Source organism: Epinephelus fuscoguttatus, linkage group LG21, assembly GCF_011397635.1.
Source record: "Epinephelus fuscoguttatus linkage group LG21, E.fuscoguttatus.final_Chr_v1".
Classification (NCBI taxonomy): domain Eukaryota; kingdom Metazoa; phylum Chordata; class Actinopteri; order Perciformes; family Serranidae; genus Epinephelus; species Epinephelus fuscoguttatus.
Window position 1 is genome coordinate 28,594,773 of NC_064772.1, and position 60,948 is coordinate 28,655,720.

The 60,948-nt window shown below is 41.6% G+C and overlaps 2 protein-coding genes across 2 annotated transcripts; both read left to right on the plus strand.

Annotated features, from left to right (window-relative positions):
* Positions 1–26,431: 26,431 nt before the first annotated feature.
* LOC125882298 (cyclic nucleotide-gated cation channel beta-3) lies at positions 26,432–46,613 on the plus strand. The gene is made up of 17 exons (XM_049566088.1): positions 26,432–27,602; positions 28,205–28,262; positions 30,216–30,345; positions 34,743–34,903; positions 35,049–35,572; positions 35,651–35,701; positions 35,931–36,017; positions 36,116–36,180; positions 36,339–36,461; positions 37,981–38,122; positions 38,930–39,089; positions 39,269–39,366; positions 39,452–39,535; positions 39,710–39,828; positions 40,053–40,205; positions 45,899–46,049; positions 46,139–46,613. The coding sequence occupies exons 1-17, from the start codon at positions 27,510–27,512 to the stop codon at positions 46,160–46,162; spliced, it is 2,223 nt and encodes a 740-aa protein (XP_049422045.1). The 5' UTR covers positions 26,432–27,509; the 3' UTR covers positions 46,163–46,613.
* Positions 46,614–48,250: 1,637 nt separating this feature from the next.
* cngb3.1 (cyclic nucleotide gated channel subunit beta 3, tandem duplicate 1) lies at positions 48,251–60,734 on the plus strand. The gene is made up of 18 exons (XM_049565937.1): positions 48,251–48,343; positions 49,888–50,025; positions 50,465–50,604; positions 53,984–54,141; positions 54,225–54,524; positions 54,607–54,815; positions 54,939–54,989; positions 56,393–56,479; positions 56,738–56,802; positions 57,074–57,196; positions 57,323–57,464; positions 57,587–57,746; positions 57,910–58,007; positions 59,184–59,267; positions 59,377–59,495; positions 59,775–59,927; positions 60,035–60,176; positions 60,359–60,734. Exons 1-18 carry the CDS (start codon positions 48,251–48,253, stop codon positions 60,368–60,370), a joined length of 2,274 nt encoding a protein of 757 aa, XP_049421894.1. The 3' UTR covers positions 60,371–60,734.
* The last annotated feature ends 214 nt before the right edge of the window (positions 60,735–60,948 follow it).

Here is a 60,948-nt window from a genome sequence, read left to right on the forward strand (position 1 = left end):
TTGCCTGGTTGCCATAAAAGTTGGCAGAGAAACCGAGAGACAGCCACATGTGCTTTCAACGAGAATGATCAGAACTGTTGGAGCGCGTCTCAGCACACTCCCTAGATAGAAAGCTCGCTGTATAATCAGACTCTCTGGAGTTCTAGCTGTGTGTTGGTGGCCTCTCACTGTTTGAAAAGATTACAGTCCTCCGTCATCAACTGTCATCATTAATAATCACGCTGATGCTGATTCCACCTCCACACATCCTGCTCCCCAGAATCATCACATCAAAGGCTTTCACGGCCAAAACTCAGGGCGTGGAGGTGTTGGATCGGATTAGTTTCAGGTCCAAAAATGCCCAAACCTCGCTGTGTAGCTTTCAGAGTATCAGTATGAGAAGGAGACCTGCTGTTAGTGACCTGACAAGACACAGAGCCCTAGTTAAACCTAGTTAGGGAGCAAAGAGCCCCACTGACTACACACAGCGGGATAAGGGTTGGAAAAAAGAAAGGTGATGAACTTTATTGTAAGTCAAAGTGCCACTTTCCCTCTGCGATAACAGCAGGGGGAGGCCGGCTCGATCAGCAGGATCTGGAGACTTTGATTGCCTCTGTGATGGCCTCAACTGTCCTTTTGTGTGTGTTTTTTCTTACATCTTTTTCTTGCCTTTGCTGTACTTTTCTTCAGAAAGAACTTAAAAGGGTCAGAGGTCAGTCCTGAGGAGAAAGACAGGCTGGTACAGTTTCAATTTCAGCATCAGTAGGGGATTGCAGAGGAAGCTGTAGCCTGGTCATGTCTTTGGGGGATTCTGAGGCAATGAGATTCCCACTAAAGCCATTTAGAGCTTTATCAGCACTAGCCAATCACTGTGGCCACTGTGGAGTGCCGAGGACCATCCATCACAGCGCAGAGAGCAGGGCCTGGGACTCCTCTGTCACTAGATAATGCATTGTGAGGAGAGAAGGGGGAAAAACGTCTCAAGAGGAGAATGTCCTCTACTGTCCTTAAAGGACCCGCCTGTTCAGTCTGATGTCTTTGACTGTGGGCTGGACTTTTACTGTGCAGCAAAGTCAAACACACAAAAAACTCTTCCCACACTAAACAACTGTTATTCCTAGAAGCTCTCAGCCAGACACCAGCAGCACCAGCAAGGCCCGGGCACCAAGAGCCAGAGGGCTCAATGTCCACCATCACCACCCAACACTCACTCACTGGAACACTGGGTTTGATTAATGCCCCGACTCCTCCAACTGTTAACAAGTGGGAGAAATGGAGAGCCAGAGGATGAGAACAGCCCGAACAGTGAAGAAATAAATGAGCAACGAATGGGTGTTTAGAAGAACTCTGTTCTCATGGGGTTTTCCCTCCGGCAACAGCAGCAGCAGCAGCAGCTGTCTTTAAGCTGGAAGAGAGACCTGGCAGTTGGATGCGAGGTTACGTCCCACCTCTGCCAGAAAGAATTGAGTCTCGACGAAAAAGAAATCCACCACAGAGATTAGGGTGATAATATTTCAACTGAAATGAGGCTCCGCAGCAGCCAATCTGAGTGCCAGTGAGAGATTGAAGAGAAAGGGAGAAGATGTTATTTTTTTCTGAATCCAATATGAGATAGATCGGGTCTATTATATTACCTAACAGGCAGAGTATATTTTTTTATTATTGGCAATAACATCTGCCCCATACAGTATGATGAAAGATAAAAAAAACCAAGCCCTCTTTAATAAAAGTGTCTATCAGATAGCTGTTCTCTGGTTTGTGTTTGCAAAGAAACCACAAAGTTTAATCTTCAGCAGCAGGTCCTCTGACACCAGAAAATGGGAGATAATCTTCACTAATCTAAATAATATAACACATCGGTCCTCTTTCTGAGAGCAAACATTAGTATCAATACTTTTGACCGACCATGAAATTAAAGTATTCAAGAAGCACAGCTGAGCAGCGTCAAATCTAAACACGGCCAAGGCTGGATATAAAAATATCACAGTAAATATGCCCTTATCTTACAGCAGCAAACACACAACAATTTCTTTCTGCCTTTCTTAGTTTGTCATATCGCACTTATGTTCAGACCCAGTGACACAGAGATGATCAGGACTATGTTCCCAGAATATTTATGTGAAACTTGGTGTTATTAGTTTCGGTTTTCTCATTTCTCAGTACACGTTGGCCTGCTGGAAGATCCTGTGTCCAACTTGGACTTTGAAAGTTGGATTTCACCTCAGTCCTTCCTTTAATATTCTTACAAAGTGATATATCAACCTCAAAATTATATTGTGTTGGGACTGTTTCTGTGGTGGATTTGGATTAAATAATGGAAATGGCCTCGTAACATTTTCCAGCCAAGAAAAATAGGTGCCCAGAGCACAATATCACAGTGGTGCTGTGCTGGCTTTTTAAATTACAAGAAAAATAAAGAAGGGTTTGATTTTGCCACGCTAGAGACCACAGATCCAAGAACATGCCGTTACATTAAGGTGTATGGAGGCGAGAGCTGGTGGAGACATTGGTATCTTGATAATTCTGTCTCCTCTAATGGAAATAATGGATTTCTCTCTGGCTGCCTTGTCATGTCATCTTGAGGAAGTTCTTGCTACTTGGAGCAGTCAACACCAAACCCTGATGTTTTGATGACCACTGGTGTTATCTGCCAATAGAGCTGCATGATGTATTAAAGGTGACATAATGTTGGCTGTTTATTGGGTCCAGAAATTACTACCATGTGGCTGATTGATAGTTTTTTGTTTGTTTTAGAGTGCGTGTTGAAGTGACAACCTAGCCTGACATTGCCAGACCAATTCGCAAAAGCAGTTAGTCATGAATCTCCCGGTTCATTTTTGATTTCCACCAGGTGTTATCAATCGCTGTAGATCAAAATGCCTCTGGCCACAACGAGAGAGACCTCAACCAATCAGAGCGATGACATATGACGCGGCACTGAGCAACGAATAAATGTAAAGCTAAGTTCAGACCAAAGATTCGCAGCAATTCACCAGCACATTATCATGGAAACAGAGGGCTCGGCGGGCAAAGGGGCATGCCAAACATGCCATTTGCGGTCGTTTTGACTTGACCAGCGGACGCCACTACCACAAGCTGATTGGCTGTAGAAATAGGTGACAAGCTTTACGTTCTAAAACCAGCCACTAGTGATTTGACTAGTTGAGTTGCAGATGACACCATCAGCCAGCTTGAGTCTAGCTCAGACCGGCCAGTTCACACTGCTGCAACTTTTCTCTGCAACGTTCTAAAATGGTCTTATCGTTAATTATTGGTCTGAACTGGGCTTAAAGAGACGCCAGTATGCAGAGATGAGCTGTGATGGTGCAGCACCAATATATCTGAGTATTTCTTTTATTGCCATCTGAATTTGAAAATAGCACTTCATCAGAAAGTTCCACATTAGCTGCAGGCAGCCATCTTGGTTGTCTTCAAAAATGCCTCAGTGCCACTCCTCTTCACTCACCACATATTTTGCGTAAAGCGCCAAGGCTCCACAAGATGTCAATCATCATATCAAACCCATTCCATCTTAGATAAACCATTGTGATTGGTCCAGGCTCTGCAGGTCCATTTTGTCATCTGTCCAAAGGAGATGGGGACCAAACTCATCTGCCAGCAGCAAATAAAACATGAGCTTGTAGATTCGTCTAGTTCCTAGGCTAATGACATCCCACATTCACTGCTGTTTGAAGACATATTAAGACTTTTCTACCAAGGAATACAACAGCATCGGTTTTAGCAATTGGTGACCACAAGTTTACGTCCAAGTAAAACCAGTGGTGTAGTGGTAGTCTACCAGGCAGATGGGTAAGTTGCCGAAAAGAAAGTGGGTATACTCTTCTAAACATTCCAATGGCATTTTGGCTGATAGGTCGGTTTACTGTAAATGGTCAGAAAAAGAGGTGGGTGTACCCCTTATAGCTGTGTACACCCTCCACTATACAACTGAGTAAAGTCTCTAGCAGCTAAGGTTGTCAAAGGTTTTTATACTTCGATACTTTTTTAATACTATGTGTTTAAAACAGTACAGTCTCTGTTAATTATACGTTTGATAGTATGGAAAGAACTGAAGCTCAAGAAAAAACAGATGTTCAGTCAGGTTTTCATTCATTCATTCATTTTCCGTAACCACTTATCCTGTTAGGGGTTGCCGGGGGTCTAGACCCTATCTCAGCTGACACTGGTCGAGAGGCAGGCTACACCCTGGACAGGTCACCAGACTATCACAGGGCTGACACATAGAGACAAACAACCATTCACACTCACATTCACACCTACGGACAATTTAGAGTCACCAGTTAACCTGCATGTCTTTGGACTGTGGGAGGAAGCCGGAGTACACGGACACGAGGAGAGCATGCAAACTCTGCACAGAAGGGTTCCCCCACCCTGTTTTTGAACCAGGGACCCTCTTGCTGTGAGGTGACAGTGCTAACCACTGCACCACCATGCCGCCCGAAGTATCAGAAGTATCAAAAGAGCTATCGAGTATTGTTTTTCATACTAGTATTGTTTCAAAGTTTAAAATTCTGGTATTGTGACAACCCTACTGGCAGCTCTAGAAATTATGACCCCTGCCCGTTGGAAGCGGACGAGGGTAAGAACCACAAAGTCCACAGGGGAAGAAGGTCAGGGACTGTTAAATGGGTCAACGAAATGTCAGGCTTTAGAAATTATAGAGGCAGCTCTGTACTTCCTGTTTCCTACTAGTCAACATTGGTGTAACCATGATCACTACCATGCATAACCTTAATTAAGTAGTTATTTTACCTCAAGGCACGATTTTCGCCCTAACCAAGCCATTTTGTGTCTGAACCAAGCAAAACCTTACTCATAGCAAACACAACAAATGATGTCATACTACAGATACACGGTCAGAAAATGCTAGTATAAATGTATGTAGAGAGAGAGAAAGAAAGGAAGAAAAAGAGAAGAGTAGAAGAGACAGGAACATAATAACAACTGGATTTCACTTTTCTCATTTTGCACGGGACACCTCAGACAGTGTGCTGCAAATATTAAATTAAGTGGTGTTCCAGTAGTCAACCACCATGACTTCATGTGTTTGACTTGGGGACCATTCCTACCCTCAACATCTGTCTGTGACTTTTGCAGACTCAGAGTTCATTTCCATCCCTGGCTGGTGTGTCTGTCTGAGTTAAACACATCTGCCATAAAAATATGAACTCTCATTGTCTTATGACCAATAACGTGTCTTTGTATTAATATAGCCAAGCAACTCTGCTCAGGGATTGATGAACTTGGCATCCACACATTATATTTCTCATCAGCCCAAGGTTGTCTCCCTGAGGAGATTTTTTTTCCAGCAACCACAGTCATTATATATTTGCTTGATGCTCAGGGATGTCTGTGTAATGCAGGAGAGACGTCACATGCAGTAGATTCAGGTGATAGTGCTGTCACATTTGGCTTCAGATTTCACCAACTTTGGGTTTTATTTCACTTGTCCTGAAACGTTTTATTTCTTCTTCTATTTCTCTCTTTCGTTAGGTGACTGAGCCGAGCTGTACTCTGTAATTTTCTATGCCCCAAGGAACTCTCAGTCTCTCTCATGTTTCACCACCAGACTGGAGGCACTCCATAGGCAATTGGAGAGTGAGGAGTTCATGCACTCGTAATGAATGACGCCGATACCTCCTTTGGCCTTTTACTCCGTCCTGAAATGACGGCCCAGCCTAGAAAAGTGAAATAAAAGGCAGCGATCCTTGCCTGACAGTGAGCTGTGCAGGATTTCCATGCACCTGACTAGCCCTGAAAGACGCTCTACCTCGGCTGACCCTCAGAGAGGGATGGGAAGGAAAAGTCATTTAGCATTGTGGCGCTCCACAGGATGACTCACTCCTCCTCTGCCAGAACCAGATGAGAGGGGAACTTCCCTGCTTTCTTCCTTCAGCGACTCCTGTCTCTCCACTCCTTTCTCACTGTTGACGTTTCCACAGCATGATGAGCGCCCGGGTGATATTTATGTCCTGCTTTTTTTCCCCCTCCCGGCACAGTGTCAGACACATTTAAATAAAAAGCAGGGAGATGGGCATAAAATGAGGTACGAGCCAGAGGGTGAGAATGATGGGGGGTGTAATCTGGAGGGATATTGTATTTCCAGTACTGTGTGGCTGCAGGAGGGTTTTATCGCTGGACGGGCCTCAGTGCTACAAAGCTGCTTCCAAGCACCTGTCTCATATTGGAGAGTGACTCTCTGCCTCTCAGTGTTGCTCACTCCATCATTCCTGTGGCAGGCTTTGCAGCTATCTGCTCCATCTCCTGGGCTGGCACTTCACCGACACAACATCTTGCATACGCTACTGCATTAGAACCATTTTTCTCCTGCACATAATTCTTAGGCGCTTATGGATTTGTGTCGCAGACAGCATGCAAAAGTATGATCTACTTATCAGACTCTATGTATATCATGCTATGAAAACATGCCGCAGCCCCTTGGTTTGATTCACCGAGCACACAGTCCACATTAACAGAGCTAAAGTTGAGCAGAAAGAGGGATGGTTTAAGCATTTGCTCTTGAGACAAGACATCCGTCTGAGTTCTGGCATCACTTCTTAAGATGTTTACAGTCTCTATAAAATACTTCAACATACCTCTGGACCTGTAGGTCTCTGGTTTCTGGGAAAGCCTGGGGAAGATCAGAGTTTAGAGGAAAAGCAGACACATTGGAAAGATTAATGTGTTGTATAAGGATCTCAAGTAAAGGATACTTTTACTCATATAAGTCTACAGCATGTACCTGGGACTCATTGTTGTAGTATAATAATGTACTCATCAAGTGCTTTGCTGAGATCTAGCCAAAATATGATGCTTAAGCAGTGTCCCTTGGCTATGATGACGCCAGGGGCACTGTGTGAGATACACCGGGCTTTCCACCAACTCCCATGTAAACCAATCCATGTCATTATTTGAGGCTCCGAGAAACACACATAGTTTAAAGAGTGTTGGGAGGGGAGTTTGATCGGTCCAACAAAAATCAAACCTTTGATACAGGAGAGTGGTGTTTGAGATCAACATCGGTTGCGGTGTGTGTTTCACTCAAAGGCGAGTGTTTTTGGCAACATCTGCGACCTTTTTCTAACCATAACCAAGTAGTTTTGTTGCCTAAACCCAACCACTGACCCCTTATTACCGCCAAACCCTGCTGCATCAAGATAAATGCAAAAGACTTACCTCAGCGTAGGGCTGCCCCTGGATACTTGTACAAATGTTAGTAGACCAGGAAGGTCAGCAGTCAGACAGGAGTCACGTTACAAACCAATCACAGCCAACAGATATCTTTCCCTTCTGTAAATATTCAGTCTGATAAATATGGAAAAGTTGATCATGTTAGTGCAGGGCTACCCAGAGCTTTACATCTGTCCCATGGACAACAGGCCTACACACAGAGCTTGGGAAGAAGTAATACTATAGTAATAGTATACGATGCTTGTTAAGGTTGCTTAGCAAGCTCAGATGCAACCTGCAGCCATGCTCTTGAAAGCTGGCCCAAAAAGGCACAAGAGTAGCACCCAGCGCCTGACCTAGCATTTTCCAGGTGGTTAAAGACGCAGCATGTGTATGGCCTCTAATTTCCAGGGCTGGTACCTGCGGTTATTCCACAGGCTAGTTAATAACATGTCGGGCAGGAAATCCAAAGTGTGGGATCATTTTGAGAAGGTGAAGGACGAACCCAAGGTGATATGTAAACTCATCTTCATTGGTCGACTACAAACATGACGTATCATCTGAAACATGGAAGTAGCTACATGCCCATTAGCCCACAGCGTCATTAACAGGCGGCTCGCTCAGTGTGTGATGTGCACTTGTAGATAAAATATAGGCCTATATTAATGAAGGTTCATTAGTACGGTTTTGTATTTCTCTGTAATGTAGCACAGTGTTAACAATGTTACTGATACTATTCTTTCTCACACCTTCAACTCAAACCATTGTGTTGCCCCGCCCAAAATATATAATTAATAATTAAATTAATATCGTAAACATGCGGGCGACTAGTGGACTAATGGCCCTAAATGACGACTATTGATCGACTAGGAAAATTCTTATTCAGGGGGCAGCCCTACCTCAGCGTCATTTTAGCAATGTCTTCTGCCCATGGCTTCTGCCCAAGCAGCAAAATATGATGCATAGGGATGAGATTATGTTGCTTACTTTAACTACTTAAAAGGGATAATCCAGATCTTTTAAAGTGAGGCTAAATGAGGTACTTATCAATTGTCAGTGTGTGAAAATATAGTAGATGCAAGTCGGCACGCCCCAAGTTTGGAGTAGCATTCAGGAGTCCGACACGGAAGTTAAGTGTGTACTGCTGTGGATGGGGTCAGTAACAACATTCATAGCCACCTAAATAAAATCAAGATTACTTTAAGTGTATGCTATATTTTGAATATTTTCTGCCACTTTACCACCGCCATCAGACAGCGATCTCTGATGGGAAACTGAGGCCAGACTCCATTGAGAAAAACACTAATTTAACATCACTCAACACAGGAGCTGCTGTTCTACTGCTGCCCCTATCAGTTAGTTAGTTAGTGACTTTGGCAATTAAAAGGGTCAGTCTGGATTGACTTTGCCAGAATAACACAATCAAACCAACCCACTGAGGCAGAGGTAGACCTGCAGCTCCCGTGTTCAGCAAGCCAAAATTACTGTTTTTGTTAATGGAGTCTGGTGGCTTTGACTATGGGTAAGTACCTCATACAACCCTAGTTCAAATGATCCCAACTATCCCTTTAAGGCCAATGCATGGTTGTTGCAGTCGCATTGCTGTGAGGGTCCACGTGATGTAGATTATATGATAGCATCATCCTATTGTGCTAAAAAGCACAGCTTGTGTCAGACCAGAACTGTTCTTTAAATAAATGACATACCCGGGTGACGACCTAAGCTCTTCTCTCTTTGCACAGTTACGATGCAGCCACCAGGTTATGCGGGCACATCGATGAGCTTAGCTTTTAGACCGTGAGTCACTATGTCTGATGCCTCGGGACTTGCCGCATATTGATCACAGCTTCTAGTTCAGTGAACAAACACAGACACAAAGCCAGAGCAGGCTATCACATTTCCATATCCACTCTAACATGATGGTGCCTATTGATTGCGCTCATCCCAGTGGCTGCTAATAAATACCTTGTTGCTTCAGCTGCTGCAGTTTTTCCCTGAGCTTGCATCTCTCCAATATGGATCCCCAGTGCTGCGTAAATCCCCCATTTGCTCTAAGTGGGACCACCTGCCATTACTTTCTAATAAAGATTAAATATATAATATATAAGATCTTGGATAATGGTGTCGAGGCGAATAGATGGATAATGATAATAGATGGCTTTAAGAATTGCAGTGCCATCAGCCAGGGCAGGGAGGAAATGAATAGCCGCAATAATTATGTGTAGTGTAGTGTGTGTGTGTGTGTGTGTGTGTGTGTTTCCTGGCAGTATTTGCAGTGTACAACACAGAGACAGCGGGCTGTCTGGCAGGCTTCCATTTGTGTAATTATTTTTTTCTTTTTTTACCTGACAGGTCCTCACTCATTCAGAGTGTTGTGACATTTTGTCGCAGCAGCTTCCAGACAGCAGATTGACTGACATTATACCGAGCTGCTCACCTCTCTGTCCTCTCTGTTAGCCCTCATGCAGTTCCTTTGCTGAAGCAGCGATGTTGATTAGGCTATTCACCTCTGTCATAATGGTCTCGGCGCTGCTTTATTCATCTATTGGAGCAGAGTTAAACAAAAGGTTCACATTCAATGATAATATTGCTTTTTCTTTTTTTAGCCGTGCAAGCAGCTGAAATATCTCAGCTAATATTTGAGGGATTGTCATTGAATTTTGTACAGACATTTGTGGTTCCTAGAGGATAAAACCCTTCAAACATTGGTGATCCCTTGACTTTTACCCTGGCGCTATCATGAGGTGAACCATGAAGTTTAATAACTGAGGTGATCCGCTTACTTTATGTAGCACCACCATCAGGTCAAAATTGTGTTGTTGTTTTGTTTTTTGTTTTTTTTTTACTTTTGCTTTTGACAATATAAAGAGGCGTAGTCCCTTCCCCTTCAGTGTCCCCCAACGATGCTTTTTTGAGGGAAAAAATATGTACAGTGGTCGATGGCGACGATTTTTTAATCTTGTTTTAATTGTGCCATGAATGACACACATTTGTCAATTTCAAAGCTAATGAAGTTGCATTTTACGATAGTACAATTTAGTTTTGTGTGAAATGGCCGAGTGAATTACATCTCTTCTTGCACAATATACGTGACCCACGCCAGCTAGCTAGCTAACAAAGTCAAGGCCCATTTATGCTCAACGTGAAATACGGATCCGGATACGGATGGAGCCTTCTGTCCATGCTCCGCGTTCATTTCGTCCGTATTTCTGCACCTTTCCATAAAGCTTACGAATACAGGCCAAACGGAGCAGTACCTCCGGAAACCGTGGTGGCAGTGTTGCTGTTTACTACCTGATACGTAGCTCTTGTGAGACACGAAGAAGAATTAACAATGGCGGAACTTTTTGAGAAAAGGAATTCTCCGTCCTCCAGTCATGATGTATTTAATGGCCTCACCGACCACTGCCTCCTACAACGCTGCCTCTGTTTTTGTCTTTTATGCAAGAGGTACATCATCAATATCTCCTCCACAGTCGCCATGTTTGTTTTTAAGTTTGTTGTTGTCATAAACTTTTGACTCTGGGCTGCCCCCTGGTGGATATATTGGTTAACATCCATGCCAACGTAAAGGACGCATGGAAGTATGTGGGCAGTGACAGTAACATCGTTTGAAACGGACATATACTTTTTCTTTTCTTTTTTTTAAAGATATTTTTTGGGCATTTTTAAGCCTTTGATCGATAGGACAGATGAGTGTGAAGGGGGGAGAGAGAGAGGGAGTGACATGCAGCAAAGGGCCACAGGCTGGAATCGAACCCAGGCTGCTGCGGCAACAGCCTCGTACATGGGACGCCTGCTCTACCACTAAGCCACCGACGCCCCAAAACGGACATATACATTTTTGTACATAAAGGGAGCATAAATGGGCCTTAACTCCGAATCATATGCTTTCTTTTCATTCTTTTTACTTTTACTATGTATTGCACCTGTCCTTAAAAAGTATGTACTGTTACATGCAGTATGCACACAATTGGGCCATACTAGTGTCTCTTTACATTACACCTTGAACTTTGACACTCTTGCTTTTATATCCGTTACCTTGGAGATAAAACAAACGCCACTTGCCGAGTTCGTCAGAGACAGAGATCAACCCAGAGAGCGTCACAAGATGGTGACTAGATTAGGACTGTATCTTGACAGAGGGGGTCAGCAATTAGGTTTAAGCAACAAAAAGTACTTGGCTAGGGTCAGGAAAAGATCATGTTTGACACAGGTCACGTCAGTCGACTTACATGACTAACAAGTCACTCACATGGCAAAATAACTCAAAGTTGACTTTTAGTTTCTCACAGGACACAAACACTGGTCTCCTGGATCAAAGTCCTGTGCTTGTTGGACCAATCCATCTCCTGCCCTCCTGCCCCCTATTTATGTCACATTTGTTGCTCTGAACCTCTAATGATGATGTGTATGGGTTTACATTGGTGTAAGTTGTAAGCTGGGTGCATCTCATACAGACACTAAAAGGTGCAAAGTGCATCGGTATCTGATGCACACGGCCACTGCATAAGCAGCATTTTGTGATGCCCTTGGAATGAGACCAAGCTGATTAGGAAAAGGGAGGACGAACTGTATTTTCTCACCTACTGTAACGATGCTGGAAAGGATGGAAAGAGGAACTGGAACTGGAAAAAGGCGACTGTAAGGGACAGAGGGATGTCTGATTCATGAAGAAACATAAAAGATTAAATGGGAAAGGAAAACATTGTGCAAGTGAAGACAAAGCAAGGTCTTTGTTGGAGTCCTGTCTTCCTTCAGAAAACAAGCTGTGAGTTCTGCTGAGCTCACGCATCAAGGGCTCCTGTCCCTCTGGCAATTACCCACAAGCACCAGGGCTGGACACCCATCCCATCCTGTCCCAGAGAGACGCATCGTCTGACATGGTCGGGGTGGAGGGGCAGGTGCTGCGTCCCAGCAGGATGACGGGGGGGAGGGACAATGTATGCAATTCCTGTCTGGCACACAGTCAGGCTCTCACGGGAACAAGGCACAGGAAATGTGTGTGTAGGTGCGTGTGTGTGTGTGTGTGTGTGTGTGTGTGTGTGTGCGTACTATTGGGACTCTGCTCCCTGCCTCTCTGAAAGTGAAAATCTGGTGAGGCAGCAGGCATAGGTGAAAAAAAACTGCAATGCTCTTGGACGGGATATAAGGTCAGCAGTACTGTATATGCACGCGCACACACACACATACACACACACACACACACACACACACACACACACACACACTATAATGCCTTTCAGCAGGTCTGTTGTAAAAGTTAAGCGATCCATTATACCTGAGCAACACCTATGCCTACAGACTCACTTAATGGGCACCACAGTATTTAATTAATATATAATGATATGTATAACACCAGCAGGTTGGATTCCAGGAAGTTACTCAGTTGTGAAGTTCACAAAGTCGCCGCTGCTGTGTGTGTTTCGTCTTATATTAAAGTTGCAGCTCCACACTCTGACAGCCCCAGGTGTTTCAACTTGTTAGATTTTACAGGACTTCACTCGACTGGAATGATGCCCGTCACTGAGCTATAAGTCTTGTGCCTCACTGTCAGGTGGAGACAGACGTGATGAGTCCAGATTTTTGGTACACTATGTGAGGTGGGCACTGTTCCTGGGTTCAAATCCACCAGCTGGCCGGGGCGTGTCTGTGTGGAGTTTGCATATTTTCCCATGCCTGTGGGTTTCCTCTGGGGTCTCCTCCCACAGCCCAGAAACATGCAGGTCAGGTGAATTGGAGACTGTAAATTGCCTCTAGGTGTGAGTGTGAATGTGATTGTCTGTTTTTATATGTGTGATAGTCTGGAGACGTTGGCCTGTGCATCACTAAGTGGATTGATAGTACAGAACGCACATGTACAGTATGCAAAAGACACACTGTGCACATTCTTGTCGACTGAAATCAGATTTAGCACTTTGTTCTTCTCGGTCCTGCACAAGAGCACAGATCAAACTTTCCGTCTCTGCATCCCCAGTCTGAACAGATGAGTGGCAGCGTAGCGAAGGCAGTTAGAAATGATCCTCTGCGGTGCTGTGGGCTAAATGGAAGCCAAAGCGTAGGTGCAGGGTGGAGGAAGCGTACAGCAGTGGGCGAAAGTAGGTGTAATCGCTGCTAAGTGTGAGAGCAGGACGAGGCTCTGTTACTGCTCCTGGAGGTATTGTGGGCCTGACTCAATAAAAACTCTGATGCTTGATGACAGACCTACTTTAACCCAGAGGGTTTAAAATCCATCCACTGTGCTGTATGCTTAATGGGAGCTTCGCTAGCTGCAGCATCTCAGACCTGCACAGTTGATTCTTCATGATTCCAACGGGAGGTTAAATTTTACAAGAATGTAACAAATTTACAGTCATAATCATTTGATCATATGGAAATGATATAACGTTCATAAAAAATGCATGATGAGTACTGAATTACAACTCCCAGCTAACATCTAACTACATCTGAAGAGCATTAGTTTAAATCTAATCTGCATTGCAGGATTGTTGCCTCCAAAGGAGAAATCCATTGCATTACATGTGTAATTTATCACTTTAACTTTCATCTACATTAAGTTACATACCTGAAGTTGCATGTTTAACTTATTTTACTTTAATCTATGATCCTGTTTCTGCCTCTATCACGTCACACTGCACAGTAACAGTGATTTAACCTCATGAAACCGTTTGTCGCTCAAAGCATTTGATGCTTTGTGTGAGAAAGGGCCTTGAACTCACAGGGTGGGATGTGTTTATGTCTCATTTGTTTCGGAATAAACAGACAGAAAAAGAACTACAGTTGGTGGTTAGCAGGAGATTGCAGTCACAAACACTTAACAGGCAAAAGATTAACCACCACCTACAGAGTCTTAAGAAATTCCCCTGAAAAGACGCTGAGTACATGTTTCCATTGAGGAAAGTGCATCGAAAATGAACACGGTATGTGGAATTAAAATGCTTTCAGTGTCTGTTTCTGCTGGTGTTTGCATGCAAGTTTGTTTGCCTCCTAAGTGTGGTTCATTTGGGCAGGTGTGAACACAGCAATCACACTGGGTGGTCTCGGTCTGGTTACAAATGAACTCTGGTGCGGTTTTTTGTGGTGAGAACGTGTTCCAGCCTCGATCTGAACCAACTGCAGTCACATGACACATTGTTGGGGTTAAACATGAGCATGTTACAGTCCTGGAGGATTATTAATGTGCACCTCCTCCTGTACTGCCTTAATATGCACATTCAGCACATCCAATGCATCAAAACATTGTTTTCTAGTTGGAGCCGCGCCTCGTTTTCAAACTGTATGGTTTGACTAAAATGAACAGTGACAGCAATATAGTCCACGATGAGCAGCGCTAAAATCAACCTGCGTAGTTGTCCCTCCATTGTGACATTAGAAAGTGTCACATTTATCTTGCAAGTGTACTCTTCTTCAACGTTTTGTTTACTTCCTGGATTTTTCCCACATGGAAATTCTGACCAATCAAGAGCAGCTTTCTCACACAAGGCATTTGATCTGGTCCGCTTGTAAATGCTGCCGTGAGAACACGAACCAACTCTAAGCAATTATCCAACTTTGGAACAAAATTAGTCGCCCCCTATGGATGACAACGTCCTTAGTATTCGCTTAACTGCCTATGCCCAGGGCCGGCACTGTGCATGGTATATTCATTAGGTGAAATAGTCTTTTTCAGTGCAGTACATTCATATAAAGAATTACAATAAAAGTGAGAAAATAAAAGCAGCACTGGAGGGTTTGCTGGTGTGCACGTCCACCTGCTGCGCACAGGCCTCAGAAGTTGCACCCTGATAACACTATCATAAGCAAAACAGTGTTTTATCACTTTTAAAAACCCAATTGGAGGCACAATATGTATCTTTAAGCTGAGGTCAACTTCCCTTTGTTAGTCTTTCATGGCTGCTTTATCTAGAGATCGTTTTTACATAAAAGGCAGTGTTACGTGTTACTGTATTTCATGTACACACAGTCTCAACAATGAAAGGCTGCCCTATATTCCTCACATATAACACACACACACACACAGACCTGACAGATTACAGTTGGCATCCGTAGCCTAGATATGAAGATAGTCGGTGCTACAGCTCTTATCCAGAGGAAGTGGAGCTCAGTGGGGAGGCAGCCGGGGGCCAGAATGTAGCCGAGGCTCGCAGAGGAGAGGAAAAGGGAGGATGTTATCAGTGTCTCCATCTGTGGAGGGTGGCACAAGACAAGATGAGAGACACACCTTTCATTAACCTTCACCTTCCTCCTCTTGTCCTCGCGTGTGTGTGTGTGTGTGTGTGTGTGTTTGTGTGTATGTGGTCAGATGGCAGATAAAACGCTGCCGGAGCAGTGTGTGTGTGGAAAGTTACTCAGAGATGGGAGTAAACCTTGCTCTTAGTCATACAGACATGTGAGATTTATCTTTACTGTATCTCCATTGATCGTGTTCTGCTCGTTTGTCGCATGTTTCAAGCACATAAGCCCTCTCATCTGTTCCATATGTTCCATCCTCGCTGATTTATTACACACAGCCCACTATGTGTTAATTAATTTTACATTTAAATCCCATCTAATTCCATTGCAACAGCATAACAAACAATAAAAAAGAAATTAAATGTCCTTATCAAATACACACTTAAACATCTTTACTCATGTACATTGTGTAATTTGTTGAAAACAAAATGACACAACAACGGTCAGTGGAAACCTACCGAAGGCTGGATGTGACTCAGTAGTGTGTGTGGCCCCTGCATGCCTGTATGCACTGCCGACAATGTCTGGGCATGCTCCTGATGAGTTAGCAGATGGTGTCCTGGGGGATCTCCTCCCAGACCTGGATCAGGGCATCAGTGAGCTCCTGGACAGTCTGTGGTGGTACTTTGCGGTGTCAGATGCACCGATACACAACATCCCATAGGTGCTTAGTTGGATTTAGGTCAGGGGAACGAGAGGGCCAGTCAATGGCATCAATGTCTTCATCATCCAGGAACTGTCTACACACTCTGGCCACATGAGGCTGGGTATTGTCCTGCACCAGGAAGAACCCAGGGCCCACTGCACCAGAAGGAACCCAGGACCCACTGCACCAGGAGGAACCCAGGGCCCACTGCACCAGGAGGAACCCAGGGCCCACTACACCAGGAGGAACCCAGGGCCCACTACACCAGGAGGAACCCAGGGCCCACTACACCAGGAGGAACCCAGACACCGCTGCACCAGGAGGAACCCAGGGCCCACTGCACCAGGAGGAACCCAGGGCCCACTGCACCAGGAGGAACCCAGGCACTGCTGCCCCAGGAGGAACCCAGGGCCCACTACACCAGGAGGAACCCAGGGCCCACTGCACCAGGAGGAACCCAGGGCCTGGAGCTTATTGAGGGTGGTATGAGCCATAGAGTAGACTGTTGCAGCAGTTCAGATGGGAGGTGATGAAGGCGTGGATGAGGGTCTCTGCAGCTGAGGAGGTGAGGGATGGACAGAGGCGGGCCATGTTCTTGAGGTGAAAGAAGGCTGTTTTGGTTATGTGTTTAATGTGCTGGTCGAGGGAGAGGGATTGATCCAAAATGACACCAAGATTTCAGATATGAGGGGAGGCGGATACTGTGGAGCCGTCGATGTTGAGGGTGAAGTTATGGGTGGATTTGGTGAGTGCTTTTGGTCCAATAATAATTTCAGATTTGTCGTAGTTTAATTGGAGGAAGGAAGTTGGTTTGATTTTATTTCATTTATGCCGTTTGTCGGGGTTGAGTGGGTGGCAGTGGAGATTGTGTTGGTGGAGATGAGGAGCTGGATATCATCGGCGAAGCAGTGGAACTGGAGACCATGACGGCGGATTATGTGACCAAGGGGAATCAGGTACAGGATGAAGAGGAGGGGACCGAGAACTGAACCTTGAGGGACACCTTGGGGGAGGGGATCAGTGGGAGGTTTGCAGTTATTGATGGAGATGAACTAAAGTCTGTCAGAGAGATATGATTTAAGCCAGTTGAGAGCAGTGCCAGTGATGTTAAAGATGGTTTCAAGTTGGGTGAGAAGGATGGGATAATAAAAAACATCAGTACACCTACAATTCTGACTGAGGCCTCAACAGCAAATTATCCTCACAGCACATCACCCAGAACTGTGAGAGCTCACTATAAACCTTAAGATCATCCAAGAGATTGAGTCGATATGCCTCACACTGGTGTTTATATATGGAAAGCAAACAGAGAAAATATATAATCTGTGCTCTATATCCTCCAGCTGTTTCCTGCTGAAATGTCCACTTCCCCACACGCATCATTAAAGTTTCATCCCATCATATCCGCCTCAGTCAGTGTAACTAATTCAGGCAGTGTTGACCCAGGCAGTAATATTTTTCAGCAACAGTTGACCTTTGTCAGGCTGGAAGTGTTATGATGAGGAGACCTGTAGCTTAACGCCGGCTGACAGCCTTGTCATGTAAGATTTGATTGGTCCCAGGGGGTGTGTCAGACACTGACATGAAAAAGAGAAAAAAAGAAATTGGGTTGTTAACATTCATGAGAAATGATCACGATGTCAAAGGGAGAGCATCAACTTGTCATCTGTGCAGACAGCCCCGATCTATTTGACTGTCCGTCTCTCTCCCCCTCAGCCTGTGATGTGTGGACCCATCTCGTCTGCTCTGTCCTTTCTTTCTTTCTTTCTTTCTTTCTTTCTTTCTTTCTTTCTTTCTTTCTTTCTTTCCTCTGGCCTCCCTCCTTTCCTCCTCCCCCTTCACGCCCTAACACCCTTCCTATTATCCTTCTGTTACTTTCTCCCTTCTTTTTCCTTCCTTCCCTACCTGTTCCTTTTCTTCCTTTCTTCCTTCCTTTTCACCTTCCCTCCCTTTCCTTAATGTTGCTTTGTCTCACTTTCCTTTCTTTCCTCCCTTACTCCCTCCCTCCCTTTCTCCATTCCCCTCTTCACACCCTAACACCCTTCCTACTATCCTTCCTTTACTTGCTCCCTCCTTTTCCCTTTGTTCCCAGCCCATTCCTTTTTTCCATTCTTCCTTCATTTTCTCTTTTCCTCCTTTTTCCTTCCTTCCTTTCTTTCCTCCCTTCCGCCCTCCATTTCTCCCCTCACCAATTTCCACCTTCATACCTTAACACCATTCCTTCTTTCAATTCCTCACCTTTTCCCTTCTTCCTTTCCCATTCATTTTCTTCCTTTATTCCTTCCTTTTCTCCCTCCCTACCATTTCCTTCCTTCCTTTACTTGCTCCCTCATTTTCCTTCCTTCCCTATCCGTTCCTTTTCTTCCCCTCTTCACCTTCCTTTTCACTTACCCTTTCCTTATTCTCTTTCTTCCCCTCTTCATACACTAACAACCTTCTTTCCTTCCTTGCTCCCTCCCTTTTCCTTCACTCATTCCCTCCCCCTTCCTTTCTTCCATTCTTCCTTAATTTTCTCCTTCCCTCCATTTTCTTTCCTTTTCCTTTGCCTTTTCTTTCTTCCTTCCTTTCCTCCACGCCCTTACACCCTATTTTATCCCTATCCTTCTGTTACTTGCTCCCTCCCTTTTTCCTTTCCTCCCTTCCGTTCCTTTTCTTCCTTCCTTTTCACCTTCCCTCCATTTTCCTCCGTCCTTTCTTTCCTCCCTGCCTTACTGCCTCCCTTCCTTTCTTCACTCCATCACTTCCCATTCCTACCTTAACACCCTTCCTTTTTTACTTGCTTCCTCTCTTTGCCTTCCTTCCTTTCCTTTCCTTTTCTGGCCTTTATTTCCCTTTCTTTTCATTTCCCTTTTCTTTCCTTTCTTTCCTCCCTGCTTCCCTCCCTTCCTCCAGTCCCTCACTTCTCCCTTTGCAACCTAACACCTTCCTACCTTCCTCCTCTCACTTGTTCCCTCCCTTTTACTTCCTTCCCTTCCCATTCCTTTTTTCCTTTCTTCTTTCCTTTTCTCCTTTCCTCCCTTTTCCTTTGCATTTCCCTTTTTTTTCTTTCTTTTCTGCCTGCTTACCTCCCTTCCTTCACTCCCTCATTTCCCCCTTCACACCCTAAAACCCTTCCTACCTTCCTTCTTTCACTTCCTCCCTTGTTTTTCCCTCCTTCCCATCCCATTCCTTCTCTTCTTTCTCTTCCTTCGATTTTCCTTTCTTTTCCTTTGACTTCCCTTACCTTTCCTTCCTTGCTCTCATTTAATGCTCCAATTTTTACATCGGTCTTTCTACCTTCAAAACAGTCCAGTCCAGAGTCAATCTGAGCATCATCATCCTCCCCTGATGACTTTTTGCTGTCACTTTGCAGTGAGATCTGAATCTTCCCACAGTGCACGTATGAGCATTATAAATAGGCAAAGCGGAAAGAGGAACGCAGACTTACCGCAGATATGAATAACTACACCCACAAGAGACGTTTAGCATCACGACGCAGATCTCTAGGCCTGATGTGAAATGCTAAGTGTTAGCGTATTCCTGCTAATCAGCCACCTGTCCATCCAGAACCCTCCGCTCAGCAGGCGGCCCAGAGCACCTGAGCTGCTGGCCGATCCCTCGCAGCCCGAAGCTCCACTGTTGTGACTGCGGGAAACATGTGACTGTAAGCTTTAATGGGCAGTCTAAATCACAGGCCTGTCACTTTGTGCTTTCATTCAGATTAATGTGCACGGCAAGCGGCCAGGCATTAAGCCCCACAGGCCCTCTCAATGACACACCTCAGTGCTCTGTGGCACCTGCCACACAGAAATACACACTGCAAACCCACACTGAGGCTCGTCATGCTCTCGCTAAGAGGCACTCAAAACACAAACACACATCTTCACCAGGAAAAGCCAATAAACCGGCGCTGTGAAACTTTGGGAAGAGATGAAATGGAAAGAGTGAAACAATGGGAATGTCAGGGAATCAAACGTATCTCAACTGTGGCCAATAAAAACGCAACTATGACCTCGTTTACCTCAACTCACCCTCTGTTGGCGGCTGAAACACACTTCACGAGTTCCCATTCAACCATCCAGGAAATCTGAAGTTGATTTTTGACGTGACACGAAAACCTGATGTGAATCTGGGGTGATTTGGTGACAAATAAAAGCGGAAGAAGTGGCCCAAGACCACAGAGGAGAAATGCTAATTAGCTCCATATACCAAGCATTAAATTGGAAATTATCTTCAGGAATGTCTCCTCTGTTTAGCCCTCAAACTCCTTTTTGAAACCAAGCCGCTGACACCCAGAGTATCAGAAGTCGCAGCCATTGCCCAAAATACGCCTCACCCAAGAGAATCAGATGTTAAGTATTATTTCTTGGGTTCGACGATGAATTAGTGGCTCTTTTTATTTTCCTGGGACAAGTTCTGTAGTGCCACCAGATGTTGCTGTCTTTAAAACGCTCATAAGTCACACTGGTGTCTACTTTCTTGGAGTTCGGGGTAATTCTCAACAGCATCTGACTAATTGTAATGAAAATGGTTTCATCATCTTCAGGAGAGGAGACAAGAGGCGAGATATGAAAGGATGCTCTGCCCCCATTTGGCAGCAGACGGAAATGCAGCGCTCAGCACTGAGGGATGAGACCTCATATAGCACCAACACTCAGCCCTTTTCAACTTTTCAGACATTTCCTTTGAAGATAAATTTAGTACCGTTCCCAAGCTACACTCAACACTGCCCATGTGCAAAGTGTTTGATCCCCCAGAGTTGAATTATAGACCAATGTCATGATTATAAATGTAAGGTACATTAGTTCTCAAAGGCTGTGATGTAACCTAAATGTATAATGTGCCATATTATCCAGAAATATATGTGTATGTCCTGACAAATATGAAGCTCTAAACCACTGCATTACACCCAAAACTTCTAGTGCACAGTCTTTTTAGCAGAGATTTTATGCAGTAAATAGCAAAATATGATGCAAGAGAGAAGAACTTGATATTTAGTACGAGCAGTGAGGGCCACCATGGCTGATAAGATTAACAGTTATACCTATGAAAGTCAAACTTTCTCAACAGAAAAGCAAAAATATCACAAAATACCAGAATGCTTCGCAACAACATTGCCAAAACACCCCCTACAAGGATTTCAGGGATTATTACTTTAATCCTTGTGGACCTGCTTTGAGGTTTACGATATAATACTTGTCCAGCACCAGTGAGAAAGAGGAAAAAATAATGCTCAACTTGTAACAATTTAACAACTTACAACTCGGCTGCATCCTGAATCCAAATTCATTCCAGCACCCAGAAAAGCAAACTAATAGATGAAGCTGTGAAGTTTCACAAACTTACAGTAGTATCACAAAGCTGGTGGGCAGAGCGGGCCCTACCCATAAAGCAATATAAGCAGCTGCCCATAGGGCCCCTGGTCTAGAAGAGATTTATGTTTTTTAATGAAAAAGGGGCAATAACAAAATAAAAACTGAACTTCCCCAACAAAAAAATTGAGCATAGCGTTAGTTCAGACAGGACACAATGTCAAGCTCAGCTCACGTCCCGGCTACATCAGCTGATCTCAAACAGCCAATCAACTGATGGAGCAGCTGATTGATGGAAGGGAGTCAGCTGATAGATCACATGATTCCTTTCTATGCAGCCAATTGTCGAATCTCATTCAGGGCGCCCTATTGAAACTGCTCTGGCCTGCCTACTGTTGCTGCTTCCTCTGTAAGCCACTTTGCAACCCACCTCCACCCCAGCTCCTCCTTTTCATGCTGTGTCTGACTTGTCAGTGTCATTTCTGTTTGTTATTGATGCTGCTCTGTTCTGTTCCCGGGGGGTCTTTGCTGCTGCTCTCCCTGACTTTGGCTTTCCATGTAGGCACATGGAAGGGCAGAGAGGTTTGCTCTCTGTGCCTCAGGCTTTCCTCATTTGCACAAAGTGTTCCTGACTGAGAGGACATTTTGTGCCATGTTTGCCAACAAATAGTAACAAAACAATAAAAACAAAAATCAGTTGTAACACAATGTTAAGCAGAATTTAAACTTCTTTGTCGAATCGACACTGTACCTACAACATAGGCTCTGTGTTGACGCTGAGCCTATGCTGTACCCTACGCCATAGCCTGACGTGCACCTTCTCAGAAATGGTACTACATGTTGCTGTGATGCAGACCTCCTGTCTATTTCTGCAAGCTGAAACCATTTCCCTCAGTGGAAACAAAGCTTTTATTTACTTTAATTTCACAGATAAGAAACAATAAATTGTGAAGACAATAAAGCCTCCACAAAAATAGCATTTTAAATCTTGTGTGTGATTTATCCTGGCTTCATATGAACAGAGGAAATCTTTGCTCATTGCTAGGCTAATTTATACAATGTAAAACGGCATAGGCTTGTGCTAATAACGTTAGCATGTTGTATTTGTTTGGAAAACATGTTTAGTGTAAGACAGTTATTTTGTCTGTGAACCTTGTGAGCTGTAATGGAGGCAAATTTTGTAATGTTACCTTTGTTAAATGTTGCTGTTGTCCCTGGCTACATATGAGTGGAGGAAAAGTCTGCTAGGTGCTAGGCTAATTTATACAATGGAAAATGCCATAGGTTTGTGCTAAAAACATTAGCATGTTGTATTTGTGGGGAAAATGTGTCCAGATAAAGATGAGTGTTTGTCTGTGAATGCTGCGAGTTATAGTGAAGCTGATTTATGTACTTGTGTTTGAAATTGTTGCTGTTAAGCCATGTTTAATGTGTGTTTAATGTGTGTTATGGGTGTGTTTTGAATCAACTCAACTTTACAGCACTGAAACACCACCGCTGACTAGTATTTAGGAGTTGTAACTGCAGAGTGACACAGACACACCACTGCACAAATATAAATGCTCACAACAGCGTAGGGTCTGCATAGAGCTGATGCCCAAGTATAAATCTGCTTTTACAACAAATGTACCACCCATGACACAAGCTACTTTACTCGCTAGAAACAACATGGCTTATATTTGACAAACGTCAGACAACACAATAGTCATCAAAACAGTGTAGATTTAAAGTCATAGACATTAAAGGTTAAGTTAAGACAGGATGAAGAAAATACTGCAGATTAAAATTTTTTACTTTGTACCTGAGACATCAGTTTGTCCTTTGGCAGGCAGAGAGGAATTATCACAGACCATGTGCAGAGTAAGTTTATTGTTCTGTCTCATTTCTTTGTAATTTGAGATGTTATAATTGCCACTGGTCTCCTCTATGTATAATATAAAAAGGTCACTCATAGTGGCAAACTGCAAAGAAAAGTCACTTGACTCCCCATTTTCCTACAACGTTTTAGTATCTTTCAGCTCATTGTTTTGGTTTTCCTAACTGCAACTGTGTTGTTGTTTGGGTTTTTCACTCTCACTGCTCTCATCAGGGTTGTTTCCAGCTGTTAAAACCTCAGATAAACCCTCTGCACATTACCTGTCCAGCACCTGAGATTAAGACACCTGAGAGGAGATTTTCAGGGCCTTTGTTGTTGCCCACATCCAAAAACACTTAGAGCTGAAATTAGACAGTACACAGTCACACAGTGCTTTCTGTGGTCATGTGAGGCCACACATACTCAATCACAAGCCGTTTAATCCTTTAATTAAAAAAAATAGTTTGTTTAATCCAGTCAAACCAAAGCTGAACGTTTCAGTCAGCTACAGCCAAAATATAAACGCATTCAGGCTTACAAGTCAAAGCCTCCTGTCCTCAAATGTTCGAGACCTTTTTCATATGTGACCATGTTGTTTAGGCCGACTTCACGTACCCCTAAACAAAAACAAAAATAGCCTTGAATATTTCAAACAACCAGAAACCCACTTTGATAAATGTTCTCTTCCAGTAAACAGAAATAGTCCTTCATTCTGCCTTTTCCCAGAAACAAATCACTGCCACTTTCCCTCCTACTTCTCCGCACTGAAGGGAGACCCCTCACATGGTAACTGAACAGTGCTTGATTTTTATGGCATTGTTAAAGAAGTAATCATTGTGGCATTTGCCACTCTATGAATTGGCCTCCCTTGGTTCGGCCTTCTTATAATTTCCAGACCCCTGGTGGAGAGCAGCTCTGTATGACACCAATTAGAGCGTGAGTCATATGTCACTGGCCGCCTGAGATGTCAGCCTCCTCCACTTCAGGCTATAAATTTACCTCCAGCCGTTACACTGTCAAGGTCTATTGTCATTCTGCTGCTGACTGACAGCTGAAACTGATATGTTGCCTACACGCTGGTGTCAGGGCAGCGTGGCGGAGTGCATGGGAGGAGGTGAGAGGTCAGGGTTTTATCGGTATTATATTGCAATTGCCGTCATTCATCTCCGTGAGTCACTTTTCTATTTTGCATAAGTCATGTACCGTCTCAAGATGATGTGCTGAAAGTTCCACAACAAAACAAGTACAGTGAAGGGTTTTCTTCAGCGTCAGTAAAACAACAAACCAGACAAATTATTTGCTCTTTTTAATATGAAGAGAGCTCTTCCACAGCGATGTCAGGATCTAGACCCAAACCCCAGAGGCTTAATTAGATTAATGGAAGAGATGGCGAGGATCTAATGACCTATCTCGCTGCATCACTGGACAAAGGAAAGATGGAGGGGCATGAGAAAGTGCATCGCCACTCGCCTGCTTCTTTCTCCACTCATCCTCTCCTCTCTTCTGCCAGACAAGTCAATGGTCCTTGAGAAACGCTCGGAGATACATTACACGAAACCCACGGCTGAGTCAAGCCCCGTCTGCGTCACCGTGCCATTTTGTTGGTCGTTCCCCTGTTGACAAGAGGAATGGAACACAGAATATGGGCTGAGTGGGTGGGTGATAGTGGTGTAATTTTATTCTTAATGACAAGCGAGGGTATGAGTGTCTTTCTGAGATAAGGGCTGAATGAAAACAGCAAAGTGTGCACAGATAATGAAAATGACAATGGAGAGAGATTTCTAGGCGGAAACAGCCACGCTCATAGTTTCCCCCTACATGTATCATGCTGATTATGAAATCAGCTTAATGTGTCCATGATGTGGTGTCCATTTACTGTGTCACTGTGCAGTTTTGGTGGGCACTGGTGGACGGCTACAATGACAAAGCAACACAGAGCCTGGAGAGACTTTATTTGTTACCACTGGTGTTGCTATGGAGCAGTGTTTTGATAAGTGAGTCCTCATTTGGTTTTGTTCTTGTGCTGCCCACAGCATGTGCACAAACCAAACCTGGTACTTAACTGTACCTAGAGCGTAGGCTCCGCATTGTACCCTATGCCGTTGCCTGACGTGCACCTCCCCAAAAATGTAACTACATGTTGTGGCGACATGGACTTCCTGTCTTTTTATGTAAGCTGAAACCATTTCCCTCAGTGGAAATGAAACTTTTATTTACTTTAATTTCACAGATAAGAAACAATAAATTGTGAAGACAATAAAGCCTCCACAAAAATAGCATTTTAAGTCTTGTGTGTGATTTATCCTGGCTTCATATGAGCAGAGGAAATCTGTGCTCATTGCTAGGCTAATCTATACAATGTAAAATGCCATAGGCTTGTGCTAATAACGTTAGCATGTTGTATTTGTTTGGAAAACGTACTCCTACTCGTCGTCCTCCTGGGTTGCGGGGGCAGCAGCCTCAACAAAGAAGCCCAGACATTCCTCTCCCCAGCCACTTCCGTCAGCTCTTCCGAGGGAACCCCGAGGCGTTCCCAGGCCAGCCAGGCAATGTAATCCCTCTAGCGTGTCCTGGGGCGGCCCCGAGGTCTCCTCCCGGTTGGACATGCCCAAAACACCTCCCAAGAGAGGCATCCGGAAGGCATTCTTACCAGATGCCCGAACCACCTCAACTGGCTCCTCTCGATGTGGAGAAGCAGCGGCTCTACTCCGAGTCCCTCCCGGATGTCTGAGCTCCTCACCCTATCTCTAAGTCTGAGCCCAGCCACCCTGCGGAGGAAACTCATTTCGACCGCTTGCTCTTGCGATCTCGTTCTTTCGGTCACTACCCAGAGCTCTTGACCATAGGTGAGGGTTGGAACGTAGATCGACCGATAAATCGAGAGCTTCGCTTTCTGGCTAAGATCCCTCTTCACCACAACGGACCTGTTAAGCGCCTGCATTACTGCTGACACCGCCCCAATCCGCCTGTCAATCTCCTGCTCCATCCTACCCTCACTCGTGAACAAGTCGTGTTTAGTATAAGACAGTTGTTTTGTCAGTGAACCTTGCGAGTGGTAATGGAGCCGAAATTTAACATTACCTTTGTAAAATGTTTCTTTTGTCCCTGGCTTCATATGAGTAGAGGAAAAGTCTGCTAGCTGCTAGGCTAATTTAAACAATGTAAAATGCCATAGGCCAGGACTGAGACCTCTGCCATTGGATGGGCAGGGAGCTCCAGGGGAAGTCAAACAACGTTCATCTGCACACAATAAGATGACACATAGCTGATTCAATATCAGCAAAGTTTCCCTGCTTCCCTTCACTGGTTCCTGTGCAGCAGGGTCGGTCTTTGTTTCACTGTTAATCATTACAAAGCAAAAGCAGCATGTGTATACATTCAGTAGGCTATATCTTCAGTAGCTAGCTAGCTAACCCTACACTTTTCAGGGTCTGAATTTGGTTTTGGAACAGGGAAGAAATGTACATCTTTTTCCAACCTCTCCAGGTAACGAGTATCATTAATACACGACGTGTCCCAGGCACAACATTTAGCTCCAAATCCACAAAACCAGCCTGAAAATGAAAGAAGTCTAAATCAATGGAGCACAGCTGTGTTGTTTTCAGACCCTGATCTGAGCCGGCCCAATACTATGCTATGATTGGTTAGCCTGCGTCTGGGGGAGGGACTTAGTATAGGGTAAATTGGTTGATAATCGGACGGATTACAAACGCAAACCATAACACTTCTGATACCCAGATCTTGTCCTGTTTTCTACAGATTCTGCACACGTATGCAGAAATGTGTTTATAGAGGTTAATAAGATAATTAAAGGCTTTCATTTTGATCACTTTTGCTCATCACACTCAGCCCTGTTGTTACAGCCAATGTATGGAGCACATTATATGCTGCAAAGCATTCAACAAGATGTGGGCTGAGGCATGATGAGTAGTAGCATTTCATTCACTGTAAGTGCAGGGGTAAATGCAGTCTGTATAGGCGGCCCTTGAGTGTCCCAGCCCTGCTTTAGTGGTCACCTGTAAGCCTATTGGGATCTTATATGAGATGGTGATGGGCTTAGATGTCACTGTTGGTGGTGGTGGGGGGGGCTGTTCTCTGTGCAAGAGTATTAGTGGTGCTAAAAGCAGTAATACCATCACCATGAAGTTGGAGTATGAGGACGTGTTGCTTTAAAAGAAGAGGAGAAGAAAAGGTAGACGGATCGAAAAGAGAGGGTTAATCCAGGAGGGGGATTTTTTAGCTCCTGAGGAAGCCTCACCGTCCCGACATAGTTACCTGCAGACAGCAACACGGATGCACCTTTAGGTTTTTAGACATGTTTGGCAAGTTGAAAGGCCTCCTCAGTGGCCCACAGTTGCCAGCGGCTTCAGGGACCCCAGCTCCAGCTCCAGCTCCAGCTCCAGCCAAGGTAAGACCTGTTTGAAGGTAGAACAAAGAGTGTGCTCTATATTCAGTTGAGTAAATACAAATATTCTTTATAAACTGTAAGATATTTTTATTCATATAGTGTCTCAGAGAGTATTGGATTCTTTTGTGATGCTCTTGCAAGCGTTCAATAGCTTTCATACTGTTCACTTTGTGCCAGTAACAGCAGTAGCAGCCAAGACTGAAATCGAGCATGACTGCAAAAAAAATGAAGTATTTTATCCAGCCTGTAATGCAGCGACTTTGGTTACATTTTTCCCCCTAAGATCACAGCAGTGGCTTCTTATCTGCTCCTCCATCCATTCAATTGCTCAGTACTCTCGCCAACAAAGAATCAAATAAAATTGTTTCATTACACCGACCTCATTGAAATCGCTCATTACCCAACGGGCACTTTTAAATTCATTTCATCTCAAACACAGCTTGTTTTTAAAGGAGTCCATCAGGCAGAGGAGTCATTTGTCAAATGCTAAATTCACTTTTCTTTAAAAAGGCTCTCTAAATTAAAACGTCTCTCTAATGACTGTGGTTTGACTAATGAGGCCAAGCATCTGACTTTGTGGAAAATGTTGATTTGTCTTGTAGGAGGAGAAGCCAGCAGCCGATAAGGAGAATGAGGACAAGAAAGTGGACAAAGCGCCGGGTAAGGCGGAGGCTCAAATGGCATATTTAGAAGCTGAGATATTGCACGTCCCTTTTGCTTTCTGTGTGATGTTTCAAATTGAGTTTATTAGCTTTTACGTCTCTTGCACCAAAGCCTATAGGAATATGTTGTCACTCCCTACACTTACATGCAAGCTCGCCAATGCCTGCAGCTGTGCTCAAAGCATTTTAAATACTTATTACTGTCACTTTTCAAAACAAAAGTCTGAAGTATCGAGCAGCTGTAATCAGCTCTGTGAGCACTTGTAAGGCTGAGATATTGATCAAGAAGAAAATCCGATTATTAAGACACCAGACAACACACAACAATAACACACACTGACTGGTGACAGCTTATCAATATGAAAAGTTCACGTCGTTCGACTTCTCTTGAGCTCATTGTCTGTCCGAGCGTGATCGTGCCTGCTCTCTGAGGTCTATAGCATGAATTGAGTTTCAGCGACTTGTTGATTGTGTTGCTCATAGCTTGGACACCTGTCTCGGAGCGATGCTGGCGTCAAGCACAATGGGTGGGTCATCCATCTCGGTCCTGTCACCCAGTACAGCTAATTATTCTCTCACTTAATGTCTCTGAAAACCTGAGAGCTGCAACTCACGCACCAAATCTGGCTATATGGATGTAATATATGCCAAAAATCCATCACATTCTTAAACTACAGTTTATATAATTAATTATACTTCCCTCTAAAATAATTGATACTGGAGTGAGATTCTTTAGAGTCACGTAAACTACATGTAGACAGTGTCATTCTGAGGGATTCGTTTTTCAAGGAACTTAAAAACTTGTAGAAACTAGGAAGGTACACTATGCAGGTACTGTCGGTTACTGTTTGTAAACACTATCAGCGTTGAAGGTGAAAGTGAAGACCTACCGCCTGGCGTTTGACCTCACTATATATGACTTTTTTTTTTTTTTTGGTGCTGTGTACTACTGAATAGTTCTGTTGCAACCTTCATTGAGCTAATTTTGATTTAGTATAATATTTGATTTTGTTTGTATTTGTTTTATTTTATTTTTATGTATTATTTATTTTATTATTTATTATATTGTTTTATCTTTTCATTTTATTTTGTCTATTTAATTTTCACATATATATATATGTGTGTATTTATATTTACATTTTGATAAATGTGCCTTGGAGGGGCCTCATACACACATTAGGTATGTACCTTGTTTATTCATTAATATCATTATTATTATTATTATTATTATTATTATTATTATTATTATTTTTGTTTAATTTTTTTTGCTATTTATTTTATTATTTTATCTTTTTAAATTTTATTTTGTCTATTTAATTTTCAACATATATATATATCGTTTATTCATTCTTATTATTATTATTAATCATATTTTTTATTATTATACTTTTATGTTTATGAATAATGTGTTCTTTAATATACTTCTATAATCTTGTGATTTATTATTATATGTAGAGGTAACTATGTGTCATGGTGGAGGTTGCTGTTCGCTCATTTTTTTTCTCTTTGTTCTCAAGAAAACAATAAAAAGAAGTATGATGTATAAAAGTATAAAAAATAAATTCATAAAGTCCCTGCCCAACTTGCAGCAGGGTCTCTGCAGATGTTTACACTTCCACACACTTCTAGTGGGTCATAAGTGATGATTGAGAGGAATTACATTCGCAAGAATCTATACATTGTTTTTACAGTATATGTTTATCTCTACAAAACTGCCAGATGCTTCAGCTAACCCACTTTAAACGTATTAAAAGACATTGTTTGTGTGCCACTGTTTTTTGTTTTTTTTTTCAAAAGCAAAGTTACAAAGTGATTTACAGGGAACAAATGTGTAAATGAAATTCAAAGAAAAAACAATATATTTCAGGGGTTTAAAAACCTGCATTCCAAAAGAAATCAGATCTGGAGGAGATGAAATGTAACTATGATTGTTCCCCTCTCTCAAAATCAGACCCGGCTCCAGCTCCAGCTCCAGCTCCAGCTCCAGCTCCAGCAGCGGCCCCAGCTCCAGCTCCAGCTCCGGCTCCGGCACCAGCCCCCACAGCAGTTCCAGCTAACCCTGATCAAGCCAAACCTGAGGGGTAACACCTACACCTTTCTGTAGCTGCATTATTTTACCAACGGTCACACCATCATCATCATCACCCAGTATTTCTCCTACCTGCTTTGTTCATGCACATCTAATTGCAGGATAGACATTAGATATATATAGTATGGGCAATTAAAGAGAGTAGATGTTGTGTATTTATCCCTCGAGCCTCCAACCTCCACTTTCACTTACCAAAACCCACGCCTGCCAAGACACTGACACCACAAACCAGTATCAGATTAATCACCCAGTGGACACTAATTAATCAGATTCCCTGGCGAGATGACAGAGCGGGACAGAGAGAGCCCTCAGAGATGAGTGCAGCATGTGAGATCTTTATCCCTTGCTGCAACATGCATATAAGGAGGGGGATGACCCCAAAGTGGATTAAAAGCTTTTCAGCTTTTAAGGTTTAAGAAGCTCACCGGTGCTGCTTCTGGACCGGCAATAAAAACCACGAAGGCGACAGATTCGGCTGATCCTCGCAGCTGTAAACACACGTTACTTCTCCAAATGAGGAGACATGTTGTACATGTTTCAGCAGTGGATCATGTGTGGAGCACAGGCAGAGGTGTTAGCCATCATCGGGAGTGACGAGTGGAATAAATAGCTCTCAGGGGTCTTACATACTGTGCTGTGCAGCAGGGCCAGACTGATATAGGTGTGTTATAAAAAGACCTGGTGCACCTCTGCAAAAACTGGCTGATTAAAGATGGGGTTTGCAGGTTTTGTTGCTCTTGTTTTGGTGATTTGGGGAAAAAAAACATTCTAATTAAAGTTGTGTGACAGAATAATAGACTTCTGCACCTCCTCTTGGTTCAGTTTTCAGGCTTAAGAGAAACCTAACCTGGGGTAGGAGACTCATGTTTATGTAGCTAGCTTTAGCCTTGAATCATAAGCCCTGTTTCCAGCAAACACTTTCGGTATAGTACTGACACCCGTTACCACCTGAGGGTAGACTCAGGTAAAGTTTGGGCCAAAGGAGAGAAGCATCTTACTCACCTTTGAGCTCAGTAGTAATGCCCACTCTCTTTCACTTTGTACCCCAAACTCACGTGGAGCGCTCCACTGTGGAGGACAGCTCTCTACATCAGCACAGTGCACACACAGTATCGTTATAAAGACCACATCCTACATTATGTCAGTGGAAACAAGGTGGTGTCATCTTTGTGCCTCTCTGTTTAGCCTGTTGCAAACTACTAAAACATTTTTTTTATTGTCTTTCATTTGATTTAAAGTGCTTAAAGGTAGGATCTGGAGGATTTTCAAACAAAACAAAATACAGACATATACAAATGAAATCCTGCTTAATCATCACCTGTGGGCTTCTACTCAGGTGTGGTGGTGACTCTGTTTGCAGAGCTCCTGCCCTTTAACTGTATTTTGATGTTTTTGTGAGCTCCCCAGCCAAGGAGAGAGCACAGGTGTCATGCCCGAACATGCCCGAGCGTGCACCAGCGCGAGCCTTGCCTGAACCTCTTCTGTGAAGCCTTCTTCCGTACCTCCAGGCTCTGTACACCCGGAAGAGTTGAGCCTGATAGGAGGGGCCGAATTTGAATGTGTGTTTACAAACAGCAACTGGAAAATCCTCCAGACCCTACCTTTAAGTTAATCATGTTTCTAAATACTGTCAAGCTTCAGGCAGTTACGACGCACTGCTGATTTATTTCAGATGATGTGACATAAATACATCCACCTCCTTCTGTCAGCCACATGTACTGCTGAATTGTGTCCACTAGGGGTCGCCACATGAGCACAGATGCCCCCGTCCTCGGTCTGTGCTGCTGAAGCTGCCTGTGACACAGTCAGCTGAGTCTCTCCACTTCAAATGTCATTTCACAGTAGGAATGTCTTTATTTGACATCATAAATCATGATTGATGACCCTGTAGACATGATATAATGGTCAGATTATTTTTTTTTCAATTTACATTTAGATTTAAACCTGCAGTAACTGATTTTTTTAGCCACTTGCAGGCAGCAGAAAAAAACTGTGAACACAACAGTGACATAAGAGCTTAACTAGATATTTTATTTATTTATTTATTTATTTATTTATTTATTTAACCAGGATCAGTTGATTCAAATTAAACATCTTTTTTTTCAAAGGAGTCCTGGCTAAGATAGTCAGCAGCACAAGACATGACAAGTACAGTGCCCTCCAAATTGGACAGTGAGTCCAATTCGTTTACTTTTGTTGTAGACTGAAAACATTTGGGTTTGACATCAAAAGATGAATATGGGACAAGAGATCAACATTTCAGCTTTTATTTCCAGGTATTTACATCTGGATCTGATACACAACTTAGAAGATAGCATTATTTGTAATGGAACACAAATTTTTTAGGTGAGGAAAAGTATTGGAACATATAAACTTAAAATAGATTAAAGTGAATGAGACTTAATATTTAGTTACAAATCCTTTGCTTTCAATAACTGCATCAAGCCTGTGACCCACTGACATCACCAAACTTTTGCATTCTTCGTTTGTGATGCTTTTCCAGGCTTTCACCGCAGCCTCTTTCAGTTGTTGTTTGTTTTGGGGGGTTACTCCCTTCAGTCTCCTCTTCAGCAGGTAAAATGCATGCTCTATTGGGTTTAAGTCTGGAGACTGACTTGGCCAGTCTAAAACCTTCCACTTCTTGCCCCTGATGAACTCCTTTGTTGTTTTCGCAGTGTGTTTTGGGTCGTTATCTTGCTGCATGATGAAGGATCTCCCAATCACTTTGGTTGCATCTTTCTTTAAATTAGCAGACAAAATGTTTCTGTAGACTTCTGAGTTCATTTGCTGCTGCCATCATGTGTTACATCATCAATGAAGATGAAAGAGCCCGTCCCAGAAGAAGCCATGCAAGCCCAAGCCATGACATTACCTCCCCCGTGTTTCACAGATGAGCTTGTATGTTTGGGATCATGAGCAGATCCTTTCTTTCTCCAAACTTTCGCCTTTCCGTCACTTTGGAAAAAGTTAATCTTTGTCTCATCAGTCCATAAAACTTTTTCCCAGAATTTTTGAGGCTCATCTCTGTACCTTTTGGCAAATTCCAGCCTGGCCTTCCTATTCTTCTTGCTAATGAGTGGTTTGCATCTTCTGGTGTAGCCTCTGTACTTTTGTTCATAAAGTCTTCTGCAAACAGTAGATTGTGATACCTTCACTCCTGCCCTCTGGAGGTTGTTGCTGATGTCACTAACAGTTGTTTTAGGGTCTTTCTTTACAGCTCTCACAATGTTTCTGTCATCAACTGCTGATGTTTTCCTTGGTCTACCTGTTCGACGCCTGTTGCTTAGTACACCAGTGGTTTCTTTCTTCTTCAGGACATTCCAAATGGTTGTACTGGCTATGGCCAATGTTTGTGCAATGGCTCTGATTGATTGTCCATCTTCTCTCAGATTCACAATTGCTTCTTTTTCACCCATAGACAGCTCTCTGGTTTTCATGTTGGTTCCACCTCTAAATGCAGTCTGCACAGGCAAAATCTATCGTACCCAATCTGAAACTGAGCTCAGACATTCAGTGCTATTTATTGTTTGAATAATCAATGTAATTGGGAGACACCTGGGCAACAAAACACACCTGTCAGTGACATGTTCCAATACTTTTGCTCTCATGAAAAATGGATGGGTTCAAACAAAAGGTGCTATCTTCTAAGTTGTGTATCAGATCCAGATGTAAATACCTGGAAATAAAAGCTGAAATGTTGATCTCTTGTCCCATATTCATCTTTTGATGTCAAACCCAAATATTTTCAGTTTACAACAAAAATAAAGGAATTGGCCTCACTGTTCCAATACTTTTGGAGGGCACTGTACATGTAAACAAAAAGAACAGAAGAACAGACAGTTTTTGGGGGAACCAAATGCAGCACAAGCTGTCTTTCAAAATAGACTTTGCAAATAAATTCCAGTCTGACGGTGTGGAATATATAAAAACCACTCTTTCCACTCTTTGTACGAACTTTTGGTACAGACAACAAATACAAGTCCTATGTTCAAAGAATACTGTCCAGCACATAGATAAGATGGGAGCAGCCCAAGACCCAATGTCACCTCTGTTTCTGGTCTCTACTTTAGCTGCTAAATGCTCCACCATATTCACCAGCTAGTAAATAACTGTGACAGATGCTGTTTGGTGCTGAGCAAGGTGTGCACAGGGGGTTTTATAGATTTTATTTAAAGCAACAGGTGCCTGCTGTGGCCAGCCATGCTAAGAGAGAGGTGAGAGTGAACCAGAGCAATAAAGTTGTGGTGTAGAAAACCAAAACAATGAGCTGAACGATGCTAATTTGATTGAGTGTGATCACTTCTGTCTGAGCCTATACATTGTTTTTTAGAAAAATCCTAAATACCAACATTGTATGGTTAATTTTCGTGATGTATTTTCCAATTTCAGACAAGAGGAGGCACCTCCTCCACCTCCACCCATCGTCATCAACAAGTACTCTGACGAGCAGCTCAGAGCCATCATCATACGCATGAGGGAGAGACTGCAGCTCTACAAGGACAAAGTGATTGATCCCCATGCTTCATCCCCAGAGATCACCCCTCCTGTCAGTGAGTACAAACACAGAATTAGTGGAGCTTCACTTCAGCTGTGTTAGGAAGCACAAAAACCGATGATAGTTATCATTAGTGCTTCATAAGCCACAAATATTTAAATTGCATCACATCTCTCTGAGTCGTAATATTGTTCTGTCAGCACCCCTGCTGCGCAAAGACAACTACGCAGAGGTCATAGAGGAGAGGAAAAGACAAGCAGAGGAGGACCGGATAAAAAAGGAGGAGGCTGAGAAGAAGAAGAAAGAGGAGCAGGAGAAGAAGAAGAAGGAGGCCGAGCAGAAGAAGAAAGAGGAGGAGGAGAAAAAGAAAGCAGAGGGTAAAGAAGAGAAGAAGGAGGAGAAGGACATAAAGACCAAGCTAAGAGAAGCCACCTGGTACGCAGTGGACACTGTGCTGAAGCCAGTCGAGGACATGATGGACCCAGTGCTGGGAAACACCATGGACCCCTTTACAGACCGCCGCTACATCGCCTGGCTGAGCTTGGTGACTCTGGCCTTCAACTACAACACCTGGTTCATGACGGCCCGTCTGTGTTTCCCATACCACACTGAGGATGCCATCCCTTATTGGTTTGCCCTGGATGTGCTGGCAGACCTCATCTACCTTGTAGACTCCTTCATCTTCCAGTCACGCAAACAGTTCGTCAAAGGAGGAGACATCATAGTAAGTCTGATGTGACCCCAGGAGATGGAGTCTGATGCTGAGAATGACTTTACGATTTATTTATTCTTTTTCTTTCAGAAAGACAGAGCCATGACGAGGAAGAACTACAGAGAGTCGGAAAGATTCATGGTACTGGAATATTCTTTGAACTATAGGCCTGCACAGTCTGTCCAACATTTACCTTCATCACAGTATCAACATGGTATCTGAACCGCAATAATTAGTATGTTGAATGCATTCACACGCTACATGTCAATATATTTGGCCAATCAGACGGAGCCCTACGGAGATTGTGCAGCCCTACTTTGAACCTACAAACTCATGTCAGTGACCTCACACATTTGTCTCTCCCGAACAGAGCGACATGGTCTCCCTCATCCCGTTCGACCTGCTGTACGTCCAGTTTGGCTTCAAATCCATTTTCAGAGCCAATCGCCTCCTGAAGGTGAATTTACTTGGTGTTAGCTCGGCTGTGAAAGACAGTAGTGACTTTGTTTCCTTCCTGTGGTGACCTTGGCTGACATTTTCATGCTCATTCTCAAGGTAGATACGTTTTTTGAGTTCAGCGATCGTCTAGAGAGCATCATGGCCAAGGCGTACATCTGGAGGTCAGACACAGTTAATAATAATAATGCCATCTTTGTTGTTGTCATACATGCATCATTAAAATAAAGGCTAGACAAAACCAGAAACTCCCATTTAACTTCATGAAGATGTGGAAAAAGAAACTGAGAAAGAGACAAACTTGTCTTTATTTTTCCATCAGAGTGATTCGGACCATCGGCTATCTCCTCTTCATGCTCCATATCAACGCCTGCTTCTATTACGTGGCGTCAGACTACCAGGGCATCGGGACAACTAAATGGGTCTACTCTGGTCTGGGCAGCGCGTAAGTAAAAAACCTTTATATCCTTACTTGTGTTTGAGCGAATCACATTCTTGTTTGTTTTTTCTCCTGATTGCACTCTTCTTAATACGGAAGCGTATTGCATTCACCTGACAAATTTTTAAAAAATCTGTTTAATTGAGTCATTTCTTCTGTTTTTCGGAGTAATTCTTTTATTTTTCTGTTTTACGGTGTAATATTTTATGTTTTTTTGTGGTAATTTTTTTTCTGTTTATTGAGGGAATTTTGTTTCTGTTTTTCGCGTTTTTTTTTTGTTTGTTTCTCGGGGTAATTTTTTCTGTTTTTCTGAGTGTTTTTTTCTGAGTTAAGAGAGCAATAGAACAACAGACACTTTCATTCCTTTCTTGAGAGCCCAATATAATGGAAGCAAACATGACCCGCTTGTTTAGTTTAATCCAGTTTCACTTTGTTTTGGGTTTGAGACACTGGGAGATACTCTTGTCTTTAAGTCATATAAGATGGTGTTATCATTAGTTTGTCGACTTTACGCAGGCACCGGTCGCTTGCAGGTGCCAGATGGGAGCTTCTCGCAAGATTTTGAAGTATCTCGTCTCCTCATTCAGGAAAAAAAAATTACCCCGAAAAACAGGGAAAAAATTACTCAGAAAACAGGGCTTTTTTAATTTGTCAAGTGAATGCAATACACTTCAGTATCTTAAACATTATTCTAAGAACATTTAATGTGCTCTTTCTGACTATAATTTACTATACTATTACTACAGTCAGTACTACTAGTAAATTACCAGAGGGAGGCCCTGAGAGGCAGGTGGGCGAAAAATATGTTTATCCATTTTCTAAGTCTGATCTAAATTCTCTTTATCCTCTTTCTTTTTATGACTTAAAAAGTTTTTTTCTTAGTTCTTTTAATTTTTTGCCATGTGAAAAAAAAAAAAACAAAACGGTTTTGCTAGGATCATTTTTAAAGGTTGGTTTGTTGTTGTAATACTCATTTTGGCCACAAGAGGCTGAAGTGCACCTCCACCCAAAGTTCTAAACAGGCCTGAAAGCAATCTTATTTTCTTCCAGGTGAGTTTTAATTTCTCTATGCAGTCTAAACAAACACACAAAGATAGAAAAATGATCCTGGGGAAAAAAAAATCACCTGTCAAAACATCCAAACATTTTATTCACATCTTAATTTCTCTCTTTTTTACTTATTTATTTATTTATTTATTTATTTATTTTTACAGAAAGTCCAAGCAAAACAATATCATTTTAATAAATTATGTTTGCATATTTGTTAAAAATAGCTTCATGTAATTATGTTTTTACATTGAGTTAGAGTTAAAAAGGTTATCTTTGGCTGTTAAAGACAAAACACTTGCTGTGTTGATCATACATGGCAAAATGTGACATGAATATCAAAGACAACACAAAGCTTTTAGAGTCCTTCCAATGCTTGCTGCACTGAAGCACAGTGTCAGGTGTTTTCATCTTTGAGACACACAGAGATTTACAAATTAAAAATGTCCTATATGTTCCATCTCTGCTGCTGCTGCAGTTACCTCAGCTGCTTCTTCTATGCGGAGAAGTCCCTGCTGATGATCGCTGAGTTGCCATTTCCAGAGACCATGTTCGAACACATCTTTCAGATGACTAACTACCTTTTTGGGGCATTGTTTATGTCCATCATTCTCGGCCAGGTAGTTCATTTGTAATATTATATTTAATCTTCTTTTTTTTTGTGTGGCTTTTGGGCAACTTGTTTTTTCTTCTTTATTTTCTTTTATTTTGCAAGGTTTTTTTTGGCATTTTGCATTTTGGATTTTGCAGCAAGACATCAAGGGAATCAAACTTGGGGGCAAAAAAGGAGAAATAACAATAATTCCTCCCAAACACATGCACACACACATACATCTATCTACATAGCGTTGTTTGTGACAGCCCCTCTAACACCCCTATCGTCTCCACAGGTACCTGCGTTGTTACTACCATGCTGTCCGCAGTCTGATCAACATCGGGGGTCTTAGCGAACCCCATACCGTCTTTGAGATTAGCTTTCAGATGAGTAACTTTTTCGTGGGCGTCTTTGTGTTCTCCAGTTTGATTGGACAGGTAACAGAGACACATCCTGCCCGTAGCATGAGTCCCGGTGTTCTCACTTCCTCTGGACACCTGGTAGAAATTAGCATCTCTAAATTAGCATATCTTTTCCCAGTTGTCTCATCAGTGCAGTGATGTAGTGACACATGAATGACACCTGTCGTGTTAGAAATAACTGACAATCCTCAGTCATGTAACCGTAGTATATTCACTAACATCCCATCGTCCGTCATTCCACCCATTGTTGTATTTCCCTGGTTCCCTGTGGAGTCTTGACTGTCAAAAACCTTGTTAAATGTGCTAAATGTAGCATTTTAACAACAAACCCCAGCTGACAGCAGAAGTTAACCAATTAATCAAAGTTTTCCTCAGGTCATGTTTTGATTCTCATCATCATCTTGCCTCAGATGAGAGATGTCATCGGTGCAGCCACAGCAGGACAGACCTACTTCCGATCCTCCATGGATGGCTGTGTGGCCTACATGGTGAACAACCGCATCCCCTCTTTGGTTCAAAACCGAGTCCGCACTTGGTACACCTACACCTGGGACGCTCAGGGCATGCTGGGTCAGTAATACGGGACAAAGTGTTAGTTTGAAAGCCTTGAAACTGACCAAACCATTCAGTCCTTCACATGCGCTATATCACCTTCAAAAAGGGGCACTACTGCCCTCTGTAGCTCCAGACTTATTTGGCACTCACTTATTCCCCACAATAATCTTTTCTCTTTAATCTGATGCTTTCAGATGAGTCCGAGCTGCTGGATAAGATGCCTCTGGTGATGAGGACTGCCATCGCTGTTGACATCAACCTGGCCACCTTTCAGAAGATTGATCTTTTCAAGGTGCCTTTTCAAGACGCCACAAAACAGTAAAACGTGAATCCTGCAGTTTGGACATTGAGTCAGTCAAATGTCTTTTGTCCCACAGGGCTGTGACCAGCAGATGTTAGTAGACATGTTACTCAGGCTGAAGTCTATTATCTATTTACCTGGAGACTTTGTCGTAAAAAAAGTGAGTTCATGTTCTTATTATCACTCTCCTAGATTCCAAATGTGAACGTTTTATTTGAATCAATCATCCTTCAAAACCCTTAAGTACGGCCTTTGTGTAAATATCTGCTGTCTAGTCTTCTGTACAGCATTTGTAGTTTTTTGGCATTTGTTTGTGACTTTGCCCTCTCTGCAGGGGGACATCGGTAAAGAGATGTACATCATTAAAAGTGGAGCGGTGCAGGTGGTGGGAGGACCTGACAACAGTATTGTGTTCGTCACACTGAAGGCTGGTTGTGTGTTTGGAGAAATCAGGTGAGAGAAATTTCACCCTTTGTCATTTTCAGACTGAATACACAGTCTAACGACAGAAATCTCAGAGCATTGTAAATTTAAATTTTTACACTTTGATAAACATCAGCAGAGGCATTTAATGTGTAACAATGTAATGCTCCTAATTAGAAGATAATAGATTAAAATCCACAAACAAAGAACACTGTCTGGGGAACTTTCAGTCATAAAATGTTCTTATTTCTTAGTCTGTTGCAGTCGTCCAAAGATGGAGGGAACAGGCGGACAGCTAATGTCAAAGCCTACGGCTTCGCTAATCTCTTTGTGCTGGAGAAGAAAGATCTGTTTGACATCCTGGTCCACTACCCAGAGTCTCAGAAAGTGTTGGCCAGGAAGGGAAGGTGAGTCAGAGGCCGAAAGGCAAACAGAAGGTCAAGAGGGTGGCGATGCAGTAATAATACCGTAATAGTGGCAGTCTAAACAAATTAGCAAACTAACCGACATTCTACAGGACTTAGCCCTGCAAGTAGTTATTATTTTAAGTATTGAATAACCTTTTATAATTTTTGCAAATTATTATTTCCCAATATAAAAATGACTCAAAATAATTAAAATTGTTCACCTCCTAAATAACCTCTGAAGGTTGGTAAATTTAGAATTATGTAAACAAAAAAAAAAAAAGAACTGGGAAAAGCATGTATTATTTTCACTAGATAAGTGATATGAAATTCTTAGAATAGTGTGTCATAAAAAAATGACGTAGTGTAGTAAGTAAGTAAATACAATATTGTGGCATAAATATTCATAAACAGTTGCAGTATTGCATGTTTTAAAGATGTTATTGTATATTATGCCTTAAAGTGTTATTAAAAAATCTGTAGTATGCCATTAAGCAAAGTCATAGTCTAGTACATAATAAAAAAAGTCATATAGCATACCATAATGATACAATGGTATGTCAGAAAAGTCATATTATAGTGTGACGTGAAACAGACATAGTATATATATAGTATGTCATTAAAGGACAAATAAAATCATACTATAGTAAAGTCATCAAAAAGTCATTGTATAGCATATTATAAAAGAATAGTATCGCTAAAGAGTCATAATATACTATGTCAGGAAAGTAGTAAGCCTCATAGAATAATATATCACATAATAACTCATAGCATAGCATGTCAAAAACACTAAAAAAGAAATAGTATATAATATATATATATATATATATATATATATATAATTATAAAAATGTCATGTTATGGTATATCAAAATAGCAATAGTATAATATGTCGTCCGGAACCTTGTCAAAAGGTCATAGTATAATGTGTTGTCCCAAATCATGAAAAAATTCACAGTATAGTATGTCGTCCCAAATCATGAAAAAAGTCATGGTATAGTATGTCGTCCCAAATCATGAAAAAAAGTCATGGTTTATTATATCGTTCAAAACCATGGAAGAAAAGTCATAGTATAGTCTGTCGTCCCAAATCATGAAAAAAAAATCATAGTATAGTATGTCGTCAAAAACCATGAAAGAAAAGTCATGGTATAGTATGTCATCCCAAATCGTGAAAAAAAGTCATCGTATAGTACGTTGTCCCAAATCATGAAAAAAAAGTCATAGTAAAGTATGTCGTCCCAAATCATGAAAAAAAGTCATAGTATAGTATGTCGTCCCAAATCATGAAAAAAAGTCATAGTATAGTATGTCGTCCCAAATCATGAAAAAAAAATTCATAGTGTAGTATGTCGTCCCAAATCATGAAAAAAAAGTCATAGTGTAGTATGTCGTCCCAAGTCATGAAAAAAAATTCATAGTGTAGTATGTCATCCCAAATCATGAAAAAAAAGTCATAGTGTAGTATGTCATCCCAAATCATGAAAAAAAATTCATAGTATAGTATGTCGTCCAAAACCATGAAAAAATGTCATAGTATAGTATGTCGTCCCAAATCATGAAAAAAAGTCATAGTGTAGTATGTCATCCCAAATCATGAAAAAATGTCATAGTATAGTATGCCGTCCCAAGTCATGAAAAAAAGTCATAGTGTAGTATGTCATCCCAAATCATGAAAAAAAATTCATAGTATAGTATGTAGTCCCAAGTCATGAAAAAAAAGTCATAGTATAGTATGTCGTCCAAAACATGAAAAAATGTCATAGTATAGTATGTCGTCCCAAGTCATGAAAAAAAAGTCATAGTATAGTATGTCGTCCAAAACATGAAAAAATGTCATAATATACTATGTTGTCCCAAGTCATGAAAAAAGTCATAGTATAGTATGTCCTCCAAAATCATGAAAAAAAAGTCATAGTATAGTATGTCCTCCAAAATCATGAAAAAAAGTCATAGTATAGTATGTCCTCCAAAATCATGAAAAAAAGTCATAGTATAGTATGTCCTCCAAAATCATGAAAAAATGTCATAGTATAGTATGTCGTCCAAAATCATGAAAAAATGTCATAATATACTGTCGTCCAAAACCATGAAAAAATGTCATAGTATAGTATGTCGTCCAAAATCATGAAAAAAAGTCATAGTATAGTATGTCGTCCAAAATCATGAAAAAAAAGTCATAGTATAGTATGTCCTCCAAAATCATGAAAAAATGTCATAATATACTGTCGTCCAAAACCATGAAAAAATGTCATAGTATAGTATGTCGTCCAAAATCATGAAAAAATGTCATAGTATAGTATGTCGTCCCAAGTCATGAAAAAATGTCATAGTATAGTATGTCGTCCAAAATCATGAAAAAATGTCATAGTATAGTATGTCGTCCCAAGTCATGAAAAAAAGTCATAGTATAGTATGTCGTCCAAAACATGAAAAAATGTCATAATATACTATGTCGTCCCAAGTCATGAAAAAAAATTCATAGTATAGTATGTCGTCCAAAATCATGAAAAAAAATTCATAGTATAGTATGTCATCCCAAATCATGAAAAAAAGTCGTAGTGTAGTATGTCATCCCAAATCATGAAAAAAAATTCATAGTATAGTATGTCGTCCCAAGTCATGAAAAAAAGTCATAGTATAGTATGTAGTCCCAAGTCATGAAAAAAAAGTCATAGTATAGTATGTCGTCCAAAACCATGAAAAAATGTCATAATATACTATGTTGTCCCAAGTCATGAAAAAAGTCATAGTATAGTATGTCGTCCAAAACCATGAAAAAATGTCATAGTATAGTATGTCGTCCAAAATCATGAAAAAATGTCATAGTATAGTATGTCGTCCAAAACCATGAAAAAAGTCATAGTATAGTATGTAGTCCCAAGTCATGAAAAAAAAGTCATAGTATAGTATGTCGTCCAAAACCATGAAAAAATGTCATAATATACTATGTTGTCCCAAGTCATGAAAAAAGTCATAGTATAGTATGTCGTCCAAAACCATGAAAAAATGTCATAGTATAGTATGTCGTCCAAAACCGTGAAAAAAGTCATAGTATAGTATGTAGTCCCAAGTCATGAAAAAAAAGTCATAGTATAGTATGTCGTCCAAAACCATGAAAAAATGTCATAATATACTATGTTGTCCCAAGTCATGAAAAATGTCATAGTATAGTATGTCGTCCAAAATCATGAAAAAATGTCATAGTATAGTATGTCGTCCAAAACCATGAAAAAATGTCATAGTATAGTATGTCGTCCAAAATCATGAAAAAAGTCATAGTATAGTATGTCGTCCAAAATCATGAAAAAAGTCATAGTATAGTATGTCGTCCAAAATCATGAAAAAAGTCATAGTATAGTATGTCATCCAAAATCTATGAAAAAAGTCATAGTATAGTATGTCGTCCAAAATCATGAAAAAAGTCATAGTATAGTATGTCGTCCAAAATCATGAAAAAAGTCATAGTATAGTATGTCGTCCAAAATCATGAAAAAAGTCATAGTATAGTATGTCGTCCAAAATCATGAAAAAAGTCATAGTATAGTATGTCGTCCAAAATCATGAAAAAGTCATAGTATATAGTATGTCCTCCAAAATCATGAAAAAAAGTCATAGTATAGTATGTCGTCCAAAACCATGAAAAAAAGTCATAGTATAGTATGTCCTCCAAAATCATGAAAAAATGTCATAGTATAGTATGTCCTCCAAAATCATGAAAAAAAAGTCATAGTATATAGTATGTCCTCCAAAATCATGAAAAAAAGTCATAGTATAGTATGTCGTCCAAAACCATGAAAAAAAGTCATAGTATAGTATGTCCTCCAAAACCATGAAAAAAAGTCATAGTATAGTATGTCGTCCAAAATCATGAAAAAAAGTCATAGTATAGTATGTCGTCCAAAATCATGAAAAAATGTCATAGTATAGTATGTCGTCCAAAACCATGAAAAAATGTCATAGTATAGTATGTCCTCCAAAATCATGAAAAAAAGTCATAGTATAGTATGTCGTCCAAAACCATGAAAAAATGTCATAGTATAGTATGTCGTCCAAAATCATGAAAAAAAGTCATAGTATAGTATGTCGTCCAAAATCATGAAAAAAAGTCATAGTATAGTATGTCGTCCAAAATCATGAAAAAAAAGTCATAGTATAGTATGTCGTCCAAAATCATGAAAAAAAGTCATAGTATAGTATGTCGTCCAAAATCATGAAAAAAAGTCATAGTATAGTATGTCGTCCAAAATCATGAAAAAAAGTCATAGTATAGTATGTCCTCCAAAATCATGAAAAAAAGTCATAGTATAGTATGTCGTCCAAAATCATGAAAAAATGTCATAGTATAGTATGTCGTCCCAAATCGTGAAAAAAAGTCATAGTATAGTATGCCGTCCAGAATCCTGAAAAAAAGTCATAGTATAGTATGTCGTCCAAAATCATGAAAAAAAGTCATAGTATAGTATGTCGTCCAAAACCATGAAAAATGTCATAGTATAGTATGTCGTCCAAAACCATGAAAAAAAGTCATAGTATAGTATGTCGTCCCAAATCATGAAAAAAGTCATAGTATAGTATGTCATAAAAAGTTATTTAAAAAATGTCATAGTATAGTATGTCGTCCCAAGTCATGAAAAAAAGTCATAGTGTAGTATGTCGTCCCAAATCATGAAAAAAAATTCATTGTATAGTATGTCGTCCAAAATCATGAAAAAAGTAAAGTATGTCATTCCAAATGATGCAAAAAAGTCATAGTATAGCATGTCGTCCCAAGTCATGAAAAAAAGTCATAGTATAGTATGTCGTCCCAAATCATGAAAAAAAGTCATAGTAAAGTATGTCATTCCAAATGATGCAAAAAAGTCATAGTATAGCATGTCGTCCCAAGTCATGAAAAAAAGTCATAGTATAGTATGTCGTCCCAAATCATGAAAAAAAGTCATAGTAAAGTATGTCATTCCAAATGATGCAAAAAAGTCATAGTATAGTATGTCGTCCCAAATCATGAAAAAAAGTCATAGTAAAGTATGTCATTCCAAATGATGAAATAAAGTCATAGTATAGCATGTCGTTTCAAAACCATGAAAAAAAATTCATAGTATAGTATGTTGTCCCAAATCATGAAAAAAAATTCATAGTATAGTATGTCGTCCCAAATCATGAAAAAAAAGTCATAGTATAGTATGTCATAAAAAGTTATTTAAAAAATGTCATAGTATAGAATGTCATCCCAAATCATGAAAAAAGTCATAGTATAGTATGTCATAAAAAGTTATTTAAAAAAAAAGTCAAAGTATATTATGTCCTAGAAAGTCATATTGTTTGTCAAAAAAGTCATAGTATTGTTTGTCATGAAAAAGTCATTAAAAAAGTTGTAGTATTATGTCATAAAATGTAAAAAATAAAAGTACAGTGTTCAAAAAATTATAATTGTAGTATGTCATAAAAAGGAATTTTTAAAAACTCTTAAAACAGTCACAGTATATATTTTGCCATAAAAACTCATAGTGTGTGCACTCTTTCTGTGCAGCCCTCAATCATACACTGGCTCCCTAAATTGACACTCAATCATCAAAACTTTGAGGACCCCTCATATATGAAGTTTATATTTACCAATATATTTCAGTCAGCTTTACATTTTAATGGTAATGGTATCAGAGGACATTTGTTCAATCAGTCTCTCTGTGTCTGTACAGGAAACTCATGAAGTCCAAGGGTCCAGCAGCAGCTAAAGCAGAAGAGGACAAGAAGAAAGGCCTGGCCCTGTTCGGACCCAAACCGCCCACACCCAAACTGCTGCGTGCTATTGGTGGAAACGTGAACAGGAACATTATTGAGAAGATGAAGGTAACAACATTTACTTTTCAGTCTCTATGTGGTCATATAAAAACCATTGCAATTATGCTGACTGTCACATTTTGTATTGTTTCCCCCAGGCTGCTGCTGGTGGTGGCCAGTGAGGACTGTAGTGGGCTTACTTTTTCTTATAACTCCTTTTTGGGAGTGAATGTACAGTTTTGTTTTGAACATCTTACTACTCTTTTGTACTGAGTGTATTTCAGGTTATGTTAAAGTAATGTTTAAAGCTGATTACTTCTGTTATTTCCTGGGGTCAGATATCTGGTTCGATATGCTTAGACCACCTGACAAAGCCAAGCTAACTGAGACAACAAGCAGATTTAAACACCAAAACTGTATTTAAAGATATATTTCTAAACTATTATAATGAGATGTGCAATATTTAATCTGTCTGAACCTCAAATACGCTTGTTGTACCTTGTTAACTTTTGTTTGTCTGCTTTTATTGGCTGTGTTTATTTGGTTTGCCAGTGCACAGTGGTTGTAAAAGCCTAACAGAGATGATCTGTCATGACAATTGGTAACTGTATTGTTCATAATGAATTTGATCAATTTGATCCCCATCAGTATTTGCTTAAATAAATAATTCCCTCAGTTTACTGTCCTATTTGTTTGCTTGTTGTGTATCTGTCTGCCGGCTGTGTGTTTGTATGGTAGGAATTACAGTTCAGAGAAAGAGCTGACTAATCCTGTGAGCCAGAAGGAGACACTGTAAGGGTTAATTAACTAAGTGGGCAGAGTGGACTGAAATAACCCCAGCAGGCTAGTTTTACACCAGCTGCTTTCAAATTACTACCATGTTATCGTCATGATTAAATATTGAGAAAAGTGTGCTGTGTTGTGTCTGAAGTGCAGAGGAGTTGTTTTGACTGAGTTCAGTAAATTTAATTGTCGAATTAGTAACCAGTTTGTAATAATGATCTAATAAGGATATGACTGGCTGTTATAATGCTGTCATGACAGCCAGTCTTATCCTTTATGATATCTTAATGACAAATCAAAATGGTACCACTTTACTTTAGGTCAAAGAATTTATTCATTACACTGTCATAATGGTGTCATGACAGCCAGTTTTGTGTCGTATCCTGTCAGACATCTATCTGACCAAGTGTTAGAATCAGTCTGTAACCTTGGACATCTAATTATAACAATCATTATGTCAACTTGTCATAAATACAAAAAAGAGGTGCAAAAAAGATTTTTTTTTTGTTAATGTCAAGTTGTCATGACAAAGACAACTTCTGGTAATGTCACTTTGACTAATGTCAAGTTGTCATAATCAAGACAACTCAAACAATGTCAACTTGTCATTACAAAAACCAAATGACACTTAATGACAGCAGTCATAAACGTTTATGACATGTACATAATGTTTATGACAAGTTCATGACAGTGTCATGTCATAGTTATGACAGTGTCATGTCACTCTTAAGTAGATACTTTCAAGTAAAGTGTTACCCATTAACTATTCCATATGACAACTTTGACCATTACTTCAGTTTTTATATGACATACACTTTTAGTAATGAGTGGATCTTCAAGCGTTTATATAAATATTATATTATATTATTATATTATTATTATTATATTATTTTGGTCAGATTATGTGAACTGCATATATTCTGATCCTCACTCAGAGAAAAAAAAAATCATTGCGGCGCGCCATTACATTTTTATTGGTACTGTTGCGTGCCAGTTTATTTTATTTTCTGTTAATTTATTTTTGAAGCATTCGTAATGTGAAATTGGTGTTTGTGTACTGTCAATTTGTGACTGTGTGCTTGATGTTTTAAAAAACTAAACTAAAATATATATATTAAAAAAAACCTCACTGACTTAACAGTGATTCATTTTTTCATTTAGTCATTGATTAATCAGGAGATGCGCTTGTAATAATTATTATGATGTGTATTTGCCAACAAATGATAAAGTAATCAAAGGTCTCTAGACTGAAGTCAACACAGGACAGTCGTCTTGCCTGGCAGAGACTGGTGGCTAATCTGGTGGTGACTCCAGGAAAAGGGGAGTGCCCAGAGGGAATTAAACTCTAAGATATTTAATTGCCTCAGTCTGTGATTTGGATGAGAGACAAGGACTTCTTTTAAGGACTGGAGAGCCACATCAGAAAGTGTTTTCAAGAGGAGGAGAAGTGGATGGCCTGTTCCCTGTAGCCCGCACCAAACCTTGCCATGTTCAGCAGGTTTAAAAAGTTACTCGGTGCTCCTGAGCCTCCGCCTGCCCCGGCTGCTACCCCGCCTCCCAGTGCAGCTCCACCAGCTAAGGTAAGGCCTGATATCTTTTTTTATTTCTTTCTGAGTTCTTTTTTCATGCTGTTTTAACAGTATTTTGTATTTGTTGCTCCCTGAACAGCTGTCTAGCAGTTTCCATGCATGCACCATTCCAACCATTAAATTAATCAAGTTCTGTGCTCAGTAACTACTCGTCACACGTGTTGTTTTTAAGGTCGACCACAGCAGGTGACTTAGACCACTAAAGCAGCTTGGCACTGATGGAGACATCTTCACCAGGGAAGCATAGGTGGATTTTCAGGGGGGAACATAAGCAATATTTTTCCTGCTCTTATTCCATTCCATTCTTAAATCCTTGATTCAGCCAGCGACAGGTCCTTTTAATTCCACAATTAACTTTTTTATCTCCCCATTATTGATGCCATGCTTTCTTTTGGGTTACTTTTACGTTCTTTTCCTAATTTCTCCTGTCTTCTCATCTTTTCCTTGTTTTGTTTTTTAACTTCATTCATTCATTCATCTTCTACCTGCTTCATCCTCTTGAGGGTCGCGGGGGGGCTGGAGCCTATCCCAGCTGACATCGGGCGAGAGGCAGGGTACACCCTGGACAGGTCGCCAGACTATCGCAGGGCTGACACATAGAGACAGACAACCATTCACGCTCACATTCACACCTACGGACAATTTAGAGTTATCAATTAACCTAGTCCCCAATCTGCATGTCTTTGCACTGTGGGAGGAAGCCGGAGTGCCCGGAGAGAACCCACGCTGACACGGGGAGAACATGCAAACTCCGCACAGAAGGGCTCCCACGCCCAGGATCGAACCGGCAACCCTCTTGCTGTGAGGCGACAGTGCTAACCACTACACCACCGTGCCGCCCATTTTTTAACTTTCCTTTTTAAATTTTAATCGTGTTTAGACAAAATTAAAATTTTAGGGATTATTAATTTAATGTTAAAAGTTTGGGAAGTCGAGGACAAAGCATTTACATGCTGCCACCATTGATCACGTGACATAAACCCTAGATCAAGTTTTCAAGAACTTCAGTATTTCTCCTGAAGATGATTGAGGGGACAGCACTGAGAATGAACTACAAGTGTGGGGAGACAATGGTCGAGAGGCGGGGTACACCCTGGAGAGGTCACCAGACTATCACAGGGCTGACACATAGAGACAGACAACCATTCACACTCACATTCACACCTACGGACAATTTAGAGTCACCAATTAACCTGCATGTCGTTGGACTGTGGGAGGAAGCTGGAGTACCTGGAGGAAACCCACGCTGACACGGGGAGAACATGCAAATTCGCACAGAAGGGCTCCCCTACCCTGGGATTCGAACCAGGAACCCTCTTGCTGTGAGGTGACAGTGCTAACTAATGCACCAACGTGCTGCCTCTTAATCATTAGCAAATTTTGCTTTAAAGCCCGGGGCTGTGGCAGTAGCATTGAGCACTTTGACTTTTTTGGATCCATGACGAAGTAGATGAGTCTTACAACTGATGATTGGCTGTGTCCTGTTTGTCTCAAGACGTCTGTCTGCTTTTGTTACCATTATTGTGTGTTTACAGGAGGAAAAGCCCCCCGAAAAGAAGGATGAAAAAGAGGAGCCAAAGAAAGAGGAGGAAAAGAAAGAAGAGGTAAAGAAAGAAGAAGAGAAAAAAGAAGAAGAGCCCAAGAAGGAAGAGGCCAAACCAGGTGAGAAGTCTGTTTGGATCCAATTCAAATTCATCCGTCTCCTTGTCTTTCTGACTAGAGATAAAAGGAATTATGTTATCTGGCAGAGGACAGGAGACAATAAACTCAACCATGCTAAGACCTGATGCTTCTGGGGGATTATCCAGGTGAACACAGATTACATACAGACTAGAAATACTGGAAATATACCATATGTGTGCAGACATTTGCAGATGATTAACTGATTTCAGGAAGAAAAAAAAAAGCCATGTACATGTCCCATTATTATCACTGTTCCACCAAGTACAATAAATGCACAGGAACATTGTGTAGTGGCATTAGGAAATAAAGTGTACCTTGATCGTACATTTAAGAAAGTATACTCTCGGTTGCTTTAATTCTGATTTCCACGCTAGGACGTTATGGCTTTTTGTTCTTCGGTTAGTGTTTGTGTCTAATTGTTAGAAACAGACTAAAGAGTGCTGCTGTGTTTTATTTCCAGAACCTGCTCCTGCTGCTCCTGCTCCTGCTGCTCCTGCTCCAGCTGCTGCTCCTGCTCCTGCTCCAGCTGCTGCTCCTGCTGCTCCTGCCAATCCAGAGGGGGCTGAAGGGTAAGAATGCACCATACACTGCATGTATTGCACTTGTCACCCAGTTTGGATCGGCTCCAGTCCTTTGCTACACTGCAGAAGTCAACTAAGTCAGTGGTTCCCAACTGGTCCAGCCACAGGGTCCAGATTTCTCCTTCATCATTAGTTCAAAGTCCACACAGTTTAATACATTCAGCATCTTACTTGTGTTTGGCCATGTTGTTGAGCTAGTTTGCAGTCTCTGTCAAGTAGCTTGTATCATATAGGCTACATTTATCTGCGTGTTTCCATTAATGTGCAACAGTGAAATAAGAATCTGTCGACAGTCACAGTGGCGGCATACATGTGATGAGGTTAAGTTCACAGCTTGAGCTGCGAGTACGTCATACATTTCTGATGTCATGTGAGCAAACCTGGAGATTTGCAGTAAAGTATTGAGGCTATTTTCCTTCCCTTTGTCCTCTTCTAACGACTAGGGCTGCCCCCGACTAAGAATTTTCTTAGTCTACCAATAGTCTTCATTTAGAGCCTTTAGTCGAGTAGTCACCCACATATTTACGATATTAATTTAATTATTAAGTTATATGTTTTGGGCGGGGCAACACAATGGTTTGAGTTCAAGGTCTGAGAAGTCATGAGCAAGATATGGCTTGTTTAATTCTTTACAGCGCGGTACGTTGTGTCCGTATGAGCCGATGTTACAAAGAATATGCAAGAGGAAGATGTAGAGAGATGTTGCTGCTTTGCTCATAGTTGATAAAATGCTCATGCTGAACATTGCTGCTTGGGGACAACCTTGGAAACAAAGACCTACACCTGCGGAAATGAGAGCGCAAATGTTGTGATACACACTATGGCGAATCTCAGTCTGTTGTGTTGCCTCTGACATGAGATTCGGGAGAAGAGGATGTTTTTGTTGGAATATTTAAAGATCAGTGAAGGAAATCCTTCTTGAAATTATGTTTGTTTACTGTAGAATAATTGTGAGAGGTGATGAGACTCTCACAGTGAGTAGTAGCTATACAGATAAACTTGGCTGGACTAAGAATACCTTGACCTGGAGCTTGAGCTCTGTCCAGTGTATCCGCTTCAGTGTAGCACTACACTGTGAACAAGAAGAGCTTTGTCAGGTTACAGTGATGTATTTGGCTTTGTAGCATTCATCATTTACATAATTACAAAACTTAAAGCATAGCTGTTGCTAATATCTGACATCTAAATTGAAACTGGTTATAAATACTCTCCAGACATACATTAACCATTCTGTACTGATTGTGCAGATGGACACTTTACTATGAGAGGCTGCTGTAACGTCTGCTTAGCTGCACCGCCTTTGTTTCGGCTTTGCTAACAAGAAGTACTACGTCTGGACACTTTGTGTGTGTGGCAACAGCAGCCATGATCACACTGCCACTTGCAGCCTGTGACTCCTAAAGTAGGAGAGGAGATTAGGAGCTTAGTGTTATTTGTGACTGAGAAAGATCAGGGATAGTGTTCACATGCAAACAGGAGCTGGTTTCAAGGAAGTGATTTTGTTTTACACACTATTTGAGGTTCAAATAAAAGTGGAAAAGAAATCCAGCTTGTTTGTAGATCTCATGTAGGGTTGTGTGACTGTCTGATTTTCCTCAGTTTCAGCAGATTGACCTTTAGAGACCCACTGTAGATTCTTTTTTATGAGGGAACAGGGAATCTTTAGGGCGACACAGCAGCTACATAGAAGTGGTATACATCATTTGAAAGCAGGGAAGATTAGTTTGAGATGCCTGGTGTGTCAATTTATTCTGGCTGTAACAAACACTGGGCCTCATGCAGCAACACTCTCTTAAATTTGTCTCATATTTTCACTTAATTTTCTGTTGCGAGAAAAAACGAGAAGTCAGCTCCAGATACAGCAAAAGTTCTTGACCATCCAGATCTGCTCTGACCCAGGTGCTGAATGATGAATACCACTTGATCATGAGTAACGTATTAGCATAGGTAAAGCCCTCCTAACACTCTATAAGGGCAGGTGTTGTGCCATGTGCAAAGACTCTGGCACATGCCCAAGAGCTGGAGAAGTGCCACTAAAAAAGGCTGCAAGACGAAGAAGACGTTCTGCAGAAGTGAAACAGATTTAAACAAGTGAACATGTGATTTTCCAAAGTGCAAATGCCATGTCAGCAGCAGTGATGGAGGAAGTACTCAGATCCCTTACTGAAGTAAAAATACTAATACCACACTGAAAAAGTACTCTGTTACAGGTAAAAGTCCTGCATTTGTTTGTAAACCTCTTGTGCTTTGGACAGGTGGCTATTAATGCTTTGAAAGTCTCGAGTGTGTAGGGGCTCAGAACATTATGATAGAAGTATATGATGGCAGTCAGGAATTCAACTATGCTTCATAAGATGTTGCATCATGTTTTTGTGTAGATACCATTCGTTACACAGATTTGGTGCAAAATGAAAGCATTTTTGACAATCCAAGAATTGATAAAATTGTCAAAAATCACTCAAAAATACAACATTAAGACTGCAAGACCTTGACGAACACTATATAAAAACCCATGCTCTGATTTGTTATCAAAAACTTCTGACATTTGGAGATTTACAAGGAATGGCAAACACTTCTGTTCTGATCAATATAACTATGAAAGCCATACATTCTCTGAATCCTCCATGTCTCTGGTTTGACTGTAAAGTTTCACGAGGCTGTGATTATCCCAGAGGTCACAACAGGTCATTTGATACAGTGAGGTCAGGTTCCAAAATATGGTCTCACTACAATAAAATAATTACTATGGGGACTAGCATCATCACACACAAGTAAAGTTGAGCCCAGTGACTCCACAAAACTTTCCAGTCATACCCAATTCATGCAATTATAATACTGTTTAGGGACCCCAGTATGCAGAAATATTCAAATACACAGTTTTAAGAATATACTGCATGAAAGAAAATGCATGATTTTTGCCAAAAACTGCATGAGACGAGCATAAAGTGGGCATGCATGTAAAGGAGAGATTCATGGGTACCCACAGAACCCATTTTCAGATATCTTGAGGTGAGAGGTCAGGGAAGGCAAAGGAAAAACTGTGATGGCTAACTTTGGAGTGTTATATAGCCCCCTATACAACAAGCTAGCATGATATGGTTGGTACCAATGAATCATGCTAGAAAAACAATGGGCGCAAGTTGCGCAACGCATCCTCTTAAAGACGGTGTCGGCCGAGATCAGCAGCAGTCCTTCGTGTCTTTTAGGGTTAATCGTTATTATACTTGCAAAATTGTCCAATATTTTTGACCACCACTAAAGATTAGTGTCCAATTTAGCCCCCTCATTTCCCTCCTCTTGTATTTAATGTCATTTTCTGTGGTATTCTTTTATTCACCTTTCTTTTTTGCTTCTGCTCTGTTTTCAGTGAAGAGGCCTGCCCTCCCACTCCACCTGTTGTCTACTTCCGTAACACAGATGACACACTCAGAGCTGTGATCAAGGACATAAGAGAGCGGACAGAGATTTTCAAAGAGAAGGCCATAGACCCGTACGCCACCTCGCCAGAAATCACCCCACCTGTCAGTAAGTACGAACACTGACAGACCAACACACAGACAGAAAACAAGCACGCAGCTATTTAACTCACCGTCACTCTCTTTGTTCAGCACCTGTTCTGAGGAAGGACGACTACATGAGACTGAAGGAGGAGGAGCGAATAGCAAAAGAAGAAGCTGAAAAAAAGAAGGCGGAAGAGGCGGCCAAAAAGGCAGAGGAGAAGAAGAAAAAGGACGAGGAGAAAAAGCTGGAGGCCGAGAAGAAAGCAGAGGAGGAGAGGCTGGCGGAGGAGGCCAGAAAGAAAGCGAAGCTCCTCCCAGACATCAACTTCTCCTGCTTTGACGTCATCTTCCATCCAATCGAGATCCACATGGATAACATCCTGGGAAACACCATAGATCCTTTCACAGGTAGGTGAGGCACACATGGGAACAGGACAGCTGAGATGAAATGAACATACATGATTAAATGTGTATATCTGTCTCTCTACAGATCGTCGTTACATTGCCTGGATGTCCCTGGTGGCATTGGCATTCAACTACAACACTTGGTTTTGCACCGCCCGGTTGGCCTTTCCTTACCATAACGAAACTACAAACCCCTTCTGGATATTTTGCGACATTGTTAGTGACTTAGTGAATGTTATTGACATCGTGGTTTGGCAGCCCCGACTTCAGTTTGTCAAAGCTGGAGACATTATTGTAAGTCACAAAGCATTATCAAGCATCAGTATTAGTAGTCTGTGTCTCATCTTTACCTGTGTTATTTCTATGCCTGTTCTTAGATCCACCTGAACTGTGATATTGTGTTTAATTCCCCTGCAGAAAGACAGAGCCTTGGCTAAGTTACATTATCGGAAATCATATCGATTCAAGGTGAGAATGACAATTATATGTCTAGTGGTAGAAAGTAACTAAATACATTTACCCAAGGACTGTACCCCATTTTTGAAAGAAAGGGGACAGAGAGTGTGCTCCAATTATCAGGGTATCGCACTGTTTAGTCTCTGGGAAATGTTTACTCCGGGTTGCTGGAAAGGAGGCTCCGACAGATTGTCGAACCTTGTATTCAGGAGGAGCAATGCAGATTCCGTCCTGGCCGTGAAACAGTGGACCAGCTCTTTCCCCTTGCAAGGCTGCAGGAGAGGTCTTGGGAGTTTGCCCATCTAGTCTACATGTGCTTTGTGGACTTGGAGAAGGCTTACAACCGTGTCCCTCAGGGGGTCTTGTGGGGGGCACTCTGGGATTACGGGGCACAGGGGTCGCTGCTACGAGCCATCCAATCCCTATATGACCAAAGTGAGAGCTGCATCAGCATACTCAGCGTTAAGTCAAACTCATTCTCAGTGGGTGTTGGCCTCTGCCAGGGTTGTTTCCTCTTTGTGATAGTCGTGGACAGGATCTTGAGGCGCAGCCAGGGGGAGGAAGAGGTCTAGTTTGGGGACCTCAGAATTGCAGCTCTGCTTTTTGCAGATGATGTGGTTCTGTTGGCTTCATTAAACCATGACCTCAAGCATCCACTGGGGCATTTTGCAGCCAAGTATGAAGCAGATGGGATGAGAGTCAGCACCTCCAAGTCTGAGGCCATGGTTCTCTGTCAGAAACCGGTGGATTGCCCCCTCTGGGTTGGGAGAGTTACTGCCTCAAGTGAGGGAGTTCAAGTATCTTGGGGTCTTGTTCATGAGTGAGGATAGAATGGAGCGTGAGATGGATCGGCGGTTTGTTGTGGCTTCTGCAGTGATGCGGGTGCTGTGCCGGACCTTTGTGGTGAAGAGGGAGCTGAGCTGGAAGGTGAAGCTTTCGATTTACTGGTCCATCTACGTCCGAGCCCTCACCTATGGTCATGAGCTCTGGGTAGTGACCAAAAGAATGAGATTGTGGATACAAGCAACCAAAATTAGTTTCCTCCGTGGGGTGGCCGGGCTCAGCCTTAGAGATAAGGTGAGGAGCTCAGACATCTGGAGGGAGCTTGGATTAGAGCCGCTGCTCCTTCGCATCGAAAGAGGTCAGTTGACGTGGTTCGGGCATCTGATCAGGATGCCATTTAGCTGAGAGTGGGTGCCGCTCTGGTTTGCTTTTAGCCAGCATTTGACCTTTGTTATGAAGGATTTTAAATCTGTAATCAGTTTCATTTTAGTTGGTAATATATTCCGGAGTTGACAGCCCTTTATGGAAAAAGCTGCAATCTACAAAAGCTACAATCTACCACTCACTTTAACCTCAGAGGTACAAAGTTGTTGTGAAACATAACCAAGTTTCTTTTATTCCTCTGTTCTCAGGCTGATGTCTTCAGCATCCTCCCCTTTGACCTTCTCTGCCTGCACTTTGAGTTCTCCTCCATATACCGATTCAACCGCTTTATCAGGGTAGGCAGCCAACTGACTACTAATGATGTAAATGATGAAAATACATACATACGTATACACACACATACATATATATATATATATATATGTATGTGTATATATGTGTATGCAGCGGAGGGCCACAGGCTGGATTTGAGCCTGGGCCGCAGCGGCAACAGCCTTGTACATGGGGCGCCTGCTCTACCACTAAGCCACCAACACCCCAGCTTCCTATTTTCTAAACAGTCTTTCACTGGTTTGTTTCCTTGTGTGTTCTAGATTGAATCCTTCTTCGAGTTCAGTGATCGACTTGAGAGTATCATGGCCAAGGCCTACATCTGGAGGTAAATGCTGCTGGAACAGTGACAGGAGCAAATCAATACTGTTTTTTTATCTCATTTTAGTTGGCTGAAATTTAAACTTCTGCCATTAGATAAACTGTTACTGTTGAGTTCTTGAGTTGGCTTTAAGCAGAAAAGGATGCCTGTTGACCGTTTTTAAACCACCACTTTTTAAATGCTTGTCTTGTCCAGTGTTCATTTGATTGACGAAAACGATGACAAAAAAATTTCGTTGTCAACCTAATCCTTTTATATGTTTCTCTTTCAAACGCAGAGTGGCTCGCACCACAGGTTACCTGCTCTTTATGCTCCATCTCAACGCCTGTGCATTTTATGTTGCCTCGATACATCAAGGTCTTAATACGACCTCGTGGGTGTATGATGGAGAGGGCTCAGCGTACGTACTTTTTACTTTGTCTTGAAGAGTTTGTGATGTTGTGGGAGCTCTCTGTCGTTACATCAGTTACGCAGTGTAGTGCCTTGTTATCACTATGAAATAAACATGCACCCTGTCCCTTCACAGGTACCTGCGTTGTTACTACTTTGCAGTCCGCAGTCTGATCAACATCGGGGGTCTTCCAGAGCCTGTGACCACCTTTGAGATTACCTTTCAGATGTTGAACTTTTTTATTGGCGTCTTTGTGTTCTCCAGTTTGATTGGACAGGTAGGACGGAGGAGGGTTTTATTTGTGACTCCAGCATTACACATTTAGCTTAAAGCTTTTCTTCACAATGTTATGTATTCTAATGCAACACTCTCCTGTCCGTCTGTCTTTCTTTCTCTTAGATGAGAGACGTCATAGGAGCAGCAACAGCAGGTCAGACATATTTCCGGGCATCAATGGACGGCTGTGTTGCTTATATGAACACCTACTCAATCCCCAAGCATGTCCAGAACAGAGTTCGGACCTGGTACAACTACACCTGGGCAGCTCAGGGCATGCTGGGTGAGACTCAAACATTTGTACCGGAAATAATAAACCTGATGAGACACTAAAACTCTCTCCTAAAAACCGGACTAATATTTAAATAACCACACAATTTTTTAGAGGCGTTAAGAAAATGCTTTTGACAGCTTACTGTATGATGAGATATTCATGTCTTCTCCAGATGAGTCCGAGCTGCTGGATGCGTTGCCTGTGGTGATGAAAACCGCCATTGCTGTTGACATCAACCTGAGCACCTTCCAGAAGATTGCACTGTTTCAGGTGACTTGGCATTTTTTGTGTCCTCCTGTAATTTGAGACAATTAAATCACATTTTGACAGACATCTGGGGTCATGGATGGATTTCTGAATGGGTCTACTGGGCATAGGTCCAGGGCCCCCCTGGCCTTCACCTGCAAAATGTCACTCAAATTCACATGCACCAGCCAGGAAGAGAGAGAAAAAGACCACAAACAGGAACTGCAGAGACACAAAAGAACTACAAAAAGGGGCAAAACAACTACAGAGAGACATAAAACAACTATACAGACACAAAACAAACAAAAGGAGACACAATTTGACTACAAAGAGACACAAAACAACCACACAGATACAAATAGATAACCATAAACAGACAAAATAACCAAAGAGACACATAACAAATACAAAGAGACACAAAATTACTAGAGACAAAAAACGACAATGAGGCAACACAAACTGACTTCAAAGAGACACAAAATGACTACGAAGAGACAAAAAAACAGAGACAATTGACTACAAAGACCCATAAAGCAACCACAAATAGACACAAAATAACTACAAAGAGAGACAAAATGACAACAAAAAGTGACACAAATCGACCACAAAGACACATAAAACCACCGCGAAAAGACACTTAACAAACACAGAGACAAAATGACAACAAATTGAGTTGTCAGCTACAAAGAGACATAAAACATCCACATGGATACAAAAAAAAAACTACAAAGAAAGCCAAAACAACCACGAAGAGCCACAAAATGACTATGAGGCGACACATGATGACACAATGAGACACCAAACAAACATAAAGACACAAATCAACTACAGAGAGCCATAAAACAACCACAAGGACACAAAACTGACACAAAGAGACTATTAAGGACTACGGGGTGACACACAACATGACCTCAAAGAGACATAAAGTTACCAAGAAAACACAGAGACTTGAATCAACTACAAAGAGACAAAAACCAAACCAAAAAGAGACATAAAAAAAAAGATGCATAACAACTACAAAGAGCTACAAAACCACCACAAGGTTTGAGTCTTTCTCCTATATTGGAGACATGGTGGGGCCTTTTCCATGTCTGTGCCCAGGAGCCCATTGCATCATATCCCACTCATGTCTGGAGTCACACACATCTCTGTGAACACAGCACTGAATGCTCACCTGTCAATCTTCTGTTGCCTCATCAGGGCTGTGACCAGCAGATGTTGGTGGACATGTTGCTGAGGCTCAAGTCAATCATTTATCTACCTGGAGACTTTGTGGTGAAGAAGGTGAGTATACGAGTTTGTGTTGGTAAAGGACAAACCTTAGTGATCAGCATGATATATAGAAGGTTATATTATCTGAGGGTGATCATGACCTCTGCGCTCGCCTCCACAGGGGGACATCGGCAAAGAGATGTACATCATCAAAAGCGGGGCCGTGCAGGTGGTGGGAGGACCGGACAACAGTATTGTGTTTGTCACACTAAAGGCTGGAAGCGTGTTTGGAGAAATCAGGTTAGTCTACCTTTATATACGACAACTTGAACGGAAAAGAAATACAACAAGTCACATATTTATCCCTTATTTTCATCATCCTCTCATCCAGTACGTGACACTGATGAGCATGATAATAATAAGTATCATATCTGTAAGGAGAACATATTTGCCTTTGCAGTTACCTTGTAAAGACAAAGACAACATCCCTGTTGCACAGTTTGTCGTCTTTACCCGACCAATGTGATTTGAAATGGACACTCTGGACACGATATATTTTGACTTCTGTCCCCGTCACAGTTTACTACAGTCTGCCAAAGATGGAGGCAACAGGCGCACAGCTAACGTGAAAGCCCACGGCTTTGCTAACCTTTCTGTCCTGGAGAAGAAGGACCTGTTTGACATCCTCGTCCATTACCCAGAGTCTCAGAAAGTGCTGGCCAGGAAGGGAAAGTGAGTCATTAACACAAAGAACAATCATTTTGATGCTTCTGAAATCCAATTGTGCAAATTAGATTCTAAAACGCAGCCCATTATTGTCTCTGTGCGTGACTGTGGAGGAAACTGATCAAAGCCAAAGGCCCTGCACCAGCTAAAACCAACGAGGAAAAGCCAAAAGGTTTCGCTTTGTTTGGACAAAAACCACCAACACCCAAGTTAATGAAGCTCTTTGGCAATTTCCGCAAAGCAGAAGCTGCCAAGGTAAAGTCCTAACTGTGATGCAGCATCCAGTATACAGAGATCAGTGGGATAGTTTGATTTTCACTGACGAATAGTCTCGTACTTCTACAGAAAATGTTGGCACTAGATAGCTTAAAAACACGATGTCATCATGGGTAATGAGCAGTGACATGACATTGTCTTATTTTGTCTTCTGTCCGCAGAACAATGCCTAGTACGAGAAATCAAAGCAGGATGTGTGGGGCTGCTCCTGAGCTCCACCACTTCAGCCTGTATCATTCTGTTCATTACACCTTCCACTGCCTACTGAAGGAATCACATGAACACAGAAACGGGACTTCTGTAATTATCATCTATAATATTCACCTCGTAAACTTTTGTAGCTTCATTCATAGAGTCAAGTTTGACCTGATCAGTGCGAGTAGCCAAATTTAAAGGTTAACATAATGCTACAGAGGGAGCTCGGAGTAGAGCCGCTGTCAGTTGAGGTGGTTCAGGCATCTGATCAGGATGCCTCCTGGGCGCCTCCTGTTAAAGGTATTTCAGGCACGTCCCACTGGTAGGAGGCCCTGGGGCAGACCCAGAACATGTTGGAGGGATTACATATCTCGTCTAGCCTGGGAACACCTTGGGGTCCCCCAGGATGAGCTGGAAAGCGCTGCTGGGGAGAGGAACGTCTGGGGTGTTTTGCTTGGCCTGCTGCCCCCACGACCCAGCGCTGGATAAGCAGATGAAAATGTATGGAAATGTTTGTATGTGTCATTTTTCATATTAAAGAAATTAAAATGTTTAC

Coding starts and splice junctions, on each gene's coding strand:
- LOC125882298 (XM_049566088.1), top strand. CDS start 27,510: ATGTTTGGCAAGTTGAAAGGCCTCCTCAGTGGCCCACAGTTGCCAGCG. Junction 36,462..37,980: donor TACTCTGGTCTGGGCAGCGC/GTAAGTAAAAAA, acceptor CTGCTGCTGCAG/TTACCTCAGCTGCTTCTTCT. Junction 38,123..38,929: donor TGTCCATCATTCTCGGCCAG/GTAGTTCATTTG, acceptor ATCTTGCCTCAG/ATGAGAGATGTCATCGGTGC.
- cngb3.1 (XM_049565937.1), top strand. CDS start 48,251: ATGTTCAGCAGGTTTAAAAAGTTACTCGGTGCTCCTGAGCCTCCGCCT. Junction 48,344..49,887: donor GTGCAGCTCCACCAGCTAAG/GTAAGGCCTGAT, acceptor GTGTGTTTACAG/GAGGAAAAGCCCCCCGAAAA. Junction 59,496..59,774: donor AGCGTGTTTGGAGAAATCAG/GTTAGTCTACCT, acceptor TCCCCGTCACAG/TTTACTACAGTCTGCCAAAG.